The 72,089-nt window shown below is 36.3% G+C and overlaps 1 protein-coding gene across 3 annotated transcripts; it reads left to right on the forward strand.

Moving 5' to 3' along the window:
* The first annotated feature begins 16,293 nt into the window (after positions 1-16,293).
* LOC131158400 (F-box/kelch-repeat protein At1g57790-like) lies at positions 16,294-22,372 on the forward strand. Of its 3 annotated transcripts, none has more exons than XR_009137478.1 (2): positions 16,294-16,459; positions 16,860-17,262. XR_009137478.1 is itself a non-coding variant. In XM_058113247.1 (2 exons), exon 2 carries the CDS (start codon positions 21,284-21,286, stop codon positions 22,247-22,249), a length of 966 nt encoding a protein of 321 aa, XP_057969230.1. In that variant the 5' UTR covers positions 16,296-16,459; positions 21,282-21,283; the 3' UTR covers positions 22,250-22,372. The 3 variants fall into 3 exon arrangements, 1 of the variants encoding a protein (XP_057969230.1); XR_009137479.1 differs by having other exon boundaries at positions 16,994-17,262; XM_058113247.1 differs by lacking the exon at positions 16,860-17,262 and adding an exon at positions 21,282-22,372 and having other exon boundaries at positions 16,296-16,459.
* Positions 22,373-72,089: the final 49,717 nt, after the last annotated feature.

Consider the following 72,089-nt stretch of genomic DNA (forward strand, 5'->3'; position numbering starts at 1 on the left):
CGACAATACGAGTGCAATAAACATCTCAAAGAATCCCATATTACATTCACGAACTAAACATATAGAAATAAGACATCATTTTCTTCGTTATCATGTGCAAAAAATGAGATATGACATTTGAGTTTGTTTGCACAGATGAACAATGGGCAGACATATTCATGAAACCACTTGCGGAGGCTAGGTTTATCCAAATTAGGCGTGAATTAGGCCTGATGCATAGTCGAGAGGTTACCTAGAGTTATATTAGATGACATAATTCTGGGGGAGCAATGTCACTTAATATTCATAATTGGTTAAAAATTTCATATTCAGCTCATTTGTTCTCATTCAGTATCACATTTGTTCACATTTGGTATTAAAATCATATCATGATAAGGGCATATTGAAATTTAGTGACTATTTTGACCTACATATGTTAATCATCACATAATCTTTGAAATTTACAACACTGTGTATGTTCACATTGCAATTCACATTCAACAACACAACTTTCTACATTAGTAAGGGGATGGTTGAACACGGGCAGACACATTTCACAGTACAATTTTTAAAATCTGATGGTTGAACAAGTTTAAAAATTTAAGATTTAAAAGGGCAGAAGAACATACGGTTATGTCCACTAATGTATTATTATTATACACCTTTTTGTTGATGTCAAAAGGGGGAGAAGAATAAGAAGAATCAGGCAATAGCAAAAATGGGCAAAAATGGTTGGCAAAACTAATTGTGTATGAGCATGAGTATATTTCATTCATATTTCATTTGGCATGGGCATATTTCATTTGCTGAATATTTGTGCATTATTTGAGGGGGATCCTTATTAGGCGTAATCCATTTTATATTTTTGCTCGTGTATTTGTCATCATCAAAAAGGGGGAGATTGTTGACTCTATGAGTCTAATTCGGTTTTGATGATGACAAATCACTTCGTATTTCATCTGTGCATTGAGATTGTGAACAGGAACAATATTTAGCATGCATGGAAGGATAGAAAGTCATGGAAGCCATGAAGACCAACGTATATATACCTTGGTAAAATCCATGGAACTAAAAGAGTGGAAGAATGAAGGTGCAAGCGGCAAGTTCATGATCGTCATGGGAATGGGTATTTAGAACTGAATGTGTTTACATATTTCATATGATTTAATTTGAGGCTCAAAACATATCCTAGACTGACCTTAGACTCATGCATCTCATGAACATCTTTAGGGGATATTTATGGACTCAAAGATATTTTTAAAAGCCCGAAAAATATTTTATAAAAGAGCAAAGAAAGAGTGCAAAAGAAAATTTTTCAAACTAAAAAGGAAAATCTAGAAAATGGTCAGTTCAGAAGATTGAACTCCACGTTGAGTCATCTGAAGATTCAACTTTAGAAGATCGAAATTAAGTTCAGTTGTTTGAAGAATTTCTTTAGAAGACCGAAGATTAAGTTCAGTCGTCTGAAGAATTATTGGTGAAACATAGAACCTGGTAGAAGCACATCAGAAGACTGAACTTAGATTTCAGTCATCTAAATCCGACACTTCTGAAGACTGAATCCTAACCTTAGTCGTGTGACCTTGTGTCTAGGTTAATTTTTTCAAAACTCTAAGGAACTTCAGTCATTTGAGCCTTAACCCTCAGTCGTCTGAACTTATGAGAAAGTTAAAAAATTTAATTTTTAATGAGAGAACACGCAAGTTATTTTTTGATCCAACGGTTAAGATTCATTCTAAAGGTAAGGTTACCTATATAATCAACATCTAGACCCTAGTACCCGAGAAGAGAAACAAGAGATTGAATAAAAAGAACCTTTGGCATATGATTAAGCATATTGTAAGATTAGCATAACTTGGGAGAATACACGGTTGAGTTCTTGATTGGGATTTCAAATTTTATGCTTCAAATCTGAGTTAAAGCTACATTGATCTTCATAAGATTTTCTTGTAATTGTTGTGCAATCAACTTGGTACTGAGGTTTGGTAAATCAATCTGCTTGTTAATATTTATTCTCATAAAGTTTTTCATCTAAACTAATTTTCTTGTTAATATTTATTCTCAAAGAACTTTTCATCTCAAAATCCATTATTGAATATTTTTTGAGAGGTTGATCTTGAGTGTGCTTATATTAAATTGTTTGTGACAGGATCACTATTTGAGAAAAGTTTTCGCCATTGGTTAAACAATTTTGATTCAAGTGAGTATTCAGTTAAAGATTTGATATTTTCGATATTAAAAAACCACTTGATTAAATATCCTTAGTGTTCATAACTCTACATATTATTGAGAGATATATTCTGAAAAAGATTATATTAGGTTTTTTATCTATGGAAATCATATCATATATATATATATATATTTGCATATTACAAAGATCATATTGTGGTTGAATATTTGGAAGAAAGTTTATTGATTTTGATAATTATAATATTCAAGAAAAATCTTTTGATAAGTTCACATTCAATGTTTGTGCATTTAGCAAGTTGACCTGGAATCCTAATTTCTCCAAAGCTTTTACTTATATCATTACTTGGGGAGATTTGATAAAACGGAAATTTTGTGAATCATATCATTCATATAACGATTATATCGTTACATACATACTGAGCTTCAAGTTTCATCATATGGATATGTGTTAGGATTTCAATTGTACTCACTAGCTTTGTTGGAAGCAAATTTTGAGTTGTTTTGCAGATTTAAATTCTATAATATAATCATGGTTCGGGTTGTGAATTGGGTGAGGAGGAAGTTGTGCCTCTTATAAGCAGCAGACGTTAGGGCTCCGTCTCGGTTAAAGGAGCAGTGATTTAGTGGAATCCTTGAGTGTGTTGCTCAATGCGAGGATGTAGGCTAGGTTGGCTAAATCTCGTAAAAATTGTGTTTGCCTTCTTTCTTCCTTTACTCCTTTTATTTTCCGCAACGCATTTCAATATCTATATTTCATGTGTGCATGTTTGAATAACCCCACATGTACTTGATTATTAATTGGGTAAAACAGAATTCATTGAGATAATAACTTGATTCAGCTTCAAACTTGTGCAATCAATTTATTAAATTTAGAAATAGGGATTAAGTGGTAAATAATTTGAAAGTTTTTGAAAATACCCAATTCACCTCCCCTCTTGGGATTACACCTAAATTAACAAAATAAGCAATTCTCGTGTGTATCCTCGCTGAGATGCGTTTAGCGCCATGACCTTCGTCAACAAATGGGCATGTTCGTCAACGAGTGTACAACACTCGTTCGTCGATGAGGCCATGAGTTTTTCGACGAGAGCACTGTCTGAACTTTTTGGGCTCTTGGTATTTTTTTGTCGATGAGGAAAGACTGTTCATCGCCGAGTAGCCTTCATGCATTCATCGACGAGGCCATGGGATTCGTCGACGAGGCCTCTAGAATTTTGCCTTTAAAAATTTTTATCAACCTAGAACTTGTGTAAATGTATCTTTCGTGAAATGCATGAGTCCTAAGGTTGGTCTAGGGAATATTTGAGTTTCAAATTATATCATATGACATATGTAAATACATTCAGTTCTAAACACCCATTCCCATTGAAGATCTTGAACTTAAAGCTTGCCTTTTTATCCTTTTATTCATCTAGTTCCATGGATTGAGCCAAGTGATATGTACTTTAGGTTCCTTGTGGCTTCCATATCAAGTTTACCATTCGTTCATTCTAAATCATGATCCTGTTCACAAACTCAATTGCACAGGTCAAATACCAAGTGATTTTTTATTATCAAAATAGGATTGGACTCATAGAGTCAACATCAAGGTTTCATTTGATACGAAAAACCCATTTGCAACCAATGATTTTGATGGTGGATTGCATCAGAACTCACTCCCATATGCCTTGTTTAACCAAAGCAATGAATTCTTCAGACATAGCATGCTACTAATTGGGATCCTTCAAGGCCTGAGACACACATGTGGGCTCTACAGGTGGAGGAAGAGGTGTTTAGTGGCAATGTAAAGGTGTTTGGGTCTAGAAATATTATTCACATACAGGGCAGTCATAGCATGAGTATGGGTGGACCAGGCCGAAGATGTAGGTGAGGTGGGTGAAGGGATTACCACTGGTTGATAGGGAGTGGGGGATGCTAATAAGGACCTGTAAAGTGAAGCTAGAGCTAAAGGAGCGTTGTCCATCATAGTGGTATAAGTGGAGGGTTTCCATCCAATGGAAGGCACTGCTGGTCTGGGAAGAGCCTATGTGTTAGCATCCAAACCTGACAGAGAAGGCAGAGTGACATGGGTAGAGGAAGAAAAAGGAAAAACACACTCATCAAAGACCACAAGCCGAGACACATTGATGCGAGATGTAACAAGGTCCATACACTTATAGGCACTATGAGAGCTCGAGTAACCAAGAAAGAGACAAGGCATGGATTTGGTAAAAGTTTACATATGGTATAAGTTTTTAGCCATGGCTAAAACTGACAACAAAAAATGCTCAATTTCTTGTAATTGGGGAGATGGCCAAATAAACATTCATAGAGGAAGACTTGTTTATCTCAATAGAGTGAGACCTATTTCGACAATGTGTCGATGGCAATGTTCACTTGTACCATTCTGCTAAGGTCTATGAGGAGAGAAAGTGACGAAGAGCATGATATTCGCCCCATTATCAAAGTACAAGTTTTTGATTTGAAAACCAAATTACTTTTCAAGTAGGCCTTTCAATTGACAAAAAATGGAGCAACATCACTATTTCGACAAATAGGAAACAACCAACTATACTTGGTAAAGTGATCAACAAACAAGACATAAAATCGAAACCCATCAAGTGAAGTGGAAGTCGTAGGCTCCCAAACATCAGTACAAATGTATTTAAGAGGATGAGTGCTAACAAGAGAAGTGGAAGAGAAAGGCAACTGGTGACTTTTATTGCATTGACAAGCATTACAAATAGATGATGAAGAGACACGAAACACTACAACTTGAAGGGAAAAAGTACAAATAAAAAAATCAACTACTTTATTTGATGGATGCCCAAGTCATCTATGCCAAGTGTTAGATGTTGTTCGTTCACCAACAAAAGCTAAAATAGAAGACTTGGTAGCGGAAGAAGCCATTAGCATTGGATAGACACCATCCTGACATTTACCGCAAAAAAGAGTTGCCCCCGTGCTTTGATCCTTCATAAGAAAGTAAAATGGGTGAAACTCAAGATAGACATTATTACTACGAGTGAAATTATAACGGAGATTAAGTTCTTGTGAATATTAGGAACAGAAATAGTAGTAGTCAATTTAAAAGGCTTCGAGAAAGAGGGAAGAGTCATAGAGCAAACATGAGTGACTTGCAAACCTGAGCCATCACCAATTATGACCTCATCCATTCCATTATACTCCGAGTGAATAGAGAGATTGGCAAGATTAGAGGTGATGTTGTGAGAAGCAGCGAAATCCACAAGCCATTTTTTTGTTGGTGGACTCGTTGGTAGTAGCACAATTGACAGACTTCACCCCTGAAGTCGAGTGACAAGTGTTGGCCTAGTGTCCCACTTTGTCACATAGCTGACAAATAAGCTGGGGCTGGCCAAGCTACTCTTTGCAATTATAGCGGCTAGAGTTAGAGCAACGCTAATAATAGGAACCAGGGTTGGAATGTTGATTGTGGTTAAATGGGGAAGTTGTAGTGAAGTGATGAGTGGTGTTTGTAGGGGCAACCAGGGTAGAATTAGAAGCGTCAACACGTCTCAAGTAGCTTTCATGTCTAGCCAACATGTTATAAAGCTCCTTAAATGTTAGAGAAGTCTCACGTGCCCGAATAGGTGCTACAATCTCATGAAATTTAGGATCAAGACCATTGAGTGCATACAGAGTAATGTCATCCACTGAGATGAAAGAGTCAATCACAGCAAGTTCATCAACTAAAACCTCGATGGCATAGAAATATTCCAAGACCGAGCAGGACTCTCGTTGAATGAGAGTTAACTCCTCTTTAAGTTGCAAAACACAAGTACATGAATGATTGACATACAATCTTTGCAACTTGGATCAAGCATCATGAGTAGTGGTTGAAGCGGCAATGAGTGGCATAACTAGTTTGGAGACAGATGCAAGGATGGCATGAAGGATCATCTTATCTTGCTTCAGCCAACACCAAAAAGACAAATTGGAGGCACTTGCAAAAGATGAACCGAAAGAAGAGGTGCTAGTAGAAAGTGTTCATAACGGACATACAATGATACTATCAAGATAGCCCTGGAGGTCATAGCCAATGAGCAATGACGTCAGTTGGGAGTGTGTTGACTTTGGTGCAATCCCAAAAGGGGGGTGAATTGGAGATTTAAAAATTCTTCCTAGGTTTATCTAACCTAGTAGCAGTAATGCACAACCTAAAGGTAGTCTAATTACGTATGAAGTTTCAAAGATGATAAATCAATCTATTTTTAGCACATGCAACATAGTTCCAGTATCTCTCAATCAAATAAAATTATGTGTCAACCAGATATGTAGTATATTTGGCAAAGAGATTGAATCAAGCAAGAATTATAATAAAAGCAAGTAAAGTATAAGTGACACTGAATATGTTATTGGGGTTTGGCAAACGTGTCTACGTCCCTGCCTTAGCTCGCAAGCCTAAGGATTACCACTAATGCTCACTAAATGGGTGGAGCGGCACCGGTTACAACTAGGTCAAATTACTAGGGCTGACCTCAACCTTTACACACTCTCCTAACGAGGCAGAGAATTCCCACCTCAGGCCATGCCTGGATTACAATCAAAGCTTTTTCGTACAAGTAAAGGTGCTTCTAGTACAAGCAGATTTGTACAATAATATGATCCAAATATGTGCACTCATAGATGATATGGATTTAATGCTCAAGTGGGATCCAATATGTGAACTCTCTAAGATGTGAGAGTGTATGTATATATGAGAGTACAACTTTTGATACAAGATATTATATTCAACGAACGAATAATCAAAAGAAGTTTAACACAACCTAAATCAAATATCTCAAGGACATTCTAAATGTAAAGCACAATAGATATTCTAGATTGAGACTTGCAAAACAATATCAAAGATTACATGCAAGCTTTCAAGTCTTGCAATTTGAATGCCAAGACAAGCAAGCCAAAAAACAGATCTTCCCAATCAAATATTTATATATGAAATATTATGGGAAAGTTCAAACAAGCAGGAGCTCTCAAAAATAGATTTTCAAAACTTATGAGTATGTGAGAGTGTTTGCCAAGAGAATGATTTAAATATGCACTAAATTCTCTATTTCAAAAAGACATTTTCAAGTGAGTATCAAAGAGAGTATTAAAAAATAAGTGCTTGGAATGTAAAGTATTTAGCAAAAAGAAGTATAAAAATTTGAGACGAAATTTGCTAATCACTTTTTCTAATCACTTGCTAATTGAGTCAAATGAGAGGTATATATAGGGTGCCCTTGAATTTTGACCGTTGGGGACCTGTTGGGAATATTAGAAAATGTTAATTACAATTTAACCAAATTTACCCTTGATTACTACAGTTAAAAATAAGGCAACCCGAGAGATTTTGTCGTCCGGTCCTTAGGGCGAACAGACATAGATAGAAAAGTTCAGTTTTGGATTCGGGTGCCTGAGGTTAAGTTCAGTTGGCTGAAGTTAAAGTGATGTTCCAAACCACTCGAGGTTTGGTTGCCTAATTCATAGTTCGGTCTACCAAATATGATGATTCGGTCGCTCAGGGTATTTTTGAATTGAGTATTCGGGTGCCTAGGGAAGGTAAAATGTGACATCCCTTATGTTCAGTCAACCATGAACAGTATATTCATTTGAGTACAGTCGCCCAGGCAACAATCAACTTTGTTGACTTTCTAGCTATTCGGTCGACCGAGGCATTTTTAACACGCTAGCTTTGGTCTCCCGAAACCTTTTCAAACTTAAGAAATAGGTCCTCTTTTTTATTTAAGTTCACCCCTGATTGCATACACTGACTTGTGAGTTTTTGGGGATTTTTGTCATTGATGTGTAGGGACCTAAGTGTCGATCTATGACCTCTTGAGCATTTAGTCCTATCATGCAGTTATTATAGACCATATTATATTACATACCAAGTAAAATTAAATGCAAATTACAATAACAGAGAGAGCTTCATTCTTTTGCTTCTCCAAATGCCATATGTGGAACATGATCTTCAAGGTCTGTATGGCTTCCTTGAGTTCCTACCATTAGTGCATGCTAAGTATGAACCTATTCAAGAAGCTCAGTGCACAGGTGAGAAACATTGGTTTTGTCATAATCAAAATCGGATCAGACTCATAGAGTCAACATTCTCCCCCTTTTTGATGATGACAAAAACAATTTGCAAAAGTGGGCAAAGCCAAATAGACTCCCCCTAAGTATATGCACATAATATAAATTTGAAGTACAAGCATATGACATATGACAAAGGAAGACTAGCATACAAAAATTATGCATTTAATTCTTAGTTGTCAATAAAGCTCAATTCAATTCTGATATGTATTTTGCTTTCCCAAATTTACATTAGATACTTATCCCCCTTTTGACATCAGCAAGAAGGGGCTAAGGTAGGAAAGTAAACACAAAAAGAATTCAGATATATAAGATTTAATTTTGATTATTTTTGAAATTTTGGCAACATGTCGTTTGAAAATAGAGCGATTCCCAAAACTAAATCAAAGACCTGATGAATTGTAAGCTTAGCTCAATATCAATACATGCAAGATATTCAATATAGTCCAAAGTAGTGCATGCAAAGATTCAAACACATCCAACATTCATGATCAATATGAAGCAAACATTTCAATATATACATTAGGAACATGAATGTAAGTGCTAGAATTGATAAGGGATTTCAGAATCGTAGTATGTGGCTCCCCCTTTGTTTATGCACTTTATCTATTCTTATAATTTTTTAGTACAAGAAATTAATATTTTGAAGCTTATAAAGCATCATCAAGAAAAAATAATTCATCATTTAAGATCATCTCTTACAGAATGGACTTTAAAAGGAATCCACCTTTGGAAACAATCAACAAGCATTTGGGGATAATATTTGCAAAAAAGAAAAAAAAATTGGATAGCCCTAAGGAGATATAATTTTAAAACAAAAGCTCCCCTTTTCAATTTGAGAGCCAGGCTAGGTTTCAAATAAGAGTTTACGAAGCATACGAGCCACTGAAATTTGGATTCAAGTCCAGCAAGGTGTTCACAATTTACCAGAACAATCCATACTGAATATAGTCAAGAAGAATGCAATGGGATGTTCTAGGAACGCAAACAAATTTTGGACTAAAAAACAACACAACAAAGCAAGTAAGTCCATAGTGTTTAATTTTTATAAAACATAGGATGTATGCAATTGGAGATGTGTTTTAGAAAAATTTGAGCAAAATTTTGTTTAAAAATATAACTTTTTCCCATATAAACCTGCTTGCGAAACCTAGTTATATCATATAATCCTTATAGATTTTGCATCATCCAGATGCCATTTAAGTCAAATGCTTTAAAGTACCTAACCAGTAATGAATTCAAAACCATACTCAAGCTAAGATATTACTTGTTAATTGAAGCAAAGTGTATAATCATGCAAGCAATTCAAATTCAAATCAAGTTCTACATGCGGACGCATAAACTTTTAACACATGATTTGATTATTTTGGGAAATATCTGACTAAATTTTGGCAGCGTACTGTCTGTAAACAGGAAATTTCCTATAAAACCTACACCAAATAGATTCAAGCAAGCAATATATTATTTAGTTTGAGCATGCAATAACCTATAATTCACTACCAGCATGCAATACACATCCACTGCATCTGCCATGTATGAGGCATCAACATTCAGACAGAATATTAAGAGAAATTTAAAAGTGCATGCCATCATGTGATAAATCAAATCAACCACCATAAAAAGAAAGCAATCATCATCAGTATGTGAGTGTGGTGGGTGAAAATGTAGTGCAAAAGTAAAATAAAAGCAGTATCAATATTACAAAGTCAACATGTATATAAGCAAAAAGGAAAAGAGAGAATCAGCTGACACTACATGTCTCCTTTATATCTCACCATCTGCAGGTCCTTCTTCATCATCACTCACATCCATATGCTCTTCGTCTTCATCATTCTCATTTAGATCCCTTAGGCGTTCATCAAGAATGTGAAAATTTGCCTTTATGACCAATTCAGATTCTGTAAACTGAGGGTGAAGCTCAGTGTGCCTCACATAGGATGTGGTAGCTGGCTCCCTTATCTCACTCTGCATAGACCCCTTAAATTCATTAAAGGAGGCAGTGAGACCAGTAATAGCAGCAATGATTTTTGCGTTTGAGGGCATGTGAGGCTGATCTTAAGGAGCTTCTAGTGGACCTCCTATTCTCTCTGGAATGGTTGGCAACCATATGTTGCTTATATCCCATTAATTTTAAGTGGTAGAGGAGAATAGATCTGAGCTCTTCACCTTTTTAAGTACTGAGTAAGGTGTTATGGTGGCTTTCTCTCTTACAAAGATCCTATTTAAGATGCCCCTATATGGCAGGATGATTCTTTTCCCAACAGTTTTGATAAATATCCATTTCTGGATTAGTTTTGGCAGATCTAGCTTCTTCCTCATGAAGAGGCACCACATCACAAAGCAGTCTAGATAAGATATGTGATCTTTGGATCCAAACTTTGGCAAAATATTGTATGTAATCAAGTGGTGAACAAATTTTTCCTTAAGTTTTTAGGATCTATACCTGGGAGTATGATTTAGATCAACCACATGATTAGTCATTACAAGATTACAAATCTTTCCATTGTGAACCCTTGCTCATTTATCCAAGTGGATACATGATCTGGGCAGTCAACCTCTCCTCTCTGAACATCAAAGTTCTCAACAATATATTCATCATCAAACCAAATGTCAGTCTCAAAAACCCTAGAATAGTACCCCCCCCCCCATATCATTCTGTCCTAAATTAGCATAGAATAATCTCACAGGAGTGGGATACATCCCTTTAGCTTAATAGATGATGAAATTATACCAACCATGATATTTAAACATTTCCAAGACATTATTGAAGTGATTTTGCATAAACTCAATGTCGAGGATGTTACTTAGGATTGGCTCCTTAAGCATAAAGGTCCTTTCATACTTGATCCTTCGATCCACTAAGATGAACCATTCGTCAAGAGCGGTACCAGATTCAACGTGTCTTAGGGCTCTAGACGTGGTAGGATGATGATTTTTGAGAGAAACAAAGGTGATATAAGGAATAGGGAGCACTGATAAGAGAGCAGCCCTTAGGTTGCTTTGAAAGACACAGAAAAAATGAAACAGTTTTTGCGCCTATTACATATATAGATCGTGGATTCGGTCACCCGATAAAGGGTTCAGTTGAGCGATCCACATTAAGAGTGGCGGAGACTGAGTCTATTTAGATGGTTGAATTTGAGGTCGATTGGCTGAAACCTATTGACTTTTCATATTCTTATCATCGGTTGCCTAAAAACAATAGTTCAATTTGAGTTCGGTTGACCGAACTGATGTAACGTTCATACCCTATGCTTCGGTCACCCAAGGTTCTGCTCCGATCTACCGAACCACAAATTTGGTTGCCCAAACCTCTTTTCAACGAGAATTTTTTAGCGCCCGAGGCAGTCAACACAGGTAAACATACCCATTCAATCGACCAATGAATTTAGGTTGAAATGAGTTCAGCTGACCAAACCCAGTTAACCCTCCCTTTTTGACCTTTTCTTAGAAAAGATAAGCCAAATGATTTAGATGCCTAACTTTTGAATTATTTAGTGCACCAATTTTGACCTTTTTTCATTCAGTTCCCCTAGAGTCATGGTGAGATGAATTCAGGTTTTTCTTTGACTCTCCATACTTGTTTCATTTTCACACCTTTTCTTTTGAATGTGCAATCAAACTTTATATGTCCCTTCTTTTTACACAAAATCCATGTGGTGTGAGTATAAGGACTGGAGGAGGTACTAGCATAATGTTTAGATTCTCTTACAAAGTACCCCATGTATTGGTTCTTCCTCTTTCTATTTTTAATTCCATTGAACCCTATACCTTCTTTGTCTAAGGTCATCTTTTGTGATCCTAAGAGTTTGTCAAAGTTTTCTTTGCCCCTAGTGAATGTATAGATGATCTTGTCTTGATCCTCCATTTTTCTTTCCAGGTATTGCATTTTTAGATCTTTTAAGCCCTTGCAAACACCTTCTATTTTTATGAATTCTTTGGACATTGTTTTTTCTTTACACTCAAGTTCTTAAATAAGACAATCCTTTTCATTATCACTAGAGATTTGAGATTTCAAGATATCCAACTCTTTTTCCAACATTTCATTCTTGTTTACTAACTTTTTGATTTTAAAATCATTTTCTTTTTCAAAAAGAATTTTTGATTCAATTTCTTTCAATGATGTATCATTCTTGTCTTTCAAAACAATATAGCGTTTAAGTGCTTTAACGAGTGACTTATGAGTTTTAATGTATTCTTGTTTGAGTTCCTCATAAGTTGGCATGCTATCACCATTAGATTCACTACAATAATCACTCTAAGAAGTCTCATCACATTTAACACGATCATTGCATGAATCATTTAATGAGGTGGAGGGAGACAAATTTACCTCTTCGTCGGTTAAGGCAATAAAGCACCCATTTTCCTTTGAGCTTGACTTGCTCGAAGTGATACCCTTTTTTTGCTTAATTTCACCATACCTCTTTTCAAGTTCCTCCCATATTTCTTTAGTACTATGACATGCCATAACTTCATGAAGGATGTTAGAATCTAAAGCATACAACAAAGTGTTCATGCCATCAAAATTTATTTGCATTAAATTCATGTCATCATCATTTAAGTCATTTTATAATTTGGGAACTTCAACAAAATCAATGGTTTTCATAGGCACAACATTTCCGTGAGCAATAATTTTTCAAATCCTCCAATTTAAAGCTTTAACAAATATAGTCATTCTAAATTTTCATTCAGTGAAGTTTTCACCGTAAAACACTAGAGGATTCGTAGATTATCTTCCCTCACAAAATGGGGATGCACCGACAAAAGCCATCATGATCTTTTACAAAATAACGCTTAAGTCTAAGAGACGAGGCTTTGATACCAATTGTTTACTTTGGTGCAATCCCAAGAGGGGGATGAGTTGGAGATTTAAAAATTCTTCCTAGGTTTATCTAACTCAACAGCAGTAATGCACAACCTAGGGGCAGTCCAATTACGTATGAAGTTGAAGAGACGATAAATTAATCTCTCTTCAACACTTGCAACACAATTTCAGTATCTTTCAATCAAATACAATTACTAGTCAACTAGATATGCAATATATTCAGCAAAGAGATTGAATCAAGCAAGAAAGAGAATATAAAGCATGTAAAGTAAAAGTGACACCGAATATGTTATCGAGGTTTGGCAAACGTGCCTACGTCCTCGCCTCAGCTTGCAAGCCCGAGGATTACCACTAATGCTCATTTAACGGGTGGAGCGGCACCGGTTACAACTAGGTCAAATTACCAGGACTGACCTCAACCTTTACACACTCTCATTACGGGGAGGAGAATTCCCACCTCAGGCCATGCTTGGATTACAATCAAATAAGCTTTTTCGTACAAGTAAAGGTGCTTCTAACACAAGCAGATTTGTACAACAATATGATCCAAATATGTGCACTTACAGATGATATAGATTTAATGCTCAAGTGAGATCCACTCTATGAACTCTCTAAGATGTGAGATTGTATGTATATGTGAGAGTACAACCTTTGATACAAGATATTATATTCAATGAACGAATAATCAAAGGAAGTTTAATACAACCTAAATCAAATATCTCAAGGATGTTCTAAATATAAAGCACAATAGATATTTTGGATTGAGGCTTGCAAAACAATATCAAATATTATATGCAAGCTTTCAAGTCTTGCAATTTGAATGCCAAGCCTAGCAAGCCAAAAACAAGATCTTCCCAATCAAATATTTATATATGAAATATTATGGGAAAGATCAAACAAGCAGAAACTCTCAAAAATTGATTTTCAAAATGTATAAGTATGTGAGAGTATTTGCCAAGAGAATAATTTGAAGATGCACTAAACTCTCTATTTCAAAAAGATATTTTCAAGTGAGTATCAAAGAGAGTATTAAAAACTATGTGCTTGGAATGTAAAGTATATAGCAAAAGAAGTATAAAAATTTGAGAGGAAATTTCCTAAATCACTTTTACTAATCACTTGCTAATTGAGTCAAGTGAGAGGTATATATAGGGTGCCCTTGAATTTTGACCCTTGGTGACCTGTTGGGATTATTAGAAAATGTTTAATTATAATTTAACCCAGTTTTCCCCTAATTATTGCTGTTAAAAATAAAGCAACCCTAGAGATTTGTTCACCCGATCCTTTGGGCTGGTAGCCCGAACAGACACAAATAAAAAAGTTCAGCTTTGGATTCGGGTGCCTGAGGTTAAGTTTGATTGGCTGAAGCCAAGGCGATTTTCCAAACAGCTCAAGGTTCGGTTGCCCGATTCACAGTTCAATCTGCCGAACATGACGATTCGGTCGCTTGAGGTATTTTTGAACTGAGTATTCGGGCAGCTGGGGAAGGTAAAAAGTGACACCCCTTGTTTGAAACTCAAGATTCGATTTGAAAACTATAGCTCCACTTTACAAAAATGTTAAGGGAAAAAAAAACCCCCCCAATATCGACTTATGTTCTAAGATTGTTTAAACTAAAATTCTAGAATTTAATTTTTAAACATGCCTAAAATTAAATAGAATAACACATATTTTTAAGGAACCAACCACTTGCTTCATAATGCTATCTTGTTTCCTCCTTTGCCCGTACTCTGCCTGATTTCCTTGCTGTCAATTTCCCACTATTTCTACAATTCAAGACTCTCAACAGTTCTTTCTCAATTTTTCTTCAATAAGCTACTCATTTCTTATTTCAGTGTTTTTGTCCTTCTGAAGTTCTCTATTTATAGGCTTAAGAAGCAACTTGATTTAAATTTGATTAATCAATTAGTTTTAAATTGATCAATCAAACTTAAACTAATTGGCTAATTAAATTGGCAAATCAATTTAAATTGTTCAATCACATTTTTAAAAAAAAAAATTATTAACCTTTATTCCGATTTCTTAGCTGACATTCTTTTGTGTATACGTGTAGATTTAAGCGTAGAGAATCTAGCCCACCTTTTTGTTTCATATTTCCTTTTTTATTTTTTTTTTATTTTTAATGTAAAAATTTAATTTCCCTGTATTTTTATTTTTCCTGAATTTTCTCACTTTATTGTATTAATAAATTTTGTCTAATTTGTGTTATATAAACTCCAAACAAAATGGGTTGTCTACAAATAGTAACCTTCTTATGATTAGTGATGTGAGGCTTTAATCCAAAGGAAGGCTTGCTTATGAAAGGGCACATTGTGGAAGGTAAGTCCCTGTTTAGTTTTTCCTTTTTTATTTTTTAATGACTTTGGGATCCTTTAGAGTTTGGACCTTGACCTACTTACCAAAATCGAGGGGGTATGTTTGTGTCAAAGTCCATAGTTGTGGAAAATATTTTTTATTTTTAAATTTTAAATTTCCAAAAAATTATAGAAAAATTTAGCTTATTTTTTAGCTTTTAAAGATTCATACTAAAAATGCAGAATGTAAAAAATTTGTTTAAATGTTCAATTTTTTAAAATTTTAAAATAATCACAAAAAAACTTATTTTTCAAAATTTCAAATTTTACATAAGATAATATTTGAGATTATAGATTTTGGAGCTTGAATTCAAATTTGTATGAATTTTAAATAAAATTTATAGATAATTCATACAAATAAAAGTTTGAGATATGAATGGCAGATGCAAAGTAAGAGTTAGAATTTTAGAAAAGCAATAAAAAAAATGTGCTTTTCATCTTTTCTTTACAAGTTTCAAAAATTGGAAAATAAGGTTGTAATTTTGTAATTACTTTAAAAACTAGAAATAAAAAATATAACTATTTGTCGTTGCTCATTGATCAACAAATGTTGTAAAAATGAAAAAAAAAAATTAGCTATTTTTTTTCGTAATTGTTCAGGAAATTTTAAAAATGGAAAACTAAAATTATATTCCAACCTTGGAATGTATCGGGGAGAAAGGAAAGGAAAGGGAAATTTAAATTTCCTTTGAAAAGTCAAAATGCTAGACCCTCAACGGCAATTCTTGGGCGATAGGCGGGATCGTCCGGCTGGGGAAGCTTCCAGTACTACGTGTCCAATCCTACGGACTATAAAGCGCCATGTCACATATATTCAGAAGCACCGACATATGTCTGGAAAAAGGCTATAAATATCCCCCTTGCCTCTTTACTCTTCTGGATGGCCATGGGAGCAGAGCAAGAACTCTCAGATCTCATTTGGTTTTGATAATTTTCCCAGTTCGAAGGTGAAGAAGCTGCGAACAGACGAAACCTAGCACAGACTGTGATCATAATTTCTGTGTCTTTCCATATCGCTGACGCCGGGGAATATAATCGAGAGGTTGTATGATTTCTTTTCACCTTTTGTTTTTGATTTTACTCTCTGTGTTTGTTTTGGATTTAATATTGTAAATCTGATTTTGGTTAGGGTTTGATATTGATTTCTTCTGTAGTCCCTTTTCAGTTTAATCTCGATGACTTGACTACGAACGTGTGATTATTTTATTTTGGATGATAAACTAAACAGTCTAAACCCTTTTAGCCCGGTGCCGTTGCTTCTGTAGTTGTGTTTTTTTCTCCCTACCTTTTTGTTTAGGACCGTCTAGGGTTTTTTCTTGCGTCTGTTCGTGTGTAACAACAATGGAGTTTTTCCGACTTGATCGTCAACAGTCTTTGTTTAGAATTGTTATATCCTGGTTGAATGTAATGAAGGATGAAGAACTTTGATTCTTTTTCTGCAGAAGTGTTATATGTTGACAAAGGGATAGTTACCTTATGGTCTCACCCCTTGAAACATTGGAGCGATATTGTGAAGATGGGTAACTACAGTATATACAAATTCTAACATGGCTTCCCAATTCTTTAACCACGCCAGGAAGAAGAAATTAGCATCCGGGCGGGATGGATCTCTACCTGTAGCTGAATTTATTTGAATGATAATTGTATACTTTATTTGTATGGTTCTCTGATGAGCCACTTCTTCAAATAAGTGAGAGACTGGGTGTATTGGGGTTTAGGTTTTAGAGTTTTGAGAGAAGTCAAATCTTTATTTGTCTCTTTGCTCACATGAGTTTCTCTTCTGTTCTACTTTGGTTCTCTTTGTTCTATCTACTTTACAAAGCTACTTTTGATTTCTCCTAAAAATACGTGCTTTTGATATCTTTAATTGTTCATAAATTTAAAAACTCAAATATCAAACCGTATCTGTTTTGGAAGGAAGGAGAAGGAGGGAAAGGGAAGAAAATGCAGAGAAAGTTTAATAATACTTTTGTTTGAAAGTTCTACTTTTTTGGGATGGAAGGAGATTGAAAATTTTCTCTTTCCTCACTGTCTATTTGAAGCTCTCTGAATCTAAACTCTCATTTTCTTTTTCTCTGTAATTAATAAAAACATGCATGTAGAAATTAAAGTTATTGCTTTCCCTCCATTTATGTTCTTTAAAATATTGCTTTTATTCCCCCTCACTCAACAACCAGATTCTTATCAGTACAATTGCTATGAGCCGTGCAGTGGCGAACTTGAGCTTGAGCTGAACTCATTTGTTTATAAGCAATTTTGAGTTGAGCTGAAGGTCAGCTGGAGCTTTGACTTAAAGTTTTCTGTTCGTGTTTAAGTCGTTCAGCATATATAACTCGAGCTTGATTCGACTAAAGTTCATTTTACATATAAATGAGCCAAGCTTGAGCTCTATTAGTAATACTCAACCATCTCCAGCTCGAGCATATTATTTTCTGTTTCAGAGAATATTTATTGATAATTAATAAATTTAACTAATAAATTTATTGATTTTATTAATAAATTTATTGATGTTACTTGACTTAACTAAAGCTCATTCCAAACAAATAAATGAGCAAAGCCATTTAGCTAATTAAATTTATTGATAATTAATGATTATAATATGAGATATATATATATATATATATATATATATATTTTAAAGTAAAAAATTTAAAATCAAATTTAGTGTGATTAATATTGAGTTTGTTCACAAGCCTAATATCGTGCTAGTTTATGAACCTAATATCAAGTTTGTTCATGAGTTTTTAACGAATTGATAAACGAGCCAGTTCGCAAGCTGTTAAATGAATTGGGTCATGAGCCTAACAAGTCGAATACGAATAACTTCGAGCTTGACTCTTTCAATTGACGAGCTCAAAACTTGAGCTCATGCTCAGCTTGTTTGACTTAATAAATGAGTTGGAGCGAGCCATTATCAAGTTGAGCACCAATTAGCTAACTCAAGAGCGGCTCGACTCATTTGTAGCTGGGGCTAACAAAAGAACTCGAGCAACTGTGGAGTCTGTTGGCCATGATCTTACTAATACACTTGTACAAAATAATGCAGAAGATATAGGCCTGAAATCAGAAGGATAAGCCAGGTTTTTAATTTTAAGAATAAGGGTTAAAAGAGTAGGATTTGCCTGTTTGCAAAGCTTTAAGTCATTGAAGAAAGATAGGACAGTAGCCGCCTCATCAGATAAATGATGTACCAAGGCCAGGAACCTTCTCATACGAGGAAGAGGAAGCTTCTTACTCTTCTCTTTATGAAGTGATTTGCCTAGGATAAATTTAAAGAGAGTTTAAACGAGAGGATTGCAAGTCAGAATTTTGTCATTAGGAGAGCCAAGCAGATCAGAATAGAACTTCGGAAGCTCATTATTGATTTCCTCAAAAGATTTATCTGTTTACTGTTTTGGGTTCTGATTCGTGTCTTAACTCTTTTATTATTTACAGAAGAAGAGAAGAATTTATTGTTGTGATCACCTATTTGGAGCCATGACGCCGAGGCTTTTGGCTTCAAAAAATTTTCTTCAATACCTCAGACATCTAGATAAGCTTTTTGTTATGGCAGCCTCAGATAGTCAGATATAGCAGCTGGGTTTGAGTTCAGGATATGAAGTTGAGCCTGATTCAATGCTCGTTTTGCAGAGTCAAGCCTTTCATTAATGTGAGAAAAGAATTGCTCATGGAAAGACTTCATCTTTAGTTTAAGAATTTCAGCTTCTGATAGAGTAAGCATTGGAGAACCATGGCTGGTGGAATTCCAACTATCAGATAGATCAGAACTGGACAAAATAAAATTTCGAACTCTAAAGAAAATTAGCAAAACATACCCAACGAGAAACTTGCGTTTGCCTAACGGCGTTTTTGTTTTTTTTGGCGAGTCATAGCTGCGTGTTTCCAAAAATGTGATAATAGAGAACTTCCTATTCTATAAAAGGAGGTTCCACTTTAATGGTTTCTCGCATATTCCCACCGATCACGAAGCTTGAGGCCCAAGTCATTCAGACAGAAGCAAAATCACAAGGACCGGAAGGGTCGTCCCTCTCCAACTCATTCCTCACTGATCAATCCACGACTCCAACTCCTTCTCTGGTACTGACTCGCATCCATCTTCCTCCTCTTTTTGCTTTCTCTTCTGCATTAATTTGTTTCGACAGTGGACTCATGAATGAATGTGTTGGTTAAGTTTTGATCAGAAGGATGTGTCCTTGAAAACTCCAAGTTCTACCCTTCCATCGTGGAAGAAACTCCCCAGGAGAAATTTAATGAAAGAAGATAAACGTGTATTATGTGTTTGGGAATTGATTTCAAATCTTGGATTTGAATTTATATGTATTCTATTTTTTAAGTATTATAAAGTAGATATTAATTTGGAATGACTCATTTATGTATATAGCGGCTATTCGCTGCTAGGTCGTTCGTCGTTCCGCGACGGTAGTCATCGTTTGTGTTCGCCATCGTCGTCTCTCTCTCAGTTCTTCTTCCTTCTTCGGCAGCAATCTTGTCGTTTCCGTCGTTGCAGATCTCTCGTCTTTCTGTGTTTTTCGGCAGTAGTCTTCTCTGGCTCATCTCAAGTTCCTCGTAGATCTCTCGGTTAATCTCGCAGCTCTTTTTTTTTTTTCGGGCATCTCTATCTCATCTGTTCTAGTTCCGGTTGTCTACTCCGGCGATCTTTTCTCAGCTCAGTGTTCAGTCTTCGTTCGGTGTTCTTCCTCCTCTGCAGATGTTGTCGTTCCCTGCAGACGTCATTTGGTGTTCGAACCTCATCGCCGTCGTTCGGTTGGAACTCCTACTCCTTCCACTAAAGTCGTCGTCGTGGTCGTTCCTCCCTGCACTGACTCATCATCGTGCTACTTCAAATATTGCTTCTTTGCAATTCGTCTCCCTTTCCGGCATCGCTGCACATCTGGTTCTCAGTTTTTCCTGTCGTCTCGGCTATTTTTCTCCAGTATCGCCGGTGCTCGCAGCAGTTTCTCCGGAGCTCTGTTATCTGTTATCCTCTCCGGCATGCTCCCTGTCTGTCCAGTGACTTCTGGGTAGTCTCCGGCCAGGCCTGCCTTCTCCGGCCTCATCTCAGTGCACCGTTCAATCTCCGGCGTCATCTCAGTAGGTTCTTGATTTTTCGGCAACATTTTTCCGGTGTCGTCTCATTCTGATTGTCATCGTCTCTCCTTTTGCCAAAAACCAATAAAATATTTTACTTCAAGTTTTTTTTTTTTTTTTTTCAAATCCAACAAATTCAAATTCAAGATCCGACATCTAAGCTTCCAAACATAGTCCTGAAGTTCTGTTTAATTAATTGCTTAAATGCAACCACTTGCAGAAGACTCTAGGTTGAGGGCAAATTGCTGGAAAAAAAATTCATGTTTTGCTCCTTGGTGGATCGGTGCATTACTAATCGATACCTTCTAGTGAATAATATATCTAATACTTGGTGATATCTTCTATTTGATACTTTTTAAAGGAATCAAGTTTGTTCCATAGGCTCTATTTGACATAAGCAAATATTTATTTGTTGAATTTTTATTTTTTTTAGAATTTTCTTTTCTAGTATAAACTAGGCTTCTGATCCCCAGATTTGGTGAACAAAGGCTGCCCAAACAAATTTGCAAAACTAAGATTGCCCAAACAAGTATGGTGGTAAATACAAGAACGTAAACAACAAAGTTGGGTATTGATGGTCATTTTATAGTTGCCTATGATTTGCTGGAGGACAAGCATCAGGATACGTTGTTGTTGTTATTATTATTTATATTTTTTATTATTCTTTTTTGGTGTGGAATTTCCAAATTATATTGCATTATATTGTTTTTCTCTTAAAGAATTAATGTTATGCCTTTTTTGCTAACTATTGATTTTTTCTGTTTAATTTTACACAGGCATGCCAACTCCTAGCAGCCGGTCATGTGTAACTCGTCCACCTGCACCTCTGAAGTGCCCATGGCTTGTGTTTTCTCATGGGAAGCACAAGTCCACACAAACATTCTACAACGTAGCCGAAGATTGCTATTATGTGAAAAGCATACCTGATATGTGCCAAAAATACATATGTGCTTCTTGTCACGGATGGCTGGTGATTATGGATATCAACTCTGATGACTTTTTTTTACTTAATCCTGTTTCAATGGAAAAAATAGAGCTGCCACCATGGAATTCATTTACGTTAGAGTCTTGTGTTTTGTCGCTGCCTCCTAGCAATCCCAACTGTATTGTTGTTGTTTTTGCTGCGAGTTTAGGCGAACCTTATATCAGGTTTTGCCGACCAGGTGATTGCAGATGGATCGATTGTGAACTGGGATCACTGCTTGAAATGCTGAGGTTTCCTACTACCTGTAATGGCAAAATTTATGGACTTACTAAAGTCAAAGGAAGTCTTGCAACCTTAGAGTTTGTTGGCTCCAATGTATCTGTCAGGAAATTAGTAACGGAGAAACGTCCTTGGCCATCCCTGCCAGGAATTACACAGTCAGGAGCACATCTAGTTGAATCAGGTGGGGAGCTTTATCTTGTCATCACAGCGCTTGTTGGTGAAGCCGCTAAGCTTCGGGATGTGGAGGTGTTTAAAATGGACTTCCAAAGTTTAACTTGGTTGGAGGTGGAAAGTTTAGGTGACCGAGCATTTTTCGTCGATGGAAATTGGGGAAACTCTGTTTCTTGCTCCTCTGCAGCATCAAGAATTAAGGGAAATGCTATTTACTACATTGATGGACGGCGAGACAAGAACCTGTATGTGTTTCATCTTAAAGATAGGAGCTTATCTGTTTCTCTACCCCTTCCAAAATTTCATCATCTGTTGGATACTCTTTGGGTTATGCCAGAAATTCAAGAACATGCTAAACTAGATTGATTAGCCATGTACTGTCATTTATTATTTTGTTGCTAACCACAAAAAAGTACTCATACTTTCGGATGGATTATGTGTCTGTTATGTTTATATTGACATTTTCTTTAATGCTCAATAATTATAATCTCATAAGTCTAATCAATTCTTTAGAAAATTTTTTATTTCATAACATAAAGCAACTTTAATCATAGAAAGTTTGATCTTCCACCTTAAAATTAGAAAATAAGTTATGTAATATTAAAATAATTAATCATGCGGGTAATATTGCATATCTATAGATAATGATGCGATGTTCATTAGGAACACAAGTAGAAATTTACACATGGTTCAAATTTCATGCTAACAAATCTTAAAATCTTTCTTTTCATTCGTATTAAGCGGTATAAAAATGACTTTTTGCCTCTGGAAAAAAATTTAAAAAATGTTGGAAAAAATATTTCTCATGCTACTTATTTTAAAAGGGTTATCTTTTGAAAAAAAAAATTGACTGAAATGAGGGGAAAATTGAAATATATCTATCAAGGGTTCAAACTAACTAGTTCTTATTCTTAATCCAAATTTCTCTTATTTTGCAGATCAATTATATCCGTCACTCAAAAAAAAAAAAAAACTTGATTTTTGTAAATGTATGTGTCTTAGATGTACTAAATTTACCTTTGTTGTCATTCCACAAAAGCAAAACTTGTTAGAATTAAATGAATTTTTTGTCAAATATTTTGGAATATCAAGTTAAAATTTCTTAATGGTTAGCAAATCATCATATTTCATGTTGAACCATAACACTATTGGGATTATATTAATATGGGCCTATATAGATAGTTCACTTTGACGGAATGACCAATATATCTTTTCATCCACCCCCAACCCCTTTTTTTCTTTTTGGTTTTTTTCTTTTTTATCTCAACATTCATTAAAGAACACTTTTTTTTTTTTTTTTTTTGCTTATTTCTTTTATTTTCAAAAAAAAAATCAAAATTTGCAAAAAATTCAAAAATAGGATGATAAATCAAAACTAGAAATAATAAATTTAGCCAAAAACATTTTAACCCTCTTGAGCTTTATTGGTGAAATCTCGTAAAAGTTCCATGCCAACCCTCCTTATATATACTTCACCCCACTAAATCCACAGCACACACTGTCATCATTCACTTGCACACTCCCAAAATACAATGATCCTTATATATATACCTAAGTCATGTGTGTGCTCGCCCCTCTCCCCATGTAAGGTTCCCCTATTTTTTTTTTCTCCCTTTTGGCACTCGCTTCCCATGCACAAAACTATCCTAAATCCTACCTATAAGTCCATCCCCACATTTCACACCTCACAAGAAATTTCCCAAGGAAGAACACCTAAGTAAGCCTACAATTGTTCACCATGCCTCCATAGCCGAGACATTAAAGGAGCTCAAGGTCTAGGTGTGGCTATCCGTACACCCCTCACCTCCTCATTTGAGTTTGTTGGCTTAACATGACTTTCGAATCTTGCTTTGATGATAACAAATAAAGATAAATTTAACATGTTACGGTTAAGTGATGATGTTTCAAGAATCCTAGCATATGAAGTTCAAAAGTTCAAGGTTTATAAGCTGAAGATCACAAGTGTTATGAAAGAATGCATCCCAAAGACAAGTGATCAAAAGGAAGCTTAAGAAGCCAAAGATAGACAAATCATATGGAAGCTTAAAGGATTTTGAAGGTCAAGACAAAATGGACACAAAGCAAAGAGATACATGAAGACTTCAAGATTAGAAAATTTTTAAAGTCTTTAGGAAGTCTTGTGTAAGTACTTCATTTAAATATCAAATTGAATGCTTTGAAGTTCATTAGGGCTATTCATGGACTTAGAGACCATATTTTGAAAATCCCGGAAAATACTCTTTAAAAGTATTGAAACAAGTTGGCTAAATTTTTTGGAAACAAACTTGAAAAGCAGTGTTTTTAATTATTCAAGTGACTGGCCTTTGTCTGGTTAGGCGACGGACATTTTTCTACTGAGTTAAATTTGACAGACAATGTAGGATCAAGTGACTAACCCTGTTTTGACCTTGAAAATACACTGATTTTCAAAGGTCAGGCGACTAACCCCGATGGGTTCAGACGACTGACCCTCGTAACGGCTAATTTTTAAATAGTGTTTTATAGTTTCCTAAAAGAGCAAAACTTCTGAATTTTGAGTTAATCTAAGAAAGATCCTGGTGATATACTCTTTGGGCTTTAATTTCATTCTTCATTGATATTTACTTTGAAGTATTGATTAGTTGTGCTATATTTGTATTAATCTGCTCTATCTGAAAGTATTTCTTGTACACAAGAATTCTTTCTTGTTTTCTTGACTGTTCAGGGCTGTTGAATCATTATACCAAGCATGGGGTATCGTTTGGAGAGGTGTACTCTATCCTATTGAAGGAGGGATTGTAAGGTTGCTCCTACCCATAAAGGAGTTTTATAGTGGAATCCTTAGGTGGTGTTGCTTAAGGCGAGGACGTAAGCGGGTATAGCCGAACCTTGTAAAAACTCGAACACTCTCTTTAATTTTTGGCACACATATAATTGCATGGTTCTTTATTTTAAATCTATAAATTGTGTGGATTGAATATTAAATAAATCAAAAATTAATTTGACTTTGGGATACCGGAAACCAAATAGGAGTACGTTGGTTGATCAATACTTATTGTAGAAACCATAAGGGAGTACGTTGATTGATTAACACTCAAGACTCATTAATCGAAAGTTTATTTAAGTTATGAGTTTTGGAAGAGTGTTGGAAATTTCAAGTGTGCTTTATTAAATCTATTAACACAGGGCTTTTATCAAACTTTACTACGAGTTATTCAATCGCTGAATCTCTAAAGCTTTACTTATGATGCCTCGATTTTCAAACCATTTTTTTCCAATAAATAATAAATACTAATCATATATCGGCCATGTCAAAAACTCTGATTCCATTTAAACATAACCCAACCCAAAGCGGGTGTCGGGTAAACAGCCATACAAACAACCCTAATAGCGAAAGTCAAAATTTATAAACCATTCATAATACAAATAACCAGAATACTAAACATCCATATACGTGTATATATATATATATATATATATATATATCTAACACATCCCCAAAAATTAACCAAAAACTCTATGGAAATCATACATCCCAAGGTCAAAACAATCACCCAGTCTATCAGGGTACCAGCTCCCCTCTATCTCAAAGTTCTATCTCTTGGTCTGTCACGGTTCCTTGAAATATTTAGATATTTGGGTGAGACACATCTTAGTAAGACGGAATATTTACAGTGTGTGGCAGTACAAGTTTCGTTATATCATAATATACATATTTCAATGATAATACCATTCGATAAAAATATACCAATAATACTCACAACCATTTAGATATAAAATATAAGCTTTTATAAACTTTACTTTAATTTTTCAAACTCATTCAAATGCAACCCATATTTATCAGCAAAAGTACATAAGGTTAGGGGAGATTACACGCTCATACATGTGGCTTCCTTCTGCTATGATATCGTTTGTAACCTTGCCCAAATAGTTCGGGTGCGGTTACAACTAATACTTATCTGGGCACTCACCTTACTTAGTAAGCCCTAAGGCAGAGAGTTTTACTTTGCCCTAAATATTTATGTTATTAAATTCACGCTTTTTCATTCTTATTTCCATTTCACATCTAACTCATGAGTGTCTTTGGTAACCAATCTATGTGTTGTTTGTAACTTATGGTTGCCCTGAGGATATTCTCCATGCCATGCTTCCCCCCATGGTCAAAGTTGTGCAGCCCGAAGGCTGGATCTAAACCGTGGTTGGCCTACCCGGTTAGATCAAAATAAGAACTCTACCTATCCATCTATAATATGATTGGTCCACCGCAGCCTGGTCTAGACCCAGGGGTAGTCAACATCCCAAAGGCCCAATCGACTGCCATGCCACACTCTCCATGAGACCATGTGGTTGCTCTAACACCTCCCTAGCAACTGTACCATACTCTTTATCAACAACTGTCCATGAGGGTTCTCGTTTCCATATTTCATCATTCACATTTCGTACTCACGTTTCAATATTCACATTGCAGTATTCTCATGGCAATATTCACATTTCCATATTCACAATTCAAGTATTCACATTTCAACATTCACATTACAGTATTCACATTACAATATTCACATTTTCATATTCATATTTTCATATTCACATTTCAGTATTCATATTGCAATATCCACATTTTCATATCCACATTTTAGTATTCATATCTCATCCCATAATGGTATATATATATATCACATTTCAATATTCTCATAATTTTCTATTTCTTTCTCTTCTTTTCAATACACATTCTATTCTCATAATCGTGTATATCTTATTTCGCGTATTTCAACATTTCTAAATAAAACATAATTCATCATCTCATATCTTTCAAATCCCAAAAAATCATAATTCAATATGACTCATATGCCATACAAACTTTATATGATATTTGTATCATAATAATTTCAAGAAAAATATTATATTCTCATTTTCACATATTAATTCAACCAGAAATTCTCAAAATGACTGTTATAATTTATTCTTTTTACCCTACTTACTGAGAGGTCCATTAAAAGCCCAAATCGTACGCCCATGGCGTCTGAAACTAAAAACCCTAAAAATCACTTTTTTTTTTCCCAAACCAATCATCTCATCTCCTAGAATAATTCTCATTTAACACTTCCTAGGCCCTATATACTCCAAATAAATACTTAAACCCTAGAATACCTTGCTTACTCTGATTTTGGAGTGGTGCCCAAGACTCCAAATCAACAATCCACTCCAATTAAGTTGTAGAGAATCTCCCCACGAACCTCGTGGTAATTTCTGATCGTCAAAACAAGTTTCAACGGAGCGAAAATCAAAGGGAGAGAGAGAGAGAGAGAGAGAGAGAGAGAGAGAGAGAGAGAGAGAGAGAGACAGCTAGAATTGTAAGGTAGATAGAGAGAACGAGAGAAGAGAGAAGAGAGAAAATTTTGCTAGAAAATGACGAAAGAGCTATTTATAGGCCCGACTTCATCGATGAGCCTATGAAGACACTTCGTTGACGAGGAGGCTGGTTTGTCTACGAACCTAAAATTCTATGAAATTCCCTCACTTTCAGTATCTTCTTGTTGATGAGACATATGTACTTCGTCGACGAGACCTAAAGAGACATTTATTGACGAAGACCATTGGTTCGTCGATGAAACCCTAATGATCCCCCCTTTTCCTTTTTCCTTCTCTTTCATTTCTTTTCTTTTATTACTTTCATTAATTAAATTTTTTGGGTCTCTACATTCTCCCCTCCTTATAAAATTTCATCATCAAAATTGCTATTCATCACCTATTCATCCTTAAAGAAAATATCTCAATTTTATTAATTATTCTCACTTATGGTGGAGGAATACTGTGGTTACAGAAAAAGGGTTCTGAGAAATTACAATCATGTAAAAAGAAAAAAGAAAACTCCCCCAAAATCATTCGTATCCTAAAACAAATAACACTATCTATATTACATTACACTATACAAGCCAATATACATACCTTAATATTTACTTTTACTCTGACTGGTTCAACTCTAAACTCCACTGAAGAGATGTGGATATTTCTAGCGCATTTGTTCCTCTAATTCCCAGGAAACTTCCTCTAGTGCATGACTATGCTATAACACTTTTACCAGTGGAATCCTCTTTGTATGCAACTCTTAGTCCTTCGAATCTAAAATCTACACTGGCATCTCTTCATAAGATAAGACATCATCAAGCTCCAGTGTCTCATAACTGATCACATAGGAGGGATCTGAGATGTGTTTCCTCAACATAGAAATGTGAAATACATCATGGATTTTAGATAAAACTGGTGGTAATGCCAACCCGTAGGCAACTGGACCCACTCTTTCGAGAATCTTAAATGGTCTAATATACTTAGGGTTTAATTGACCCTTCCTCCCAAATCTCATAACTCCTCTCATTGATGCCACTTTTAGAAATACATGATCTCCTGCGTCAAAATTTAACTCTCGCTAGTGAGTATCTGCATAACTCTTCTACCAACTTTGTGCTGTTGTGATTTTGTCTCTAATGAGTCTGTTGTATTAGCTTTGGCCCCAAAATCTGTTTTCCCTAATCTCATCCCAGTACAACAGGGATTGGCACCTCCTTCCATATAACGGTTCATATAGTGCTATCCCAATACTGGTCTGATAACTATTATTGAAAGCAAACTCGACCAGTGGCATGAATTGTATCCAACTGCCCCCGAAATCTAGCACACAAGCTCATAGCATATTCTCCAGTATCTGTATCGTCCTCTCCGTTAGCCCATCTGTCTAAGGATGAAATGTTGTGTTGAACATCAACTAAGAACCTATGGCCTTCTACAAACTCCTCCAAAACAGAGATGTAAACCATGGGTCTCAGTCTGATACTATGGACACTAGTACACCATGCAATCTAACTATCTCTTGAATATACAAATCTGCTAGTCTGCTCATGAAATAATTAATTTTGATAGGCAGGAAATGGGCAGTCTTCGTAAGTTGATATACAACTACCCAAATGGCGTCCTATCTAGGTAGTGCTAGCAGTAACCCTGTGACAAATCCATCGCTATATGTGATTACACGCTTAAACTACATAATTAGGTGATTTGATTCATGCATTAGAGTCTATATTTTTAATTAAATACCTAATTACTTTTAATATTTTAATACGGTGTCCTATTTATAATATTTGGGTTTTATTGAGCAATTTATGATTTTTGACATTTTTTTATCGCAGAAAAATTTTCGGGAGCTAAAATTGGTACTAGTTCGTCATTTGCACATAATTTTCTTGTATGAGCTCCGATCGAGACGATTCAAAATCCTTAAGAAAGATGAGAAGATTATTTACAACTTTTATGTTTTGAGCTTCTAGAGAAACGGGCTCTAAGATGGTCAAAATCATCCTTGTTCTCTAAAAACGAAAAGGAAGATAAAGAAGAAAAAAAAAACAAATACAATTACTTGATGTGACCCGGCTATGCAGCCGGTTCCGTCCCTATCTTGGGTATCTCCCCCTTTTCCCTTTAAATCTTCTTTTTTTCTTTCTCACAGAGGCTGCACCCAACTTCCCCTGTTCCTTCTTCCTCCTTCCCTTCCTTTTCTCCTTCTCCTTCTTGACTCCTTCTTCCTCCTTCCCTTTTCTCTTCTAGGTTCTTTTTTTTTTTTTGTTTTTTTCTCCTTCTCTTTCCCTTCTCACCTGACTCCCTCTCTTCCCTTCTATCTCCTTCTCTTCTCCCTCCTCCTCTAGCTCTCTCTCTCTCTCTCTCTCTCTCTCTCTCTCTCTCTCTCTCATCCTCTCTCTCTCTCTCTCTCTCTCTCTCTCTCTCTCTCTCAGTTGTTGCTGAACCCCAAACCCCCCTGCTGTCCCTTCTTCTTCTTCTTCATCTGCTGCTATGTCGCCGCCCATGAGTGCTACCTACTACACCGCTGCTGCCTTGCTCCATTGCTATTGTTGAAGCTGTTGGTGCTTCTCCTAGCTGCCACCTTTGCCGCTGGATGTCCAAACCCGAGAGGCCTGTTGTTCTCTTGCGACAGCTAAGTCCAAGAACCACCATCGTTGCTGCCCTGCTGCCACAGCTACTGAACCCCGAGCCGTGGCCAACCATCCCAAGAAGCCTCCTTCAGCTTGCTTATACTCTGAACCACAACCACCTACTACCTCGCCTGCTGAACCCGAGAAGCCAGCCATCTGCAGCTCCTTGTTCTCTTGCGGCCAGCCTCTGCAGCTCCACACCCATAGGCTAACTCTCTTTCTCTCTCTCTCTCTCTCTCTCTCTCTCTCTCTCTCTCTCTCTCTCTCTCTCTCTCTCCTATTTCCCTTATTTATATTTAAATGAATCTTGTTAAGGATTAACTAAAGTTTTAAACTTTGAATCTTGTTTGGGATATTATTATTGTTCAAGCTTATTTATTTATTTATTTATTTATTTATTTATTTTTCTCTCAATTGAATTTATCATTATATTTAATTATTGTACGAGTTATTTAGTTATTTATCATTAAAAAAAATATTTTCTTAGAAGTTAAATTAATTGTCTTCTTTAAAATTTAAATTCTGTTGAGTTCAGTTTAGTTTAAGTTTTATTAAAGTTCAATTTTTTTTAGTGTTCCATTTATGGTTGAGTTTTTTATCGCACTTAAATTAGGTGTTATTTAAATTTGTGATTGGTTGAGTTTTTAGAATTGCACATTTTAATGACGTAGGAAAATTACTGTCTTTAATTTTTGTTTCAAAGTTCAACATGTGTTTCAATTTCTCCCTCGTTAATTATGGGATTTTTGTATCTTGTTATTTAATTTAGTGCGTGTTAGGTTTTAGAGTTTAAATTGCACGTTATTTTAATTTGTTAAAAAAAATCTCAAACAATCCAGGAACCCGAATCTAAATTGAGTTCAATGACTTTTTATTTTTGATTGGAAATACATAGAATTTGGAATTAAACTGCATTCCTTGAGAAGACGATCTAGCCCTTGGGCTAAATATTACACAACGTAGCTCCTATATTTGGGATAACTTCTGAGCTGCTCATTTTTCGAGTGAGTCAAGTTTTTGGTGCCGTTGTAGGGGATTACTAGTTTTAATTTCAAATTTTGTGTTTTTCCAATTATTTTTGATTTTTCATTAATTAAAAAAATAAAATAAATAAAATAAATAAAAATTTTGAAAATTTTGAAAAAATTGATCATGCTTGTTTGCTGCTGTGTTGGTGAATTTCTGCTGTTTACATTGATGTTTGATGCCTTGGGTCTGAGATAATTTGAATAGACTATCTAAAATTTCACCTCGCACTGGTAGGGACACATAAAGCATAGAATCTGATTGTTCTCTTATTACTTTTACAAGTGATTCTGAAATTGATTTGAGTAATTTGTTTGACCAATCCTTTGAGGAAGTCATGGCTGCACCTACACCACATACACTTCAGGATTTTCTATAGTCGACACGCACTTCCACACCTTCTTGTATTGTGTTACCACAAGATGCACCGAACTTCAATATTAAGCATGGCATATTATCTATGATACCCCAGTTTCAGGGGATGGATTATGAGAGTCCAGACCAACACTTGACAATTTTTTAGGGGCTGGAACTGATGAATATATCAAACTTCGTTTGTTTCCCTCTTCTTCGAAAGATAAGGCAAAAATCTGGTTTAATTCTCTACGACCTAACTCTATTACTAGCTGGGCTGAAATGCAGTGTGAGTTCTTACATAAGTTCTTTCCTTTTCAGAGAACTCAGTACATGCCGGAGCGAATCAGCCAGTTCACACGGAGAAGTTACGAGACATTCCCGGCTTGCTAGGAGAGATTCAAGGACCTGATGAACATATCTCCACACCACAGATTCGAATCATGCAAGTTAGTGAATTAATTTTATACTGCTTTAACCCCTGCATGCAAATAGTTTGTCCAGACTATGTGCAATGGGGAGTTCTTCAGCAAGGAACCAGATGAGGCTATATTATTCTTCAATTACTTAGCTGAGAGTGCCCAACAATGGAATACATGTCATGAACGAGCACCAATAGCAGCACAACCTCTCAGAGCAATCAGTGGTGAAGGCAGATACGAGGTCAAAGAGGAACGTAGTTTACAGGCTCTTGTTGCTGCGTTGTCTAAGAAACTGGAGGTTATGGAATTAGAAAAAGTGAAAGCTAAGGATTGCTCTATCTGTGAGACCTCGGACCACAGAATTCAAGAATGTCATTTACTACCAGTTCGGCGGGAGAGTAGATCTAACCGGGAATAATTACTAAATTGGGTTAACAAATCTCAGAATCAGCGGTTCTTGAACACTTATAATCCTTGATGGAGGAATCACCCGAACCTCTCATGGAGGAATGATTAGTCCGGTACATCATCCTCACAATATCAACAAGTTCCTCAATCTTGTGCACCACCCCCACAGCCGTTATATCATCCAGTTGCATCTCCTCAACCGAATTATCAACCGCAATAGATTTCTCAGAGCTACGCACCGCCGAGATTCCAACCAACTCTAGCTCTTATTCCAGCAAAGAAATCTCCTAATGATAGCATGACGCAGATGACTAATATGTTCCAACAATTCATGTAGCTTTATGCCATAACCCCCGGAGAATTGAGAGATTCCATGAATAAGATAAGTACACAGTTGAATACCCTGGAAAAAGGGAAATTTCTTGCACAGCCTTAGCCAAATCCCCAAGTATATCAACAACAACTATAATCGGTGTACAACGTTTCAAAGGATGCTTTTGTGTCAACTAAGGCAGTTATTACCTTGAAAAGAGGAAAAGAAGTTGTCTGTTCTAAAATGCCCACTAATCAACAAACAGTTACTCTAACACCTAAAGTGATAGCTGAGATAGATAAGGGGAAATAAAAATCAAATGTAACAAGCTTAGATTCAAAGAAATTAGATAATAAAGAGGATGAGCCGGTTAAGGAGTATCAACCTGTAGTACCCTATCCTTAACGATTGACATCTGGTTAGAAAAATAAGTATCACACTAAGATCCAAGAAATATTCAAACAGATGAAGATCAACATTCCACTTTTGGATGCAATACAACAAGTCCCTAAATATGCAAAATTTCTGAAAGACCTATACACAGTAAAAAGGAAATTGAACGTGAAGAAAACGACTTTCTTGACTAAGCAAGTTAGCGCGTTGATATTGAGTCAGACTCCACAGAAACTTAGAGATCATGGTTCTCCCACTATTTCTATCATGGTTGGTGAATCTCATATCAGGAAAGCTTTACTTGATTTGGGGAGTAGTGTGAACTTGCTCCCATTTTCGATATATGAATAGCTGGATTTAGGTGAGCTGAAGAAAACTACTATGATGCTATATGTTAACCTTTTGAGTCTGATCCCTGTTTTGATGCTAACAAAGCACATGTTTCTTACGTGTGTATTTAGCATGTGAACAGGTTCATTAATTCAACACAAACATAAGGAAACAAAGATGGAAGCTTGCAGGACTTATATATGATCAAGCGCATTCCATGAAGTCAGATGAGCAAAAAGACAAAGAAGATGTTTATTTTATGTAAGTGCATTAATTTTTTATACCTCTAGTCTGTAATAAAGCATGCATTTGCATGATGTGTTTGAATGCTCAGAACGACCGTCGATAGTCCCTAGGGACCAGCACATTTCACCAAAATTCTTTTTCTAAAAAGACTTTAATCATACAAAGTTTTTGGAATAGTTTTAGGGTCAAAATCGAGGCTAAACGAGGTCGACCGACGCCGATTTTTTAGGGTTATTTCTCAAAGGCCTTAGACTGACCTTAGAACCCTAAATTCTTCATAAAAATATGTCCTATAGTTTTAACATTAGTCATCATATGAATAGGGAAAATATTAAAAGAGAAAAATGACCGAAAATGCCCAAATTGGCATGCTCGGCTGACCGAACTCAGTTATACTGAGTTCCTCGGTCAACCGAATCCCCACTGGGTCAAAATGTTGACCGCTTGATTGACCGACCAGAAGTATATTGGGAAGACCTGGTTGACCGAACTTCCTTGGGTCAACAAGTTAACCTCCCAATCGACCGACCAGAATTATATAGGCAACGCCCAAGTTAACCGAACCCCTATGTGGGAATTGTCAACTGCCCAGTCGACTTGAACCTCATAGTTCAAATTGACTTGATCAACCGAACTGCATGGATTTGGAAAATCGCCCTTGAACCATACAAGTCTGGTCGACCGAACTTGGCTCCACAGTCAACCGAACCTCAAGTTCGGTCGACCGAGCCTCTCGGATTGATAAATTTTTTATCGCGGTAAAATGAGGTTATTTTTAATTAAACATCATTAATCTTTTTCTAAAATGACCTCTGTGTCCCCAACGGCCATAATTTTCATAAACTCTATAAATGTCCCCTCATTACTCTTGATTAGTAACTTTGATTAACTTTAAAACCTCTCAAATCATTTTCTTAATCAAAGTTCCCTCACTCATGTTTTCATTGTAAAATCTTTTTGGGATTATAGTTTATACTCTCCAATCTCTTCCAATCATTATTTTAAAAATCATTTTAAAGAGAACATTTTATTTTGGGCATTTATTTTACACTCATTTACATTTACTTTTATTTGCAACTTCATTTATTAAAATTGTTTTTGAGAGTAGTTTTAATATTTCTTTCGGTTATTTTTTTATAAACATTTTCTTTGGGAGAAATTATTCATTGCACAAATCCTTTTGAACTTAAACTCCAAATTCTTCAAATAATTTTATTTGTGAATATCTTTATGGGAGAACATAACAATCATTTTATATACTCATATGTTTTATTTGTGCATTAATTATTTAGATGAGCACCCTTTACTCTGCTGAGCTCAAATTATATCATTCGAGAGTGCATACATTTTTATGAGCTTAATGTGTACATTCATGCTTGTATTTAGAAGCTTTTTTAATATGTACAAAAATATTTTATTGTATGGTTGGGTTCATCTTATTGATTGAACTGTGGAGTTTCAGCCCCGTAAATGAGACTGGTTCGGTTCAGCCCGAAATTGAACTAGGGAGTCTCAGCCCCATAAGTGAGACTGGTTCTGTTCAACACGAAAATTGAACTAGGGTTTTCCTTGCCCCATAAGGAGAGGATGTAAAAGGTTTCTGCTCCACCTGGTTAAGTGAGCAGGTATAGTGGAATCCTTGGGGGTATGCCCAAGGCGAAGACGTAGGCTGGTTTGGCCGAACCTCAATAGAAAATCTGGTGTCACTCTCTCTATCTTATTTAAATTCATGCACTTTAATTTTAGTAGGTGTATGAATGTTTATTTGATGTCAAAATTATTTGTATACACACATTTGATTTAAATAAGATACTACCCCTGTGTATGTTTGCTTTCATTATTAAACTCATTTTACATACACACACACACACACACACACACACACACACACACACACACATATATATATATATATATATATATATATGTTGAATGGGATATGAACAATGGTGAATCGACAAAATATTTTAATTTAACCGAAAATTTTTAAATGTCCAATTCACCCCCCTCTTGGGATCACACCAATTCCAACACTACAATTAGCAGACAGATCCGTAAAAGCTCCACGAGGCGCTGTTGAGGTTGTATTGATTCAAGTTGACAAATTTTACTACCTAGTGGACTTCGTTGTTCTGGACATGCAGTAGCCTGTTTCCACCATATATCAGGTCCCCGTTATTCTTTGCTGACCATTCCTTGCTACTTCTAATGCCTTGATTAACTGTCAAAGCAGAATACTCAAGCTTACGTTCGAAAACATGACAATGGAGATGAATGTGTTCAATAAGACGTCAACTAGGTATGATGATTTAGAGGTACACACATTAGATGTGGTAGATGACTTGGATATGTTAGGGTTGTTTTCAGCATTTGGTTCTAATGATGCATTTAAGAATGAATCCCCCGAGCTACCTGAAGTATATGATGAAAAAATTCCCTTAATTAGAGCGTTGCTAAAATCTAATGGGTAGTCCACAGAGATAAATGCAATACCAGTCCTTGAGGAGCAATAGAGACCAAACCCCACCATGACAGAGGTGATAAAGAAAGAAGTGCTGAAAATGTTAGACATCACTTATCCTACTATCAACATGTCACGTGGCCCTTGGGTGGATGATATTGTGAACTATTTAGCCACCGACCAAACACCAGAACATGGGATAATGCAGGATAAGCGATAGTTCTTTGCAGAAGTCAAGATCATATTTGAGAAGGCGGGTTGTCCTAACCAAAAAGCCTGGTTCAAGAAATTGGACTATGGGTTATAAAACAAATTAACTTTTTACTTAATAATGCCATAGGTTTGAGAAAGTTGCAGGTGCATGAGCTTACAGAATCCAAAAGGAAAGTTTATAACAAGGACAGCTTAGCGAAGAAGTAGATGAAGTTGCAGCATAAAATAGGGATAAAAAACTCTTCCTAAATCAGCAAGGCCTTCTCTACAACTCTAGATACTATCTGTTTCCCTGGAAGCTGAGATCCCAATGGGGTGGCTCACATATCGTTGAATACGCTTACTCTCACGATGCAATAGAAGTGATGGATCCAACGAATGATAACTGCATCATGGCCAATGAACAGTAGCTGAAGCTTCCCACGATCCCCTTCGATCCCAATAAAGAGGTCTTGCTTCTGCAATATCCTATGGGAGTCCTCTTACCTTTCTATCTTACTGTTTTTCTTTTCCATTTTTTTCTTTTCATTTTTTTTGTTTTTATTTCCATCTTTTTTTTCTTTTTCTATTGCATTAGTTGGTAGTGATTTTCTATTAGTTTGTTCACCCGTGCATAGTTTTTCTATTTCCCCTATGCTTTCACATTGAGGACAGTGTTCCAAAACTAATAAAAAAATAAAAAATAAAAAATAAAAGAAAGAAAGAGTATTGAGGAATTACACTTACTTATACCCTTACCATACTTGCATATAACCTAGGAATTACACACTTGAGTCATTTATGTGTAGTTTCTCTTTATATGACTTTGTAACTCCATGAAAAATTGATTGGTAGTACACTCGTGTTAATTTGGCTATATAAACTCTTGTATTTACACGACATCTCATGAGGTTGAATAGACACATTCACATGATTCATTAAACTTAGGGTTCCTTGTAAGCACTGAGAGAACACCCATGGCGACTATGACACCTTGTGAGATATCCTTAAGCTATTTGTCGTCTTTTTGAGTGTTAACATCAAATAAAAGTTCACGAAACTTAGTTCTCTTTTCTTCTGAACAATTCTTTGTACACTAGTCTCTGTTTTTGATTTGTTAGCCTAGAGGTGACATCTAGTGGGAAGATAGAAGATTCTCCAAGTATGAAGATTCTTCAACTGTTTAATACCTCAGATGTATTCAAACCAAGTTTGTGAATAAGTTGATCTAGGGTGATCTTGGTTGGACATGGTGAGTAGGTGAGAAGATGCTAGGGTGAAGGACCCGACACCTCACAAACAAGCTAGATCTTTTCATACTTGTCCACTTCATACATTTAGCGTTTGTTCCTTGCAATATATGGAATGTTTGATCGCGACACTTCTCCTCACATATGATGAGTGAACCCATCCTTTTTGAGTGTTCTTGAGGGTATATCAGCTAGGCCAAGTCAAAACCACTATTCTGTAGGTGTCCACTGGTATCCTAGGTGTAACGAGTCATACACATACATTACACATACCTCGAGACTTCGCCTTGTTTGTACTTGGATTTATATAACTACATTAACTCTGAATTGTACTACTAGTTAACTTCATGTGAGTATATTGTTCTTAATTGCTATACAACAACGAAGCTTGCATGAATGACTTACTTCGAAAATGTGTGCATTGTATATGATGAGTTTGTGTAAATTTGGTTATATTCCTGTATGTGAAATGGTATGGTTGTGTCACATGTGCATTTATTCATGTTTTTTGGAATTAGTATTTGTGGATACCACCCTGAAATTCATTCACGTTATTTGCTAGAAACTAGCAAAACGTTAGTTGGGGGGTTGTGATTACGTGCTTAAATTGCGTAGTTAGATGATTTAATTAAAGTATTGGGGCCTATATTTTTAATTAAATACCTAATTACTTTCAATATTTTAAAACGTTCTCCTATTTATAATATTTGGATTTTATTAAGCAATTTATGAAATTTTGGCATTTTTTTATCGCAAAAAAATTATTGGGAGCTAAAACCGGTATTAGTTTGTAATTTGCGCATAATTTTCCCATTCGAGCTTCGATCGAGATGATTCAAAATCTTGGAGAAAGATGAGAAGATTATTTATAACTTCTCTGTTTTGAGCTTCAAGAGAAACGAGCTCTAGAATGGTCAAAATCATCATTTTTCACTAAAGAAGAAAAGGAAGATAAAGAAGAAAACAAAAAAAAAAAAGAAAATAAAATATAATTACCTAATGTGACCCGGCCATGCAGCCAGGTCCGGACCTTCTCTTGGTGCACGCTGGTAGGGCGCCCCCCCTTCCCCCTTTAAAACTTTTTTTTTTTCTCAGAGAGGTTGCACCTAGCTTCCCCTGTTCCTTCTTTCTCCTTCCCTTCCTCTTCTCATTCTCCTTCTTGGCTCCTTCTTCCTCCTTCCCTTTTCTCTTTTCGGTTCTATTTTTTTTTTCTCCTTCACTTTCCCTTCTCACCTGACTCCTTCTCTTCCCTTCTATCTCCTTCTCTTCTCCCTCTTCCTCTAGCTCTCTCTCTCTCGGCAGTTGCTGAACCCTGAACCCCCTGCTGCCCCTTTTTCTTCTTCGTTTGCTGCTGTGCCGCTACCCACAACTGCCGCTGCACCTACTGCACCATTGCTGCCCTACTCCATTGCTACTATTCAAGCTGCTGGTGCTTCTCCTGGCTGCCACTTTTGCCGTTGGAGGTCCGAACCCGAGAGTCTTGTTGTTCTACTGCCGCAGCTGAGTCCAAGAACCACCACCGATGCTGCCCTGCTGCCACAGTTGCTGAACCCCAAGCCACGGCCAGCCATCCTGAGAAGCCTCCTCCGACTTGCTGTTACTCCGAGCCAGAACCACCTGCTACCTTGAGTGGTGAACCCGAGAAGCCAACCACCTGCAGCTCCTTTTTCTCCTATGGCCAACCTCTGCAGCTCCACACCCACGGGCTAACTCTCTCTCTCTCTCTCTCTCTCTCTCTCTCTCTCTCTCCTCTTTTCCCTTAATTATATTTAAATGAATCTTGTTAAGGATTAGTTAAAGTTTTAAACATTGAATCTTGTTTGGGGTATTATTATTGCTCAAGCTTATCTATTTATTTATTTATTTTTCTCAATTAAAATTATTATTAGATTTAATTATTGTTCAAGTTATTAAGTTCTTTATCATTAAAAAAATATTTTTTTAGAAGTTAAATTAATTGTCTTCTTTAAAATTTAAGTTCTGTTGAGTTCGGTTTAGTTTAAGTTTTATTAAAGTTCGATTTTTTTTAGTGTTTTGTTTATGGTTGAGTTCTTGATCACACTTAAATTAGTTGTTATTTAAATTTGTGATTGGTTGAGTTTTTAGAATTGCATGTTTTAATGATGTAGGAAAATTAGTGTCTTTAATTTTTGTTTCGAAGTTCAACACGTGTTTCAATTTATCCCTCGTTAATTATAGGATTTTTTTTCTCATTATTTAATTCAGTGCGTGTTAGGTTATAGAGTTTAAATTGCACATTATTTTAATTCGTTAAAGAAAATCTCAAACAATCTAGGAACCTGAATCTGAATTGAGTTCAATGACTTTTTATTTTATATTGGAAATACGTAAAATTTTGAATTAAATCACATTCCCCGAGGAGACGATTTGGCCCTTAGGCTAAATATTACACGACGTAACTCCTATACTTGGGATAGCTTCCGAACTGCTCATTTTTCGAGTGAGTCAATATGTTCCAACTTCCACTCAGGAATGTGAAGTGGCTGCAAAGATCTCACCGATCTCTGATGCTCAGTTTTCACCTACTGGCATGTCAAACACTGAGTTACAAACTCAGCAATCTCTTTCTTCATGTTGCTCCACTAAAATGACTCCCAAAGATCCCTATACATTTTAGTGCTACTAGGGTGTACAATATATAAGGATCTTTCTTAATCTCAAGATCGGCAGGTACACATAGCCTGGTACAGAACCTCAAGGCTCCATCATCTGAGATACTGAAATCTACCTCCAAACCATCCTGTACTTTTTCCATAATTTCCATTAATTCTATGTCTTTCTTATAGGGTCGGTTGTAGTACTAGATTGGAAATAAATGCCTGATGATTGCCCTTTATGAGTTCCACACCGAGTCTTTCTAAATCCATCTGAATTGGATGTTGAATCGGTGATCACTCGAAAAATGAGCAGTTCGGAAGCTATCCCAAGTATAGGAGTGACGTCGTGTAATATTAAGCCCAAGGGCTAGATCGTCTCCTCAGAAAATGCGTTTTAATCTCAATTTCACGTTCTCCCAATCGAAAATAAAAATGTACTGAACTTGGTTCAGATTCGGGGTTTTTCAAGATTGTTCAATTTCACTTTTGATGAATTAAATGACACGTAATTTAAAACTCTAAACTAACATGCGCTAAATAAAAGAAAACAAGAATAGAAACCCTACGTCTACTTAAAGAAACATTGGGACACGCATTAATAAAAACTGGAAACCTAGAACATGGAACTAAAACATGCAAGAATGGAAACTCAATTAGACACAAACGCACACACTAAAATCGAACCTTTAACAAGACTACGAAATTTAAATCAAACATCATATTTTAAACGCAAACACAAACTCAACGAGAATTTAAAACATGCAAACAATGACAAAATATGATAAAAGCATAACCTTTAATCAAACCGAGAATTTAAATTAAGAGAAAAATAAAAAACAAACAATTTAAAATTTTTAAATCTACTAACAGCAAGATAAGAAAATTTAAACTTCAATAAAAAAATAAAATAAGAAAAACCATCTTCTAAACATAGCAATAAACTTAAATAAATAATTAAAAACAAGTGTTATTTTGCAACTAAAAGAAAAGGAAAAAGAAAGAACGAAAAGAGAGAGCAAAAGAGAAACAAAGGTTCGGTTGCAGAGAGTGGTGATGCTGCCGAGTCTACTGGTTTGCTGTGGAGCTGGGCTGCCATGGCTGTCACTGGAGTTGCTAGAGGTGCTCGAAGCTTGGGGAGTGAGAAAAGCTCAACTGGGAGGTTGGAGAAGTACAGAGATGCTCTTGAGAACTCGGGTTGCAGCAAGGCTGCTGTTCTGGCTCAGGTCCTGCTGCTGTTATAGTGGAAAGCACACGGTTGGTCTGTCTCTGCTGAAGCTACTGCTCGGGTAGAGGTTTGGGAGGCTAGCGGAGAGATTTTCAGAGAGGGAGAGAATGAAAGAATAGAGGGGGAAGGGAATACAGAGAGGGAGAATAGGGAAGAAGAAAGACAAACGGAAACAGCGAAAGAGAGGACGAGAATAAATCAAGGTAAAGAGAAGAAGAAGAGAAGGAGAAAAAGAAGAGAGAAGAAGAGAAAAAAATAAAAGAAAAGAAAAGAGAAGGAAGAAGATGGTGCGCAGAAAAAAAAGAGGAGATTTAAAGGGTAGGGGGGCGGTGCCCTAGGACCCAAGACCCGGATAGGAGACCCGACCCGAATTGTTATATTTTTTTTTCATTTTTTTAATTCTCTGTTCATCACAAATCTGACTCTTCTGGAGCCCATTTCTCGCAAAACTAAAAATACAAAAGTTGTAGATAATTCTTTCCTCTTTCTCTAAAAATTTGAATCGTCTCAATCGGAGCTCAGACAGAAAAGTTATGCACGAAATACGAACAGGTATCGGCTTTGGTTTTCGAGATTTTTCCTGCAACAAAAAATTACCAAAACTTCATAAATAATTCAATAAAGTTCAAGAATGATGATTTTGGCACTTTATTAAAATATTGGAAAATTTTGGACATTTAATTAAAATTATAAACCGTAAAGCCCGGGTTAAGATGCCCAATTACGCAGTTTTGACGCGTAATCACACCCCCCAACTAGCGTTTTGCTAGTCTCTAGTAAATGACGTGAATGAATTTCAAGGTAGTGCCTACGATTACAAACTCCAGTGATCATGAAATCAATGCACATGCGACACAAACATACCATTTCACATACAAGAACATAACTGAATTTCACACCGGCACGTTCATATTCAATGCACATTCTCCAAAGCACGTCACTCATGCAAGTTTCATCGTTTATATGTCATTTGAGAGCAGTATACTCACATGAAGTTTATCAGAGGCACATTCAGAGTTAATGCAATCATATAAGTTCGAGTATAAACAAGTAAACTCTCGAGGTGTGTGTGATGTGTGTGACTCAGTACACCTAGGACGCCAGTGGACACCTACAGAACGGTCGCTTTGACTCGGCCTAATTGGTATACCCTCAAGAACACTAAAAGAAAATGGGTTCACTCATCATATATGAGGAGGAGTGTCGCGATCAAACATCCCACATATTAAAAGGAACAACGCTAAGTATATGGAGTGGACTATTCTGGAAAGGATCTAGCCTATCTATGAGGTGTCGGGTCCTTCACCCTAACATCTTCTCACCTACTTGCCATATCCAACTGAGACCACCCTAGATTAACTTACTTATGAATTTGTCATGAATACATCTGAGGCATTAATCGGTTGAAGAATCTTCATACGTGGAAAATATGTGTCGTGTCCTTGTGATATGTATTTGGACCGGCATTGACATTTCATTTCATGCACATGTGTATTGCTTATTCTTTATTTTTCTCATTCTTCATTTTCTGTCTTTTCTTAATCAATTAGAACAATCATAACACTTCTTTTGTAATATTCATACCATCAATGGGAATTGAGCTCGAATAGGAGTTCATGAATTAAGTTTATCTCTAGGGGTGGCTCAGCCTTCACATTTTGAGTAGGCTACAAGACTTAGGTTTCTATCTCCCCACTAGGTGTCACCTCTAGGCTAGCAAATCAAAACATAGACTAGTGTACAAAGGAATCATCCAGAATAAGAGAATTGAGTTCCATGAACTCTGATTTGATATTAACGCTCAAAAGGATGATAAATAGCTCAAGGATATCTCACAAGGTGTCATAGTCACCACGGGTGCTCTCTCAGTGCTCACAGGAGACCCTAAGTGCAATGAATCACGTGAATGTGTTTATTTAGCCTCGTGAGATGCATGTAGATACAGGAAATTATATAGCCAAATTAACACGAATGTACTACCAATCAATTCTTCATAGAGTCATAAAGTCATATAAAGAGAAACTACGCATGATTGACTCAAGTGTGTCATTCTTAAGTTATATGCAAGTATGTGAAAGGTATGAGTCAGTGTTAAGCATGGCATAATGCAATGTAATCCTTTAGTGCTCCTCCTTTATTTCTCTTTTTTTTTTTTTTTTTTTTGTGATTTTTGATTTTTTTTTAAATAATATGAAACTCGGTACATGTACGTGCACAGTGTCACATGCGAATGCTCACCCCCCCCCCCCCAACTAAAGTGGAACATTGTCCTCAATGTGAAAGCACAGGGGAAATAAAATTATGCATGGTAAACAACTAATGGAAAAGTACTACTGACTAATGTAACAAGAAAGAAAAGGGAAAAACACAACTAAAACAAATAAACGAAAATAAAAATAAAAATAAAAATAAAAAGAAAACAGTAGCATAGAAAGGTCAGAGAACTCCCCTAGGGTCTTGCAGAAGCAAGACCGCCTTATTAGGATCGAATGGAATCATGGGAGGCTTGAGCTGCTGCTCCTTGACTTTGACATTATTATCATTCATTGGACCCACTAGTTCTACTGTGTTGTAGGAACGAGCATGTTCAACGATATACGAGCCACAGCGGGGTCTCAGCTTCCACGGAAACAGACGGTATTTAGAGTTGCAGAGAGAGTCTTGTTGTCTTGGAAAGGGTTGTTTTTCCTTGAGTTTATGCAGCACCTCCATCTGCCTCTTCTCTAAGCAGTCCTTGTCATTGGCTTTCCTTTTAGATTTTGTGGGCACATGCACCTGCAATTTTCTCAACCCTATGGCATTATCAAGTAAAAAGTTAATCTGTTTTATGATCCAAAATATATAATACTGAATTTTAACAGGTACATCACATGCCTTACCATAAATCAACCTGTATAGAGTCATTCTTGAAATTCTCTTGATTGCAGCTTGGTAAGCCCAGCGCATCATCCAATTCCTCGAGCCATGCTTTGTGTTTAGGACAACCCATCTTCTCAAATATAATCTTGACTTCTAAAAAGAATTTTCGCTTGTCCTATAGTAATGTTCGATTGGTAGCAAAGTAGTTCACAATATCATCAACTCGAGGGCCGTATGACATGTCGGTGATTGGATAGGTGATGTTTAACATAGTCAATTCCGGAGGTCTCCATTGCTCATCATGGATCGGTATTTTATCTATCCCTGTGGATAGCTCATCAATTACCTCAAGTTGTCTAGGAGCTTCACTTTCACATGTACCATCCAAACCAACTGCTGAAAACAGCTCCAATGCATCCAAGTCATCCACCATGTCTACTGCGTGTACCTCTGATTCCTCACGCCCAGTCAATGTTTTATTAAACACATTCATTTCCTGTGTCATGTTCCCGAACGTAAGCTTGAGTACTCCACTTCGACAATTGATTAAAGCATTAGAAGTTGCAAGGAATGGTCGGCCAAGGATAACAGGGGCCTGATAGATGGTGGACACAGGTTGCTGCATTTTTAGAACAACAAAATCCACTGGGTAGTAGAATTTGTTGACCTGAATCAATACATCCGCAATGATGCCTTGTGGAGCTTTTACGGATCTATCTGCTAACTGTAGCATCATATTGGTCTTCTTTAGTTCACCTAAACCCAGCTATTTATATATCAAGAATGGGAGCAGATTCACACTACTCCCCAAGTCAAGTAAAGCTCTCCCGATGCGAGATTCACCAATCAAGATTGAAATCGTGGAAGACCCAGGGTCTCTAAGTTTCTGTGGAGTCTGACTAAGAATCAATACACTGACCTGATCAGTTAAGAAAGCCTTTTTCTTCACATTTAATTTCCTTTTTACTATGCATAGGTCTTTCAGAAATTTTGCATATACTGGGATTTGTTGTATGGCCTCTAGAAGTGGAATATTGATCTTCACCTGTTTGAATATCTCCTGGATCTCCATATGATACTTATTCTTTTGACCAGATGTCAACCGCTGAGGGTACGGTACCACAGGTTGGTATTCCTTAACTAGCTCATCCTCTTTATTATTTGACTTTTTTAAACTTGAGCTGGCCTGATCTGATTTTTCTTTTCCTTTATATGTCTCATTTGTCACCTCAGGTGTCGACGTGGTTGTTTGTTGGTTAGTGGGCATTTCAGGACGGGCAACTTCTTTTCCGCTTCGTAAGGTAATAACTGCCTTTACTAACTCAAATGTATCCCCTGAAACATTGTGCACTGACTGTTATGGCTGTCTATATACCTGGGGATTAGGCTGAGGTTGTGCAGGGAATTTTCCTTTTTCTAAGGTAATAAGCTATGTACTCATCTTGCTTATGGCATCTTTCAGTTCTCCATTGGTCCTAACTTGCATTTGCATTAATTGCTAGAGCATGGTTGCCACCTGCGCTACACTATCATCAGAAGTTTTCTTTACTGGAATGGGGACTAACGCTGGTTGGAATCCTGGTGGTGCATAGCTCCGAGAAAACTGTTGCGGTTGATACTGCAGTTGAGGAGCTACGACTGGATTGTATGTCGGTTGCGGAGGCGGTGCATATGATTGAGGTGCCTGCTAATACCGTGAAGATGATGGAGCAGGTTGATCATTTCTCAATTAGAGGTTTGGATGATTCCGCCACCCCGGGTTGTAAGTGTTTGAGAGCGGCTGATTCTGTGTCTTGTTGACCCAATTTGCTAATAACACCTTATCAGATCGGCTCTCTTGCAACACAGGTAAGAATTGACAATCCTGAGGTCTGTGGTCTGAAGTCTCACAAATCGTACAAATCTCAGCTTTCGACTTTTCGGATTCCATGACTTCCAATTTCTTAGATAACGCAGCTACAAGGGCCTGTAAGCTAGTGTCCTCTTTGACCTCATATCTGCCCCAGCCACTGATTGCTCGGATAGGTTAGGCAACTATCGGCACCTGTTCAGGTTGTGCATTCCACTGCTGGGCACTCTCAGTGAGATATTCTAAAAATGATAAGCCCTCACCTAATTCCTTACGGAAGAACATCTCATTGCACATAGACTGGACAAATTGTTTGCACACAGGGGTTAAAGCAGTAAAAAAATAGTTCACTAACCTCCATGATTCGAAACCATGGTGCGGGCATATGTTCATCAGGTCCTTGAATCTCTCCCAACATGCCTGGAATGTCTCACCATCTTTTTGCATGAATGACTGATCTGCTCCTACAGGTACTGAGTTCTTTGAAGAGGAAAGAACTTATGTAAGAACTCATGCTGCATTTCAGCCCAACTAGTAATAGAGTTAGGGCGCAAAGAATTAAACCATATTTTTGCCCTGTCTTTCAAAGAAAAGGGAAAAAAACGCAGTTTAATGTATTCATCAGTCCCAGCCCTATTAATGAAAGTGGTGCAAACCATTTCAAAGTCTGTCAAGTGTTGGTATGGACTCTCAGAGTCCATCCCGTGAAATTGGGGAATCACAGATAACATGTCATGCTTAAGAGTGAAATTCGGTGCATCTTGTGGTAACACAATGCATGAAGGTGTACATGCGTGCAGGCTGTAGAAAATCTTCAAGTGTACGTGGTGCATGTGCAGCCATAGCTTCTTCAAAATAATGGTCAAACTGATTATTCAGCTCAAATTCAGAATCACTCACAGGACTAACAGGTGAACAGTCAGACTCGGTGCTATGTGTATCCCTACTGGTGCTAGGTGAAAGTCTACATAATCGATTCGAATTATCTCGAACCCAGGGCATCAAACATCACAATGGCCAATAGAAATCCACTAACACGGCAACAGACAAATTTTTTTTCAATTTTTCAATTTTTAATTTTTTCATTTTTTCTATTTATAAAAAAAAATCAAAAAAGTAATTGGGAAAACACAAAATTCGAAATTAAAACTGGCATTCCCCGGCAACGACGCCAAAAAATTGACTCACTCGAAAAATGAGCAGCTCAGAAGCTATCCCAAGTATAGGAGTTACGTCGTGTAATATTAAGCCCAAGGGCTAGATCGTCTCCTCAGAAAATGCGTTTTAATCTCAATTTTATGTTCTCCCAATCGAAAATAAAAATGTATTGAACTTGGTTCAGATTCGGGGTTTTTCAAGATTGTTCAATTTCACTTTTGATGGATTAAATGACAAGTAATTTAAAACTCTAAACTAACATGCACTAAATAAAAGAAAACAAGAATAGAAACCCTACGTCTACTTAAAGAAACATTGGGACACACGTTAATAAAAACTGGAAACCTAGAACATGGAACTAAAACATGCAAGAATGGAAACTCAATTAGACACAAACGCACACACTAAAATCGAACCTTTAACAAGACTACGAAATTTAAATCAAGCATCATATTTTAAACGCAAACACAAACTCAACGAGAATTTAAAACATGCAAACAATGACAAAATATGATAAAAACATAACCTTTAATCAAACCGAGAATTTAAATTAAGAGAAAGATAAAAAACAAACAATTTAAAATTTTTAAATCTACTAACAGCAAGATAAGAAAATTTAAACTTCAATAAAAAAAATAAAATAAGAAAAACCATCTTCTAAACATAGCGATAAACTTAAATAAATAATTAAAAACAAGTGTTATTTTGCAACTAAAAGAAAAGGAAAAAGAAAGAACGAAAAGAGAGAGCAAAAGAGAAACAGAGGTTCGGTTGCAGAGAGTGGTGATGCTGCCGAGTCTACTGGTTTGCTGTGGAGCTGGGCTGCCATGGCTGTCACTGGAGTTGCTAAAGGTGCTCGAAGCTTGGGGAGTGAGAAAAGCTCAACTGGGAGGTTGGAGAAGTACAGAGCTGCTCTTAAGAACTCGGGTTGCAGCAAGGCTGCTATTCTGGCTCAGGTCCTGCTGCTGTTATAGTGGAAAGCACATGGCTGGTCTGTCTCTGCTGAAGCTACTGCTCGGGTAGAGGTTTGGGAGGCTAGCGGAGAGATTTTCAGAGAGGGAGAGAATGAAAGAACAGAGGGGGAAGGGAATACAGAGAGGGAGACTAGGGAAGAAGAAAGACAAACGGAAACAGAGAAAGAGAGGACGAGAATAAATCAAGGTAAAGAGAAGAAGAAGAGAAGGAGAAAAAGAAGAGAGAAGAAAAGAAAAAAATAAAAGAAAAGAAAAGAGAAGGAAGAAGATGGTGCGCAGAAAAAAAAAGAGGAGATTTAAAGGGTAGGGGGGCGGTGCCCTAGGACCCAAGACCCGGATAGGAGACTCGACCCGAATTGTTATATTTTTTTTTCATTTTTTTAATTCTCTGATTATCACAAATCTGACTCTTCTGGAGCCTGTTTCTCACAAAACTCAAAACACAAAAGTTGTAGATAATCCTTTCCTCTTTCTCCAAAAATTTGAATCGTCTCGATCGGAGCTCAGACAGAAAAGTTATGCATAAAATACGAACAGGTATCGGCTTTGGTTTTTGAGATTTTTCCTGCAACAAAAAATTACCAAAACTTCATAAATAATTCAATAAAGTTCAAGAATGATACTTTTGACACTTTATTAAAATATTGAACAATTTTGGACATTTAATTAAAAATATAAATTGTAAAGCCAGGATTAAGATGCCTAATTACGCAGTTTTGACACGTAATCAATCGTCTCTGCTGACACTGCTGCCCCCATTGATTTCTAGTTCAGAGCATCAACTGCCATAGTAGCCTTTCCTAGGTGGTAACTGATGGTGCGATCATAATCTTTTATCAGCTCCAGCCTTCTCCTCTGCCACATGTTTAATTATTTTTGTGTGATGAAGTATTTTAAACTCTTATGATCAGTGAAAATCTCACACCTAGCCCCATATAGATTGTGTCTCCAAATTTTTAGCGCATAAACCACCCCTCTGCTAACTCCAAATCATGGGTTGGGTAATTCATCCCATATTCTTTAAACTGTCGAGAGGCATATGCTACAACTCTACCCTGCTGTATTAGAACACATCCGAGCCTTTTATATGACACATCACTGTAAATCACAAAACCCTCTTCTCCTGAAGGAATCGTTAAAATCAGTGCAGTGATGAGTTGCTACTTCAACTCCTAAAAACTCCGTTCACAATCTTTGGTTCACTCAAAATTCACACCTCTCCTAGTTAATATCATCAGTGGGCGTGATAGTTTAGAAAATCCCTCAACAAATCTATGATAGTACCCAGCCAATCCCAGGAAACTTCTGATTTCCTGCACATTTTTTGGTCGCACCTAGTATACTACCGCATCGATCTTGCTCGGATCCACCTAAATACCACCACTGGATACCACATGCCCAATGAAGGTAACTTACTTCAACCAGAACTCACACTTCTTCAATTTTGCTTACAATCTTCTTTCTCTTAGCACCGAAAGCACTATCCTCAGATGTTCCTCGTGCTCCTATAGGCTCTTTGAATATACCAGTATGTTGTTAATGAATACTCGATTGTGTCTTTCAAGAGAGCAGAAGTATGCATTCTGTAAGGAAACTTCTGCAAACAAGTTGTGGAAGGCACTGGAGGAAAAGTTTTTGACGAAAAGCTCTCAAAACAAACTCCATATGAAGAAGAGACTATTTCACTTCAGTTATGTCTCGAGTACCACTATGAATGATCATATCACCAACTTTAATAGGTTGATTACTGATCTAGTTAATCTGGATGAGACTTTTAAAGATGAAGACCTGGAAAAATGTTGTTGGGATCCCTTCCTGAGGAGTTTGAGTTTCTTGAAACTACTCTGCTCCATGAAAAGGATAAAGTGTCTCTTGGCGAGGTTTGTGCTGCTTTGTACAGCTATGAATTGAGGAAGAATGACAAGCTTGAAAGCACAAGTGGAGCCAACGAGGCTCTAGTAGTTCGAGGCTATTCACAAAGCCAGAAAAGTAGAAAGAAAGAGAGATCCAAGTCAAGGTCCAGACCAAACAAAGATGAATGTGCCTATTTCGGGAAAAAGGGCACTGGAAGAAAGACTGTCCGAAGCAAAAGAATAAAGGCAAACCTGATAAAGGAAAGACCATCTCAAATGTGGTTGAGTACGAAGATGGAAGCTCAGATCTTTCGCTTGCTGTTACGCCATCAACTAGTTCTTCGAGTATATGGCTACTAGATTCTGGGTGTAGCCATCATATGTGTCCTAATCGAGATTGGTTCTTTGACTTTAAGGAACTAGAAGGTGGAGTCGTCTACACGGAAAATGATATCCCTTGTACCACACATGAGATTGGTTCAATCAGCTTGAGGAATCAAGATGAATCAATCAAAATATTGACGGACGTTTGATATGTACCAAGTTTGATGAAGAATCTTATTTCTGTGGGAACCCTAGAATCAAAGGGATTCAAAGTAACACTAGAAAACGGAGTCATGAAGATCATCTCTGTTGCACTCGTGGCAATCAAGGGAATTCGGAAGAACAATAACATGTATCACTATCAAGGTCGTACAGTTATTGGGACGGCAATAACAGTTTCTTTTGATGATAAAGAAATATAAGCAACTAGGTTATGGAATATACGCTTGGGGCATGCAGGTGAAAAATCCTTGGGACTTCTTACAAATCAAGGATTATTAAAGGGAGCAAAGACCTGCAAGCTAGATTTCTGTGAACATTGCATCAAAGGGAAGCAAACAAGAGTGAAATTTGGTATTGCAATCCATAATACCAAGGGTATTTTGGATTATGTTCACTCTAATGTGTGGGGACCTTCCAAGACAACTTCACTGGGAGGAAAACACTACTATGTGACCTTTGTTGATGATTTTTCTCGAAAAGTATGGGTGTATACTATGAAAACTAAGGATAAAGTGTTAGGAGTCTTCCTCAAATAGAAAAATATGGTGGAAACTCAAACAAGCAGAAGGATCAAGCGCCTCCATACAGATAATGGTGGAGAATATAGAAGTGATCCATTTCTTAAAGTCTGCGAAGATGAAGGTATTATTCGACACTTCATAGTGAGAAGTACACCACAACAGAAGGGAGTGGCAGAATGTATGAATCGAACATTGTTGGAGAAGGTTCGGTGTATGTTATCCAATGCTGGGTTGGGTAGAGAATTTTGGGCTGAGGCTGTAACATATGCCTGCCACCTTGTCAACCGCCTACCATCTACTGCTATTGTGGTAAAACACCATTGGAGAAATGGTTTGGAAAGCTTGCTACAGATTATGATTCCTTACATGTATTTGGTTCCACTGCCTACTATCATGTCAAGGAATCAAAGCTGGATTCGAGGTCTAAGAAAGCAATCTTTATGGGAATCACCTCCGGAGTAAAGGGATATCGTCTTTGGTGTCTAGAAACAAAGAAAATAATCTTCAGCAGGGATGTTACCTTTAATGAATCTACTTTTTTAAGAAAGGTGACAATAGAAAGTGTTGAGCAAAAATATGGTGCTCCAAAACAAGTGGAGTTTGATAAAAGAATTGTTTACCTAGAAAATGAAGACTCTTGGTAGAAGAAGAGTCGCCTGTAGAAGAGGTTTCAACCTAAGAACCTCCACAGCAACATGAATCTATTGCATTGAGTAAGCCAAAGAGAAAAATTAGAAAGCCTGCTCGCTTTGTTGACATGGTGGCTTACGCATCTCCAATTGTAAATGATGATACGCCTGTTACTTACAATGAAGCAATCCAAAGTTTGGAAGAAGAAAAGTGGAGGGAAGCCATGAATGAAGAAATGCAGTCCCTTCATAAGAATCAAACATGGAAGCTTGTTAGTCTTCCGAAGGGAAAGAAGGCAATTGGGTGTAAATGGGTATATACAAAGAAAGATGGATTTCCTGACAAGAATAGTGTTCGCTACAAAGGAAGGTTGGTGGCTAAAGGCTATGCACAAATGGAGGGAATTGATTACGATGAGGTATTTTCTCCAGTAGTAAAACATTCATCCATAAGAATCTTATTGGCTTTGGTAGCAAAATTGGATATGGAACTAGTTCAATTAGATGTAAAAACTGCATTTTTACATGGAGACTTGGAAGAGGAAATCTACATGACTCAGCCAGGAGGTTTCAAAGTTGCTGGAAAAGAAAATATGGTGTGCAAACTTGAAAAATCATTGTATGGATTAAAGCAATCCCCAAGGCAATGGTACAAACGATTTGACAAGTTTATGATGATATATTGATAGCCTCAAAGAGTCAGACAGAAATTGACAAACTGAAGGCTTGGTTGAATAGGGAGTTTGAGATGAAGGATCTAGGTGAAGCAAAGAAAATTCTCTGTATGGAGATAAGTAGAGATAGGAAATTGGGGAGGTTTTGTTTGACTCAAAAACAATATTTGAGGAAAGTATTGAAGCGTTTTGGTATGAATGAGAAGTCAAAACCTGTTAGTACTCCGCTTGCTCCTCATTTCAAGCTGAATGCATCTATGTCTCCAAAAACTGAAGCAGAACGAGAATACATGTCAAAAGTACCGTATTCAAGTGCTGTTGGTAGCTTGATGTATGCCATGGTGTGTACAAGGCCCGATATTTCACAAGCCGTTGGAGTTGTGAGCAGGTATATGCATGATCCTGGAAAGGAACATTGGCAAGCTGTGAAATGGATTCTACGATACATTTTGTATATGGTAGATGTTGGACTAATATTTGAGCAGGATAAGCAAGATGATCATAGTATTGTTGGATACTATGATTTCGACTACGCTGGTGATTTGGATAAGCGTCGGTCAACTACTGGCTATGTTTTTACTCTTGTAAAAGTGCCAGTTAGTTGGAGGTTTACTTTATAGTCAATAGTTGCTTTGTCCACTACAGAGGCAGAGTATATGGCAATCACAGAGGCTGTGAAGGAGGCAATTTGGCTTCAAGGATTGATGAAAGATTTGGGAATTGAACGGAAGCACATCAAGGTGCATTGTGATAGCCAAAGTGCTATCCATCTAGAAAAGAACCAAGTCTATCATTCAAGGATAAAGCACATCGACGTTCGATATCACTTTGTTCGAGAAATTCTGGAAGAAGGTGGAGTAGTAATCCAGAAGATTCGAACCACTGAGAATCCTGCTGATATGATGACAAAAGTGGTGAGTGTGGTCAAGTTTCAACATTACTTGAACTTGATCAACATTGTTGAAAATTGAAAGATTTGCGCTACATACGCGTTTGAAGACATTATGGAATCTATGAGAGATGTTAAGAGATGGAATTTCGCCAAGGTGGAGATTTGTTGAATTATGGCTCATTCTAGAAGCCTACCATTGCCATTGAAGTCTTCAATGGTGGGCTATTTTTTCAAAGGTAGGTGATTAGTGGTTGTAATAGTGGTATTTCCTAACCTATATAAACCCATCACCTCCATTTGTAATCTCATCCCCAAATTTGCCTACTTCTCTCTTAGGCACATTCTCTCTTCTCTCTCTCATTTTGTAATATTTCTACAGTAGAAAAATATTGATTGATAGTGTCTGAAGACATAGGCACAATTAGCCAAACCTCGTTAATTCTGGTATTCTTCCTTTCATCTATTCAATAGTTAACTTTTGTCGGGTATAGTTGTAGTAATATATTGCGTTAATTACATGTCTAAGGAAAATTCTGTCTAGGAAAGAGGGATTTAAGCGGTCCATTGTGACCCCCCACTTCCCTGGGAATTTACTTGGTGTAATTTTGTACAATTATTCACTCTCTATTTACCTGTACAATTGTAAACTGTGGTAAAGTTAGGTGGAACAATCTCAAGTTTCACAACATGAGTTAGCAGAAACGACGATGGCGTGTAGCAAAGTAGGGTGACTGTAGTTGGCCACTAATGGTAACATAAAATGTGTTAATTAGACTTCACAAAGTACATTAGATTGAATAATTCATGTCGATTTAAATGGATTATTGGGTGAACAAATTACAATTCATTTTCGACTCAATTAAGTGACAGTTTGGATTAGATAATCAGACATATGGATTATCCATGACAATTGGTGGATCTTTCATTCCTAATGATAATATTTTTCTGATTTCATCAATAACTTATTTTATAACATAGTAATTAAAGTTGTGCTTGAATTTATAATTAAGTAAATTATAAATCATTAAATAAATAACATCGAATTCTTGGCATAATTGGGATGCTATTGTTGAAAGAATAGAGCGGAAGTTAGCAACATAGAAATCAAAATTTCTATCTCTGGAAGGTAGATTGACATAAATTCTATTCTTTTATATATATTCTATCCATGCCAAAGAAAGTAGTTCATGTTTTAGGGAAGTTGCAGATAAATTTCCTTTGAAATGGATCAGAGGAGAAATTCAAATACCATTTGCAAAATATAGGTACAACTGTGCTGATTTGTTTCTGCCTTCAGGTTCCAGGCTAGAGTTTATGGAAAAATTTTATTAATTGGCAAAAAAATTTTGAGAGGACAAATTAATGGGCTGCAAACTCAACACTCCAGGGACTCTATGCAAATATTTTTATGTTGGCTAGCTGGAAGGAAGCTAGAGTACTGGCCAAAGTTTCGAGTATTTTTAACAACATTCTGTTTCGTGATTTATCTTTTGCTCGATAGGTTAGAGGTAAGGAAGTCAATCAAATAATCGAGTTTTTCAAACTAGTATATGATGTATACTTTAACAGAGGGGCAATAGACTCCTGCTCGCGGGGTCTTACCAATTCTCAAATTTTCTCAGTGGCTAGAAGTTACAAATATTTCTCCCACAAGGCTATGCGAGCTAAAATAAGGGTCCCCATTAAAATGTTGTGGAACACCTTCATCCATTCAAAGATTAGTGTCTTCTACTAGTTGGCAATTAAAAACAAAATCTTAATTGCTAACAGTTTGCAAGCAAGAGGTGGGAGTTTGGCCTCAATGGCCTCAAGGAGTTTCTTAGAAGTTTGAAGGTAGCAATTCTGACAACCATATATTGGGAAATCTAGAAGAAGAGGGATGCAATATTGTTTCCTGTCTTTGCGGAAGCTCGAAGCTTCTTGCTTGGTTCTTCCATTCTAAATAAATTTACCTTCTCTCTCAAAAAAAAAAAAAAATTACTAAATGAAGAACATCACTTTTCTTACTACTACAATAAAAAAAATTAAAAATACATCTAAATTTGAATAAAAATATAACTATTATTAGAACTTAGTTCTCAAAAATTAATAAAAACTCATGTTTCAGCATGTAGTTTCATATAAATATAAATATAAAAAAAAATGTAACTATTTTTAAAATTAGTCTTTAAACAAATTGACCTCTACATGTTCCTTAATAACTTTAAACCTTGAAAGTCTTTATTATCAATCGTAATATTTTGATTCATCATGTGCTAGCATCCACTAGAAATTGGGTAAAGCAGATTGGATCAAATAACTCGTGGCCAATTAAGTGAATAATTGAATGGCCAAATTGTAATTTATGTCCAACTAATTCAATAGATAACTCAAATATGAATTGGTTTAATCGGATTACATTCAGTTCATATTGATGGGTCTTTCTTCATTTTGTCAGGTCTATAGTATAAATGGCAAAATTAGGTCCATTGTCTAGTAGACTTGAACCATAATATGTATCTAAAAAAATTTGAACTAGGAATTCATTCATTATTTTTATGAACAATCAAAAAACCAAAAATTATCATAATAGTAATCAAAACTTAAAAATAAATTTTTCTAAATATATTTTTCATTAAAATCATTCTAAAATAAACAGACATATGCTTCTCCAATATTTATGTTAAAAAAAATATAAAAAATAATTAATCTATACCTTTATAATTTTCAATGCATGATTATAATTTGGTACATATTCTTAGTAAACTTTTATATTAAACATGATTTTTTAAATTTATTTTTTATACATAACATAAAGCACAATAATCTTATTGAAACATACAGTATCAAAATTCGTACAAACCAAATAGGTACTAACGTTGAGGGCATCCTTATGTACATAATATTCCCCATGAACTAAGTCGTTCCCAAAAATTAAGATATTCTTCCTAATTTTATTTCAAGATAATATTTTTTGATTTTGGAAACTAAACGATCCCTAATTCTACACACGATGTAGTCGTGCAAGTATAAAATGATCGGTACTAATTTTGATACTGAAAAATACATAATAGTTCATGTATATAACAAATGCTTAATAAAGAAGATGACAAAGTATCATTATATATATATAATTCAAAATTTTACTTGTAAATTTGTTTCATATTGAATGCAAAACATAAGACTTAAATTTTTGAGGTAAGTTGTATCAAGTTCCCAAGAAAACTACTCCAATGCTAATATATATATATATACACACACACACACATAGAGAGAGAGAGGAGAGAGAGAGAGAGAGAGAGAGAGAGAGAGAGAGAGAGAGAGAGAGAGAGAGAGAGAGAGAGAGAGAGAGAGAGAGAGAGGGAGAGGCAATTACAAATTTTTCTTTTTTTTTTTTTAATAAGGAAAGACTTGAACACGGACAATTAGTGTTTCTATTTTGCATTGACAATGGGATTATCTTTTATCTAAATTTTGTAGCTGGAGCAAGTGGCTATGATGCATTACTAGGTTTGGTGATAACGTGCAGCGTGAGGTACGATCAGCCTTTGATATATATGGTAAATGGCTTTGGCCTCTTTATACCATTATATGGATTTATCTTTTTATTTTTAATCAATAAATGATAAATTATACTGATCAAATAGAAATGTACATAAAACTCCGGACATATACCGAGAGGGGGGAAAACAAGTCCCCAACACAATTGCTAAGCAATACAATCAAAAGGCCATCCAAAAGGCCACCTACATCAAGAATAAAGAAGATCTAAGCTCCTACTCAAAGTAACACAAAAGTTACACAAAATCTAGGCATTCCCAGGGGCGCAAAGGCCAATCTAAAAAGATACATTCAAGAACAAATGGGAAAAGGTCAGCTAAACTTCAAGGAGTCCAAGTGCCCTTGTTCCTTTTCTTACTTGATGTAGGTGTAGTCAAGGCTAGTACAATATGTCCCTGCACCTTCTTTTCAATTTCGGTTTGACTACCCTCTCCATAATTCAAGCCACTCCTAGTGCAAATAGGAGGAGCTTTTATAGCAAATCCTTTATCAGAATCACTATCCATTGTAGGAGCTTTACTTGGCTGAATGCTCTGAACCATAGCTGCCTTAGTGACTTCAATTTCACCAAACATCTCTCCCTGTGCAGCACTCGTATTATTTCGAACAGCTCTCTCTACCACAAATAAATCTCTCTGTCCATGAAAATCTTTACCCTAGATAGTCATGGCATTGTAAGAAGGAAAGTCAACAGGAATGACACCTGCTTGTTCTTCATTCATCATGCTTTGAACATGTTCATTAGCAGTACAGTTCTCTTCAACATGGCCTAGACTCGAACAAATTTTGCATAAATTTGGGCATCTAGTCATAAATAACCTCCTGAGAAATTACCTGTTCATTAGGAAGCATGATCTTGACGGAGCCTTTAATCTCTTTGGCCACATCTATCTCAACCAAAACTCTAGCATAAGATAATCCCTCCATATTAATGGTGAGTTTATCGATGCACATAGGCCTTCCCAACTCTGAACAAATCTTTCCCAAAGCATATGGAGACTAAAATTCAGGAGGCAAATCTTTAAGCTTAATCCAAGTTGCATAAACACTAAAACTCTCTTTCTCAAATTGGAAAAAATCGAAATCCTTTTGAGCATAAGAAGCCATCCATATGCATGATAAGGGCCACCTTGTAGCACATGGATCAATTCCTCCTCTTTTCCCAGTTTGAAAACAATCCAACCACTCTCATGGTGAAGGATTTCAACCTTAACCTTCTATTTTCCAACAATAAAATCAAGGGCTACTTTACCTGGGAACTTACCCATGAAGTGACCAACCAAGCAGTTCTTCCATTGTTCAGCAGCGTGTGCTAAATCTTCACAATGAGCTCCTAAATCATCTGAAACAAAACTAGGGATAACTCCACAATTTTGTTGGTGTCTATTCTTAGCAAATAAATTAGCCCATGGCACCTTTTTGTCCCCTTCCATAAAGAACTTCTTTTGCTTCATTGTGGGATTATGTTGAACACCTTGAGTGCAGGTAGTGATATCATCTTCCTTTGCAGTCTTTTGCAGTACATTACCTTCAGGGTAACACCTAGAATCTTTTACTGCGTATCATTGCCTACCTTTCCCATGAATACCCCCTTGAGACATTTAATCGAGCACCTTGAGTGCAATCTCAAGCATTAGCACTCGTATTTGCCCTTTGATCCCCATCTCTCTCATGTATGTCCATTGAGACATATTGTCGAGCACCTTGCATGCAAGCTTCATCATCAACTGAGTTAACAGCAATTCGTGTACAACACCAATCTAACAGACTCATCACAGTCGGAATCATCCTCAACCTCAATTCTTTGAATCACCATTTTAGACAACCTCTCAAACTCAGCCATAATCTCAAAATGCTTCTTTTTAACTCAATCATTCTGGATACCACCTTTAATTTCAATGAATTTTAGGGAATCTTTAATCTCCCTCTTCATCTCAAATTCTAGATTTGATTTCATTGTGTGTTGTTCACAATCACCCTCCGATTCTTGCTTCTTTGCCGAATTTTGATGAGCCCCTGTGTCATGAGAAATATTCTATTTACTGACAGCATGCTGCTAAATTTTTTACCAAAATAATCAAAGCCAAAAAATCAAGTACTAAATGTTTATAATATGATGCATGGTTATATTGTTATTTAAAGGATGAGTGATTGCTCAATGAAGATTGATCTTCATCCTAAATTGAAAATGCGTGCATATGAACATATATAGAGGAGTTGAGCATCATTCTTAGAAATATAGCATAAAGAACCCATTTGAATTACGTGCTTTGCTTTTTGAATATTGATGCTCTTTCGAAAAGCCTGAACATCGTATCTGGCTCTTAAAGCTTTATGATTAAATATGGATTTTTCTTGGTTATGAACATAAAATCATGCCTTAATATATTATGTACATATATGTTCAAACATTGTATACTAGCTAGCTAATTTCTTGTGAAATTATTAATTTTATAGGGTTTGCGACTGTCAAGACACCACGATGATGCTAGACACTACAGTCAGGTCAAATACGCGCAAGTTTTGACTTTTCCTGTATTTCTTGTTAACTTAATAAAATTAATTTGTATATTTTAATTTGAATTTTTACTTGTATGTATTTTAATTTCGAAAAATTTATCTTTTAAATTTTAATAATTTATAATGTTTTAGTAATTCTGGTTTCATTTTATGTATGCTAAAATGTAATTACAGGTTTTTATAGGAATTTTTAAAAAAAATATAATATTTTTAAAGCATTAGTGATAGTTTTTAAAACCATTACTAATAATGGGAAGATGAAGTATTAGTGACGGTTTAGAAATCGTCACTATAGAATCAACATTATGGGGCCAAAATCGTCATTAAATGGCAAATATTAGTGACGGTTTTAATAACTGTCACTAAAAAGCATACCATTAGTGACGGTTATTAGATCCATCACTGATACAAGCACTTTAGTGACGAATTTGAACCAACCACACGTATAATTTATAGTGACTGTCGTAAACTATTGTGACGATTTTTTTTTCCCCATCACTAATGCTCCACTATTAGTGATGGTTTGAATATTTCATCACTAATAAGTAACAGTATCCGTAGATACGCTGACACAGTTAGAACTGCCACTAATACTTAGAGAACCATGACTAATAGTATTAGTGACAATTTTTTGATTATTAGTCACGGTTTAAAACTATCACTAATAACCTTATTTCTTGTAGTGTTTGTGATTCCTTGGTTGCACCACATGGTTGATTAAGGACACTCTGCTACATTTGAACCAAGGCTATTGAGACCTAGTCGAGCACTTGGTCGAGCCTTGTACTTCCAAATTGCTGCATTGACTCCTTGCACTACTTAACTCTTCAATTCAAGCTCCAATTTCTTGAAACATCAAATATACCATGTGTAACTCTAAACAATAATAAGAAGTGATAATTACAGAGTAAATAGAAGGATCACATAGGTAAATGGGGGACTATTTAGGAACACATCATGCCTAACAAAACCAAATTCTTTCTTTTTTTAACTTGATAGGTCACACCCAGTTTTGATTATGACAAATACTCTTGGTACTAATGGTTTGTATTAAGGCTTGCATGCAGGTTCACCTTACGCATGTACTCAAACTAAACGACATGTCATGATGGCGTGCGGTGTTCGTACCGATGAATGAAGAAGTTCACCTTATGCATGTACTCAAACTGAAAGACATATCATGATGGCGTGCGGTGTTCGTGTCGATAAATGAGGAAGTATGTGTTGCATTTGTAATTTTTTTTCACTTTCTTCATTTTAGGATGTAATATTATTATGGACTGTACACTCCTATGACTTGTAATAATTTGCATCATGCATGATAGGAAGGTATGCTCAAACAAACCCTAGTTGGACCTTAGGTACCTACAATTAGTACATATAGTCCCCATCATCACTTGTCATATCTGAGAGTTAAATGAAGCAAAAATCTGGACCTAATTGAAAATCTTGAGAGAGTTCAGGCGACCGAACTTGTGGCGTTTAAAACGCCTCCAGCGACCGAACCCCAGACAAAGTTAAATTGTTGACTTCTTGTTTGATAGACTGAACCAACTTAAACATATCTTCCTAGGTCACCCGAACCCGTGTCAGAGCACTTTTCACCAATCCGGGTGCCCGAACCTTCGTGTTCAAAAAGCCCTCGGACAACTGAACTTGCTAGTTTGGTTAATCGTACTTGTATCCGGGCACCCGAACCTCGGATAGAATGCTTCTGACTTTTGTTTAGCCAATCGACTCTGATTTCGAGCACCCGAACCTTTAAAATTTGATTTTTTGAGTAAGTTTATTCGAGCACCCAAACCTCAGACTGGGCACCTGAATCTCACAGGGTAAATTAATTTTTACTAAAAATTAAAAGGGGTAAATTGGGTTAATTTTTCTAAACTTTTTTAAACTTTTCTAATTATCCCCACTGAGTCTCCAACAGTAAAAAATTCCTCCTTGCCTATATATACATATTCATTTTCTTAGATTAGCAAGGATTAGAAAATTGATTAGAGCCAAAATTCTCTCAAAATAAAAAAATATTTTTTTAGCCTATACTACTCCAAAACACTCATACACTCTATTTTCCTTGATCTTTTAAGTGTTGTGAGTATATCTAAATTGATTGTGTTTAATTTTCCTAGCTAGTACTCTCATTTGCTATATTGTTTGGTTGATTTTATTTGAGAGTATAACATTAAGTTCTTCCACCAAGTTTATTTGATAAATCTTATGTGGGAAGGTTTAGAAGATTGTGGTTCTTGCATTGTCATTACAAGTTACCTGAGCCTATATTTTTATGTGCAAAAATCATTTTCAAATTTTGCATTCAAACACTCCTTGTGCTTAGTATATTGAGAACATCTTACTGAGTTTTTTTGAATCAACTTGCTAGCATATTTGAAACTTTGATATGATATTGTGATATTCAAATATTGTGTTTCAAATCCTGCTTAGATATACACTCTTGATCTAAATTGATTACCTATACCTATTTGAGTGTTTAGCACACATTAGAGCACTGAGCATATTTACATATCATACGTGCTTGCATTATTGTTTGAGCTATACTAGTGTACATATCTGCTTGTGAAGAAGCATATTTCCATGTACACAAATTTCATATCATTTGTTGTATTCCAGGTGTGGGCCTGAAAAGGGAGACTAGCCCTATGGAATAGTCCAAATTGGCTTAGACCTGGTTAGGAAAGTTAGGTGCGCCACCCCGGTAAAGCGTGTTGTATTAGGTGTCACTCCACCCGTTTAAGTGAGTCGTAGTGGATTCTTGTGCTGGTGTAGCCAAGGCGGTGATGTAGGCACTTTGGCCGAACCTCGATAACATATCGCGTGTATCGTTTGCTTTTTCCGCACTTTACTTTACTGCATGCATACATTTATTTATTGATTGCATAGACTGACCCTAGGTTATGTAATACTGTTGTTAAACCTATTGACCTAAGCAATAATTTTTAAATACCCAATTCACCCCCTCCTGGGATTGCACCAAAGCTAACATCCTTAACTCTAGTATGTGCCTCATATCACACAACGTTCGCATTACACCATCGTAGATCTTGATTTTGATATTCCACATCCTGATCACTTTACACGTAGTATCGTTCCCCTTCAGAACAGAACCAGAATTGACCAGTTTGTACGTAGTAAACAGTCCTTATTGGGCGTCATATGATACAAACATGTAGAGTCTAAAATTGAAGAATCTGAACTCATCTGAACCTAATGAAATTGAGAGCATATCACCATCACCACTGCAAAGTCTCCTTCTTCAACTACATTCAGCATTGTCAATGAACCTTTTTTTTTTTTTTTCAGCACCCCCCTTTCTCCTCTCTAGACACTCGAGTTTTATGTGCCCTATTTTGCCGCACTTAAAACACCACACATTGTTCTTCTTCCTAAACTTGGACCGAGCCCTATGGTCGCTCAATCCACCTCAAAAATAGCTCCTTCCACGATCCTTATTCAACTTCGCCATGAGCCCTTCAACATGTGAACTCTCATTGCTGGCCTTGTTCCTTTGGTGGAACCCCATCACCGCACTCATGATATCCTCCAACTCCAGGGTTTCTTTTTCCCACGTTAGTGTCATAACCAGGTTTTCGTATGTCGGAGATGTCGATAAGGAATTTAGTAGCATCAATGCCTTATCCTCTCCCTTGAACTTCACATCAACATGCTTCATATTACTAATGATCTGATTGAAAGTGTTGATGTGCTGAAAAAGGTTCGAACCCTCCTCCATCTTAAGCCAATAAAACTTTTTCTTAAGATACAACTTGTTCATACACAACTTGGACATGTACTGACTTTCAAGCTTCAACCATATCGCAACCAACGATTCCTTATCCATGACATTGTACATAACATTATTTGCTAGAAAGTCTCAGATAGTGGAAACCAACTTTGCTTCAAGTTCCTTCCAACTTGCTTCGTTCATGTCATCCGACTTTTTTCCATATAACGCCTTCACTATCCCTTGCTGTACTAATAAATCTTTCACCCTTCATTTCCAAAGCCCAAAATTACCAGTTCCATCGAACTTGTTCATATCAAATTTCATAAAAAAGACCCCAGCCATTGTAGAACCAATAGCTCTGATTCCACTTGTTGTCCGTTCAATTTGAACACGCGCAAAGGAAGCACACAATCAATCACGAAACAAGCAACAACTACTAATGCAATCACTCATTGATGAAATATACATAAAAAGAAATCAAAAAATAATAAAAATAAATAAAAATACAACTAGAACGCACAAGATTTATGTGGTTCGGCAATAGCCTATGCCCACGAGAGCAGCACTTTGGTTTTCACTATGAACAATGTCAAAGCTACAATCTTTGGGTTATAATATTATTTAAGTATGAACCCACTGCATGCAGAAGTGTTCTAGTATATCTAAACTACATATGTATCAATCCCTCAAGGAAATTCCTTCATTTTAGCCCAATTTATAAGCCCTCGATTTGAAATCACGTGATATGCGCCGACGATAACCATTAACGGTTTAGCTAAACAATCAATGATTTAAAGTTGAGAAAAATGCCTTCTGTGTACTATTTGAAATCGTTGATGGTTAGGGACCAATCCGTTGATGATTTTCCCTAATACTTGTGTCGCGACGTCCCGAAAGCGCGTGTGCCCCGGGCGGCGAAATTAAAAATGTGTTTTAATTTTCAAGAAAAATATGGAATGTCGGAGTCGCCACTAACCTTTTAGTGTGGTTAGAACACATGATTACTACCCCGTTAAGGGTAGAATGGGTCTACGTTATTAGAGTTAGGCTCGAGAGTTCGGTTATGCGAAGGGAAGGTACAAGCACCCCTTACGCGTCCGTTCTTACAAACGGTACCTAATTAATTTGAAATTATCCTTAAGTTAATCTAATCAGTCTTTAAATTACTCATTTTTATGAATTTATAAATACACATGAAAAATAAATAAATAAATAAATATAATATATACATATATATTCCCTCAGAGCTTAAGGTACGTGATACCCGAAGGCTCATACCCCCGCAATAAACTCATAGGGATATACCCACACAAAAATACTTACTAAAATAATACCCAAAATATTAGAAATAATGGATATCTCAGTATAAAATATAAACATAGGATATAGTTGAAAATTCCAGAAATATGTGATAATAATAGCCCTAATATATTACAATGATAATACATTATCTGTAATAATAATACTACTATAATAATAACACATATATATATATCTCATAATATTAATAACACATAAATACCAATACAATATTATAATACCACTTTAATATTTATATATATATATATCATAACACGTAAATATTAATATTATACCATAATAATACCACTAGACTAATAATACACATATATCATAATTTTAATAACTATACAATATGATAATAATATATCTTAACAAATACAGGCAAAACCCCTAATTAAAAACTTTGACATAACACTAGCAAAACTCTTATATTAACAATAAAGGAAACATGACAATAAATCAAACCCTAAAAGTTAAATATAAACAAATATGGAAACAAATAAGACGAAATTATGGCATTTAGACAAACCTAAAAATAAATATACAATGATATGGAAATAATCAAACCCTAAAAAATTCAATGTGCAATAAAATGGAAATAAATCAAAAATCCTAAAAAATATTTACTAATAATTTGGAAACATAACAAATCCTAAAGTTAAAATGTGATTATAATATGGAAACACTCATAACCCTAAACTTAATAAATAATCTATACAGAGGCAATCAAACCCTAAAAATATCAATAACATGCTAATTATAATAATGATGATAATAATAATAATATTTTAACAATAATGAACAATATGCTTGTATTTATACATAAACAATGTACTTAACACTACCAATAATGTACAAATAATATAACATTTATACTAACACAATTCGTCTAATAGTAATACTTAATAAATTAACAATGATATAACCAATAATAGTAACATGCTAATTATATAATAATCTTACCAATAATGCTATATAAACAAATATAATACTAATACTAATATAATTAATATAATAATAATGTTAATGATAATGAGCCAACTACGTAACAATATGACTAATAATAACAACACACCTATAATATGATGACAATATTAAAAATAATGTACAAACCATATAATAATATTATTGATGGTAATATACAAATAATATAACAACATTATTAATAATGATATTCACATGACAATAATACTATTACCAATAATATATAAATAATAATATTATTAACAATAATATACAACTAATAATACTAATATGGTATATATATATGCCTAAGTATACTGTGTGTTTAGTGTGTGTGTGTGTGTGTGAGAGCAGAGGAGCTTACAGTAGAGGAACTTTACCAGAGACTGACGGAGAGGAAGCAGGTGGCCGGAGTGTTGCTGCGGGGGGGACTGATTCGTGGCTAAGCCGGAGTAGCAAAGAAACTATCACAGGAGGCAAGGAGCGGCGGCAGTTATGGGGCAGGGAGTGGCGGCGGCAACTGCTACTGTTGCGTGTGACTGAAGGAGCAGTGACCGTGGGAGGCGAGGTGCTGGCCGAAGGTTGGCTGGAAAGCTTGAACAGTAGCAGGTTCTCATCGGATTTCTAGAGCAGAGCTGGCAGCAGGGTGGCCTGGCTGGTGCTCGAAAGTCACAGTTCCTCGGCTGGATTGCTGTGGTCGGCGGCTGGGACTGGAGAAGAAGATGGTAGTATGCTCGGGGCTGCCTTGAACTGCAGAAGGGGGGGCTTGGTGGTTCTTGGACGGCCGGAACTGAGAGACAGAGAGGAGAATGGAGATGGGTGATGGCTGGGTTGGAGGAGGAGGTCTTCTGGTCTGCTAGGGTGCTGGCGTGAGTGTGATGTGTGTGTGTGTGCAGTGTGTGTTTTGCAGCAGCAGAGAGTGGCTGGTGGCTGCCGGAGTTGATGGCTGGAATTGGTCGGGTGCCCGGGTAGCCTGCAGTTGGTTCTCAACTGCTGCAAAAGGTCAGCTGCTATGGAGACTGGTGGTTGGCCGAGGAAGGGGGCTGGAGTTCTGCTGCTGGTGCGGTACTTTGGCTACTGGGGAAGATGTGCGGGTCTTCGCTGATAGGTGCTAGGGAAGAAGAAGAAGAAGAAGAAGAAGAAGAAGAAGAAAAGGAAGAATTTTTTTTTTTTTCGTTGGCCTCCGCTTTCTTTCTTTTGCTGTGCGCCCTTGGCCTCTATATATAAAAAAAGAATTTTGAAAACCCTAAAAAAAAACTTCCTTTTTTGATTTTATTTTTCTTTTTTTTTTGTTTTTATTCTTATGGTAATAATGAAAATAGAAATAATAATAATAATTATTATTATAGTAATAATATAAGGATAATAATAATAATAACATCAATAAGGTAATAATAATAATAAATAATAATAATACTACTACTAATAGTAAATAATAAAAATTATAGTAAAAATAAAAATAATAAAGATGCTATCAGTAAAATAATAATAATAATTATACTAATAAAAATAAAGTAATAATACTAATATTAAAAGTAAAAATTAATAATAATAATAATAATAATAATAATAATAATAATAATGATAACATTACTAATAAAAATGAAGATAATAAAAATAATAATAACCAAAATAAGATACTAATGCTAATAATAATAATAATAATAATAGTAATAATAATAATATAATAATAATAATAATAATAATTATTATTATTATTATAAGGTAAAAAAATAAATAAAAATAATAGTAATAATAATCCAGAATAATTATAGTAAATTAATAATAATAAATAATAAATAATAAAAATAATTATAAGATAGTAATAATAAAATAACGATAATAAAAATACTAATAATAATAATAAAATAATAAAATAATAAAAGGGAACCCCTGGTTCTATTTGATTAGGGCAAAAATATGGTGTCTACAGCTGCCCCTCTTTGTAGGTTTTGTTGCTTCAATGTAACAGCAAAAATTCTCCTACGCTTTTTTGCAGCAACAAGCCTGCAAAGATAAAAGACACCTATTTTAGCCAAGCCACACAACTGTCTGAGCTTTTCAATCAAGTACTGTTTGCTTTTGCCTATCAGGGATGATTTGTACTGAATGTAAGAATCCATGTTGAGGTACACAGGGATGACTTGCTACAAATGTAAGAATCCGAGTCATAAGGATACGATGATCCAGCCAATTGATATAATGATGGCTTGCTTCAAATGTAAGAATCCGAGTCGTAGGGATACGATGATCCAGCCATGGGACACAATGATGGCTTGTTTCGAATGTAAGAATCCAAGTCGTAGGGATACGATGATTCAGCCATAGGACACAATAATGGCTTGCTTCGAATGTAAGAATCCGAATCGTAGGGATATGATGATCCAGCCATGGGACATAATGATGGCTTGCTTCGAATATAAGAATCCAAATCGTAGGGATACGATGATCCAGCCATGGGACATAATGATGGCTTGCTTCGAATGTAAGAATCCGAGCAGTAGGGATACGATGATCTAGCCATGGGACACAATGATGGCTTGCTTCGAATGTAAGAATCCAAGCCGTAGGGATACGATGATCCAGCCATGAGACACAATGATGGCTTGCTTCGAAGGTAAGAATCCAAGCCGTAGGGATACAATGATCCAGCCATAGGACACAATGATGGCTTGCTTCAATCAAGTACTGTTTGCTTTTGCCTATCAGGGATGATTTGTACTGAATGTAAGAATCCATGTTGAGGTACACAGGGATGGCTTGCTACAAATGTAAGAATCCGAGCCGTAGGGATACGATGATCCAGCCAATTGATATAATGATGGCTTGCTTCAAATGTAAGAATCCGAGTCGTAGGGATACGATGATCCAGTCATGGGACACAATGATGGCTTGTTTCGAATGTAAGAATCCAAGTCGTAGGGATACGATGATCCAGCCATAGGACACAATGATGGCTTGCTTCGAATGTAAGAATCCGAGTTGTAGGGATACGATGATCTAGCCATGGGACACAATGATGGCTTGCTTCGAATGTAAGAATCCAAGTCGTAGGGATACGATGATCCAGCCATGGGACACAATGATGGCTTGCTTCGAATGTAAGAATCCGAGCCGTAGGGATACGATGATCCAGCCATGGGACACAATGATGGCTTGCTTCGAATGTAAAAATCCAAGCCGCAGGGATACGATGATCCAGCCATGAGACACAATGATGGCTTGCTTCGAAGGTAAGAATCCGAGCCGTAGGGATACAATGATCCAGCCATGGGACACAATGATGGCTTGCTTCGAATGTAAGAATCCGAGCCGTAGGAACACAATGATCCAGCCATAGGACACAATGATGGCTTGCTTCAAATGTAAGAATCCGAGCTGTAAGGACACGATGATCCAGCCATAGGACACAATGATGACTTGCTTCGAATGTAAGAATCCGAGCCATAAGGACACGATGATCCAGCCATGGGACACAATGATGGCTTGCTTCAAATGTAAGAATCCGAGCAGTAAGGATATGGTGATCCAGCCATGGGACACAATGATGGCTTGCTTCGAATGTAAGAATTCGAGCCGTAGGGATACGATGATCTAACCATGGGACACAATGATGGCTTGCTTCAAATGTAAGAATCCGAGCCATAGGGATACGATGATCCAGCCATGGGACACAATGATGGCTTGCTTTGAATATAAGAATCTGAGCCGTAGTGGATACAATGATCCGAGCCACCTCAACTAGTAACAAGGTGTGAAAGCAAAGTTTTGAAAGTTGTTACTTTAATTGGAAAAGCACTTGGGCTAAAGTCCGAATGTCAATGAATGAATCCCCTTGTCTTTGGGATCTGTTGCCCCAGTTTCAAAATAAATCAATGTGTGTCTTGTGTCAACTTGCCCCAGTTTTCCAAGTAAATCAATGTACGCTTGGGATCAGCTACCCCAGCTCAAAATTAAACACGGCAGGAATCTCTTCATCAAGGATGTCAAATAATCATTTGAAAGCTTAAGACAAGTGTGAAAGGTGCTCTATCACTACTTGTGATGCTAGAATGCAATGATATGTTACTATATGTATGCATGTTGCTAACTTATAATGCAATGATATGTTGCTATTGATATGCATGTTACTAACTTGTGATTATATGTATGCATTTTTTATTTTTTTATTTTTTGTGTAATGTATGAAATGCACAATGGCGATGCATGAGATGTATGGTAATGCGTGAAATGCATGACAATGCATGAGATTCATGGTAATACATGAAATGCATGGCAATGCATGAGATGTGTGGTAATGTATGAAATATAGGATAATGCATAAAATGCATGGCGATGCATAAGATGTATGGTAATGCATGAAATGCATGGCAATGCATAAGATGTATGGTAATACATGAAATGTAGGTAATGCATAAGATGTATGGTAATACATAAAATGTAGGTAATGCATGCAATGGATGACAATGCATGAAATGTAGGCAATGCATGAAATGCATGGCAATGCATGGAATGCATGGCAATATATGAAATTTAGGTAATGCATGAAATGTATGACAACACGTGAAATTTGGGGTAATGCATGACAATGCATGAATCTTTTCCCCTAATGCGCTTGTGATCAATGACCTCATCTTTGGTCTTTACATAAAACTTGCCACATTTGAATGGATCTGTACCTAATCTTGACTTAATCTTCTTTATTCATCCGGTCATGGAAGTGATTGACTCAGCTCAAATGAAAATCACAAAACCTGCCCCAGTTGAATGTACCTACAACTGATCTTGGTCCTGATTTCATATTCCAACCTAATAAGAAGGCGCTTAAATGAGACCTATTGAAACTCAACTCGAAATTTGCCCTAGTTAAATTCATCTGCCACCGATCTTGACTCTATTGTTGGATTCTTTTTTTGAATAAGCAGATCTTTGGAACCCGACATAACATTTGCCCCAGTTAGGCTGCTCTTTCTCCATAGGTATCTTTTTTATAGAAAGTACTGGTGATTTTGAAACTCTTTGACTATCCATCCTCTTTTAACGCTCTAAAGAGTAAGAAGGGTTCCCTTTTTTTCTTTTTCTTTTTCTTTTTTTTTTTTTTTTTTTTGAAAGGAACGAGGAATGATTATGCAACTATGACATCAACTTGATAAATCAAAAGGTCATCCGCACAAAATAACTGTTTTACCATGTTTCAATGCTATCATAGGGGGAGAATTCATACCAGTATTCAAAAGTCGTATAACATTGATTTCCCAGCCTAGATGAATGTCTTTCTCTTCAACTGCCCCTATTTCATCAACCCATGCTTTGATCTCAAGATGGTCTTTAAGACTTGGGACAAAACGTAGACTTAGGGATGTAGGCTTTCAGAATAAAAGGGAAACTAAGGCTCAAAAATACCACCCCAAATAATGTTTTATGCCCCCAGTTCGAGTTGAGGCGTTTTGCAAGATGTTGACTGAACTTGTTATTTAAACAAGCTGCCTACGTACCTTTTCAGGATCAGGTCATTACGTAGTTCAGACTCAATATTGAGTTTGAAAAATCATTAAAGACAATAATGTATACCAATCTGGTCAGGACTTTCATTTGGACCGTAATGTAAGCTAAAGGTATAGGTTAAAGAAAGAAAGATTTGAATGAGGCTCAAAATTTATCAATTTTATCACAGGTATTTTCTAGTCAAAGATCACATATGACTCATATCCCCTATTTTCCTTTCTTTCTCTTTCCTTCTTTCATTCTTCATCTTCTTTTTCTTCTTTTACTGCAACTTTCACTTTTCCTTTTATGAAGAATCTAAACTTCATTCTCATTTAAACTTCAATTGGGACCAATCTTTTTTAAAACTGCCCAGTGTGGGGTGTGATCTTTTGATAGGTTAATCAAGAAATGAATTTGTCAGGCTCAAAAAGGGTTTGCAAAGGATTTCTTCTTTGATTTTTTTTTGGGTAGTAGAAAAATGGCATGCCATCCTTTTGGTAATGACTATTGTCTCAAATGATTTGCCAAACGCTAAGGTACCCATGCCCCAGTTAGATTTCTGGTGATCTAACTTTTAAGAAAAAAAACTGGTTTAACATTCAGGCTCAATTTGGTTGACAAATGGTAAATCATTGTTTGGGTTTTTTTAAGGATAACTGGTCGGCCAAAGAGGGTCATCCATCATTTGACCAAAACATGAGTGATGAATTGACAGGAAATTATCAGAACAGTGCAGCCGCTTCATTGAATTCCTTGGAACGTAAGATGCTTCTTCATAACATTTGAATTTGATGATTGTTTCATCTTTCTCTACTTTCTCCTCTTGGGTTAAATTTTCAAAAATAACAGCTCTTTCCGGCTTGTGAATACTGGCAATATTACTTTCCCTATTCCGGCATGAAACATAAGCAAACAAAATTTGGCAACTGGACTCATGACGCAAGTAAGAGAACGAAATGCATAACTCATTTTATTGAATATAGAAAATATTCCGAGACACAGACGTCCACAGATTACAAAACGCAAATAACAATGGAAAAAACAAAAGAACATCAATTGAAAAGGATTAGATAGTAAAAAGTTTGGTACTCCATCACTTTAGCCTCGGTGGATTACGACTGAAACCATTGATTTTGGAACCTCCCTGATATGTTAACTACTTCCTTCCTTGTGTTTGGGCAAATGATTCCCCTGGACTCCTAGTTTCTTGTCATCAAAAGCTAACCATCCTGCATCTCTTAAAGATTGCACCTTATGCTTGAAAGCCCAACAACGATCAATAGTATGGCCAGGAGAGTTAGCATGGTACTCACAACAAACCCCAGGGTCATACCACTGTGGAGGAGGGTTCGCAACGGGCATTCCAGGGATTGCAGATACCATCCCCCTTTCCCGCAGCTGAGGAAATAATTCGGCATATGTCATGGGAATGGGGTCCACCCTTCGGAAGTTTCTAGTCACATTCCTATCTTATGCTTGCTGATTCGGTGGGGTGAAC

This window comes from Malania oleifera, chromosome 6, assembly GCF_029873635.1.
Source record: "Malania oleifera isolate guangnan ecotype guangnan chromosome 6, ASM2987363v1, whole genome shotgun sequence".
Classification (NCBI taxonomy): Eukaryota; Viridiplantae; Streptophyta; class Magnoliopsida; order Santalales; family Ximeniaceae; genus Malania; species Malania oleifera.

What these genes read in the sequence shown, in the direction of transcription:
- LOC131158400 (XM_058113247.1), top strand. Translation starts at nt 21,284, where the DNA reads ATGCCAACTCCTAGCAGCCGGTCATGTGTAACTCGTCCACCTGCACCT.